Source organism: Citrus sinensis, chromosome 2 (assembly GCF_022201045.2).
Source record: "Citrus sinensis cultivar Valencia sweet orange chromosome 2, DVS_A1.0, whole genome shotgun sequence".
Taxonomy (NCBI): Eukaryota; Viridiplantae; Streptophyta; class Magnoliopsida; order Sapindales; family Rutaceae; genus Citrus; species Citrus sinensis.
Genome location: NC_068557.1, coordinates 20,933,585 through 21,004,417, shown reverse-complemented (window position 1 = coordinate 21,004,417; position 70,833 = coordinate 20,933,585). Strand labels below are relative to the sequence as shown.

The window sequence follows — 70,833 nt, the reverse complement described above, 5'->3', positions numbered from 1 at the left end:
CCTGTGCCACTCAAATTGTTGTCGGGAAGGTCAAGCGCTTGAAGATTCCTTAGCTCAAAGATAGAGCTAGGAACAGAGCCTTCCAATTGATTCTCCGCTAAGCGCAGAATGTGCAATTGGGTTAGCTTTCTAATTTCAACTGGAATACGCATACGCCCTGTCAGTTTATTATGTTATAAGTACAGAGTTGATAATTTGCCAAGGTTCAACAAGCAAAACGGGATTGGACCAGATAACTGGTTAAGAGCCAAATTTAATTGAGTAAGTTGTGTTAGATTCGAGAGCAGACCTAAGATCTCACCAGTTAAATAATTCAGCTGCAAAAGGTTACCAAGTGAATCCGGAACTTTGCCTGAGAAGTTGCATGAAATGATTTCTAGCGTTTTCAAAAACAGAAAGTTTTCCCAGGAAAACAGGCAACTCACCCGAAAAATCATTACCAGAAAGGTATAGATCATTGAGTTTAGTAAGATTACCAAGTGAAGGAAGGAAGTTTTCCTGAAAATGAGCAACCTCTAATACCCAAGGAATATAGGGATTCAAGATTTTCTATTGAATCCGGAATCTTACCTGAAAATCTCGTATGTGAAATTCTCAAATCTACAAGGACACTGCTATTCTGAAATTCTGGCAAATATCCGGTGAGATAGAGATCATACGTCAGAGCGAGAAATACAAGTTTGGGTAACTGGAAAATCTCTGCAGGAAATTCACCTTGCAATATGCAATCAGTGAGAGATAAGAAAACAAGGATGATAAATATGCCAATGCATAAGGAACTGTAGAAGCAGTATCGACTTGTCCAAGGTGAAGTACTTTTAGGTTGGCTAACTTCTCAGCTAGATTTGCTAGACTCGGGCTTTGGAGCTTCAGATGAAAATTATTAAATGATAGATCAAGACTCTCCAACTAGCTCTCTCGGCTGGAATTTGACCAGAAAACGAAGAATTAGAGAGAGAGAGAGAGAGCTGTTAGTCTTGACAGGTTCTTGATTTCTGAAGGGATTTCAGAAAAGTTGAAGTGGTTATTGGAGAGAACAAACCATTCTAGATGGACAAGTTGAAAGAGGCTGCTGCTAGAATTGATAGAACCATAGGGGCAACTGCTTGTGAGATCAAGCCTGATCACATGACCAGTGTCTTCCTTGCATTTGATGCCGTCCCATAAGCAGCAGTCGCTATTTTCTTCTTCCTGGTTCCATGATGCCACATTGGAATAAGCTGAAGGATAATCATAAAAAGAACACTGAACAACGGTAAGGCTTTGCTTGAATTGCAACAAGACAGAACGCAAGGGTAAGCTGAAACATTGAGAGCAGAACAAGTTGTGCATTAAAAATAAGAATAAGTGAATAACCGCATAATTTCTTATTAAACATAATTCCTTTTAAAACTCTCTATGATAGGCAGGCTGGAGGATTCTGTTTTGTTAGTATAGTTCTGTGAATTTGGCAAAATCGATTTGTACAAAAACATGAAAACAAGCGCTTTGTACAAAACATCATGTAAATTAAGAAAAAAGTTATTTAAATATTTTATTATGGAGGAAAAAATTGAAAGATTACATTAAAAAAAAAGAAAAAGAAAACCAATCCCAGCCCTTTCTTCCTTGCCGGCTATTAACCATGCTTGTCTATGTTGAGCACAGAATCTTGTTGTGGTACTTTTATTTTTCCATAGTTTCATTGTGAATTTTTTTTAAAGTGTTAAACCGTCTAAAGTATTTTTAATTATGTTTGATAATTGTATTTCGTTCTTTTATAAAATAACTATAAAAAATTGACTATTAAAATAATTATACAATTTTTTTTAAAAAAAAAACTTTGGTTGACAATCAAACAACTCAAATATTTTTGGTAATTACTTTTTTCGGGTAATGTAAAAGCTCTAATTAAATAATTTCTATTTGAAAAGTTTTACAAAATGCAGCTAAAATCCCAAGCAAATTCTACGTGTAAACACACATGTTTAATATATTTTTATGTTTCAACAACTTGATTAAAGGTATTTCTATTTCAAATTACTTTTATGCCACTTCTAGCATTGTGATTGAGTTTTGATGATAGTTAACATTTACCAATTATATTGTTGGCACATATTTGATGACTAATGATATTTTTTTACAGTAGTTATATGGCACCCCATGTAATAGCTTGATGCTTCAAAAAGTTGATTATTGTTAGAGAACGCTTTGAGAGATTAATTTGTAATTTTAAGCGGTTCTTCAACTAAATTAGGGGTTTTTGCCCAAAAACAAAATTAGAGAATATATGGAAATTATGAAAAGTAAAATACAAAAAGTTGGCAGACCTTTGTACTGGTGCCCAAATCACTAATACCTGATCATCAATTATATGATTTTTTTTTTTCCAAATCATATCCTTTCAGGTTTGGAAAAAGAGAATGCTGCATTAATCTTTTACAACTATTATCTTAAATTTTGTTAATTAAAGACATGATCGTTTGATCAAATCAGGACAGTAATAAGGTACTGAATAACAAATAAGAAAGAAGCAGCAGCCGATATGAATGCCGTGCTCAAGGAAAAATTGCCAAGAACCATCAAATTATTAGCCTACTTGCACTGACAATATAGTACATATACAATAATAAAACGTTTATTAAACTTCGAAGAAAAGAAGGAGAAAGAAATTTAAAGCACAATACAAGAAAAAGAAAAAAGGTTAATTACATCCGTTGCCTATGTCCCCTGACTCTCCTCGTCCTCGCATCAGCCTTTGGTTGCAGTCGAAAAGTCTTGGCGAGCCATTCATACTTTCTTGTACTGAAGATGTGCCCAAGTATCACTCCTATTATTGTCCCACTTGCATATCCAATCACAACTGTCTTCCAACCAAATGTAAATACAGATTCTGAGTGCGGATCTTCTTCTGGTGGTGAAGCCTCAGAGTTGTTACATTTTTTTGACAGAGGTCCTCCACACAACCCTGGATTTCCATCAAATGAACTCTTCAAAAATGTGTCGAACTGTTTCCCTCGTGGTATTGGCCCTGTGAGCAGGTTATCTGACACATTAAAGACTGCAAGGAATGTGAGCTCTGAGAGTTGTTGAGGAATATTTCCTGAGAGCATGTTACTGGAGAGGTCCATTGACTCTATCGCCGTTAGGTTACTCAAAGATGATGGAATGCGGCCCTGGAGATTGTTGTTGGAAAGATTGAGATTTCGAAGCCCCTTTAAATTAGCAATTGATGTTGGAATCTCTCCTACAAAACTGTTGTTGGAGAGAATAATTGCTGTGATCAGATTTGAGAGCTTCTCATATTCCAATTCTGTGCCTTTGTTACTCATTGTCAGTGAGTAATCAAAAAAACCAAAATAGGTAGATGCAGGATAAATGCTTGGAGTTAGTGTATCATGCATATATGTTGGGTAACTTGCATTGACATATTTCATGGAATTCCAACAATCGAAGTGTTTCGACGGAAGAATGCCTCCAAATCTGTTGTGAGAGAGATCAATGATGCGGAGCTTCGAAAAATCGAAAGCTGTTCGAGGTGCCTTTATTTCTCCATGAAAGTTATTGGATTTCAAGACAAGAACCTCTAACTCTGGAAGAGTTCCCAGCCAGGAAGGGAAGACATCAGTGATTTGGTTATTCCCAAGATGGACAAATTTGAGCTTCACACAATTTGCCAGTGATTTCGGGATTCTCCCACGCAATGAATTGTTGCTTAAATCAATCATAGCCAGATTTGTTCCTTTCATGAAGGTCTGAGGAATGCTTCCCTGAAAGTTGTTACTTTGCAATTTTAATACTGACAACGCAACACTGAAATTGCCCAAACATTCAGGAAGCTTGCCGCTTAAGTTGTTGTGAGACAAATCAAGAGCATGAAGACCATTCAAACTGCATATTGATGGTGGAATTTCCCCGGTCAGCTGATTGTTTGAATTAAGATATGAAAAGATTGACGCTGATGGAATTGGGAGTGGTCCTTGCAACTTATTAAACCTAAGGTCTAAGGCTCCAAGATTATTCCATGGAAGAACACGGAGATTGTGCTCGAAGTCCATCAATAGATTGTAAGAAAGGTTCAAATATGCCAAAGTATTTGTACCTGCACTGAACAACCATTCAGGTATTTTTCCATCTATCTTGTTAGAGGAAAGATCCAGTGACGTCAATTTGTCTTGGTTGTGCAAAAAAGATGGGAACTCGCTAAGGTTGCATGATCTCAATCCTATTATCTCAAATTTCTGCATATTGGTACTAGAAGTGGTTCTAGTGAGCAGTGACATTTTATTTGACGAGAGATTTAATATTCGTAAACGTTTGAAGCTAAGAAGGAACATGTTTAGATCCACTGTGCCACTGAGATTATTGAAGGAAAGGTCAAGCCCTTCTAGATTCCTAAGCTCAAAGATAGAGCTTGGAACAGAGCCTTCCAATTGATTCGATGATAATTGCAGATGCTGCAGTTGAGTTAGGTTACTAATTTCAACTGGAATACGACCACTCAGATGATTAAATCCCAAGAAAAGAAAGGACAATTTTTTAAGCTTCATCAACGAATATGGGATTGGACCAGTTAATTGGTTGTTTTTCAAATATAAAGCAGTAAGTTGTGTTAGGTTGGAGATCCCAAATGGGATTGGACCAGTTAATTGGTTGTAACACAAATCTAAAGCATTAAGTTGTGTTAGGTTGGAGATCGCAAACAGGATCTCATTATTTAAGTCGCAGTAGGGAAATTTCAAAGAAGTGAGTTGGTTAAGATTAGCTAGCCAAGACAATGAACTAGACATTGGACCAGAAAAATTGCTATCTGAAATTGTCAATGAATCAAGTTGGGTAATGTTGATGCGAGATTCCGGTTCTCCTCGTTTTACGATCAGGATCTCTGCTCGATCAACTTCGTCACTACCAGGAGGTCTCCTCGCCAGGCTTCTTCTCCGGAGGTCCCTGCGTACACAGATAAGTCAGAGTACGCCGGTTGTTTTCCCGGCGCAAACCCTCCGACGCTCAAGTCAGATATGAAGGTTCGGGAAAAGCTTGCCACAGGTCTTATGGCGTTTCTTGTGGTTTTCTCCCCTTTTCTCAAGAATGCCAACCCTTTTACCTTCGTTGGCTACCTTTTTATAGGCTTCCTCTGAATCTCAGTCTTCCGCTCTTTTCGAGACGGTATGGGACTTCAACTGCTGCGTTATGGGCAAAACATGGGATCTAGCGTGTTACGCCACGGTACAGGGGAAAGCGTGGCTGCCACGGCTCTGTGAGACCTTGCGTGTTACGCCACGGTTCGGGGGAAAGTGTGGCTGTCATGGCTCTGTGAGATCTTGCGTGTTACGTCGCGGTTCTGGGGAAAGCGTGGCTGTTGTGCCTAGATTCTCGTGCTGGAGAGCACGTCTTGCCAACTGCCGTCGACCGGGTCTCCTCGTCTCTCGATCTCTAGCCGGAATGGCCTCATGCCTTTTATAGGAATTGGCCTCGCGGACGACAACATCGTGGACGAGCAGGATGTTTCTGATCCTGTTCTTCCACGCGCTAGGCTTTAACGGAACACATCGGTTCGCAGAACTCCGCCATCAGATGTCTGCTCGTCATTCCTGGTCCCTTCGACGCATTTGTCCCAAACAGTATCTCTCCCAAACACCGGTCCCCCAGTTTCTGGTGTTGGGTAATGTAGTGGACCAGCAGTAGAAACTCGATAGTACTCGCTCGCGTGGGTTTGGAAAAGGCTGCCAGGAGTCATGTCGCATTTAATTGCGGACGAGGTGACGTGGCAGAAATCCCCCCCCTCCATTTGAATTTCAAACCGACGGTTACGGGATTCTCGGAATATGCGTCATTAAATGCTGGCAGCCCAAGAGTTTGCTTCTCAGTAAGGAAACCCAAAATCTTCAAACACGAACTCGTCATTTTCTCCATTCTTGTCTCTCCGGCGAATGAACCTCGGCGCCAAAGCTGTCATCCCTGTCTCTCTCTGACCGAGTCCCTGCTTCAGGTATTTCTTCTATTTTTTTCGGTATTGGTTAGTTGTAGGTAATTTCCTTTCTCTCTGCTTTGCTTGAGGTTGTAGTTGGCGGTGGTGTCTTGGTTAGAACTTAGGATATGTCGAAGGGTAAGGAGAAGGTCGTTGAGGTTGGTGACGACGAACTAGGTTTTTTGCCTAGTCTGCCCGCTGATTTTGCTTTTGATCCCGGGATCCCCTTAGAGCCCATTAGGTCTAGTGTTGGTACTAGCGCTAGGAGAATGTCTCCCCAAACAACCTCCTCGAGCGACAGTAGCGATGAAGAAGGATCTTCTGGATCGGAGAACACCTTGAGTGAGGGTCAAGGGGATGATTCTGGTGAGGCGTCCCCATCAGGAGCATCACGACCAGAAGAACGGGGTACAGTAGGAGGTAGAGCCTTGTCGCGTGATTATGCCATTGATTACATGTCGTGTACGACCACGTTTGACGAGCTCAATGACCTCCGACTTAGGTATAGTATTCCTGGTGAGATACCTCTTAAGATCCCAGGAAAGAAGGATACACCTAGCCGGCCTCCCAGGGGATACGTTACCCTGTATCTGGAGAGCTTTAAGTATGGGCTGAGGTGTCCCTTGCAGCCTTACTTTGCCCGGATACTTAACGGGCTAAATCTGGCTCCTGGTCAGCTGAACCCCAACGGGTGGAGAGTGCTCTCTGGTCTGTTCATATTGTGGGACAGATGTTGCCAAAGCGAGCCCACGGTTGATGAGGTGAAGCACCTGTACCAGCTGAAGAGCAGCCCTAAAGATGCCGGCTGGTACTACTTCCAATCTGGTACCAAGAGCAGGAAACCCATAACTGATCTTCCAACTGGTGGTGGTGGGACTTGGAAGAGGAAATTCTTTTTTGCTGGGGGTCCCTGGGGTCAAGTTGCACAAATAGACGGGAAGGATTGTCGCGTCCCACCCCGTTTCACGGTCCCAGGTTGGCTGCTCGCTTTAGATGTCTTGTATCCATAATTGTTCCTGCTGTATTGGTTTGTCTCTAACCAAGTGTCTGTTTGTGCTGTAGTTTCCTGGGGTGTTCACTTCCCGCTCCGACCTGGTCTGCTTAAACGGGTCGAGGCTGTATTGGCCAATTCCTGCTCGAGCCGAGAACTGCTATCTACATACAACTTCCTCGAGCCTCGGTTGATACTTCCTGGCCATAAGATGGAGGACGCAGTGATTGGAGCTCTGACCAGGAAACGCTCTCGGCCTCCAACAACCGATAGGGACCAGGACAAAGATGCTCCCGCTGCGAAGCGAAAGAACATCGTGCAGCAGGTTCCTCCCTTGCAGGCTCTCCCTCCTGCCTCTGCTAAAGTCGGGGAATCCAGTAGAGCGGCCACTGATCCTGCTTCCTCTTCTCCACCTGTTGTGCCTCGGTCTCGCTTACCCGACAGCCGACCAGAACACTTGGTTCCCTATCTCAATGAGTTGTCTAAACTCGTGAGCAAGAAGGACCTGGAGGGCTTTGACAGTTCTACCCTGGGCGAGCTGGTGGGAGCCATGCAGTACAGTGCTTTCCATCTCAGCTGCATGGCCACCTACTATAAGGCCAAGGTTGGCCGTTACGACAGGAAGATGAAGGAGGACATTCAATCGGCGACGACCAGAGCTGACGTTGCCGAGAAAAAGGCGGGGGAGCTAAACGTTGAGAACCTCAAGCTGATAGAGCAAGAGTCCCTTGCTCAAGCAAAAGCCATTACCCTCGAGGAGGAGCTGACCAAGGTTAAGGAGGATCTCCAAGGGCAGAGGGCTATGTATGAGGCTCAGCTCGAATCTCTCCGCGATTCCCACCGAGCTCATGTAGAGAACTTGGAGAGGGAGGCCGACAACCAGTACGACCAGGGACTTCGGCATTCGTATCGTTGTATCATGGCCGTCCTCGGGAAGCAACACCCTGATCTGAAGATGGATGACCTTGCAGCTGGTGTTGCTCAACATATGGACGAGGAGGCGGCCAAGGAAGATGCCGAGGGGTTAGAGCCGATCGTGATTGAGGAGGGTAACTCTCCTCCTCGTGCAGTCCCTGCTGATGTTGGCGAGGCGAGCACCCCCCCGGACGCAACTGGTGATACCCCTCCCGCACCCGAGGAGGTCCAGCCAACCGATGCTGCTCGGCTCACTGATCCACCATCTTTTTGATATATTTCTTCTTGTATTGTAATGAACAACGTTTATGAAATTTATCCCCTCTGTTAGCCATTAATAAAAATGTTGTTGATTACTATCTCGTGTCGTACTCATGAATTAATTTTCGTCTGAAACGCTGATCGCTTCTGTCTCGCCGTAAGACAGGCTTTGAGACTTGGTGAGGCCTTTGCGTGCCGTAGAAAACTTTCCGAATGCTTCGGAGTCTGCTCGCCTTCTCGCGAACGAGCAGATCCTGGCATGCTGGGCTTTTGTCTGGCCCTAAGACAGGCTTTGAGACTTTGTCGAGCCTTCGCATGCCTTGGGAATCTTCTTCAAACGATTTGGATTCTGCTGCCTTCTCGTGGCCGAGCAGATCCTGGCATGCTTGGCTTCTGTCTCGCCATAAGACAGGCTCTGAGACTTGGCGAGCCTTTGCATGCCTTAGGATTTTCTTCAAACGATTTGGATTTTGCTGCCTTCTCGTGGCCGAGCAGATCCTGGCATGCTTGGCTTCTGTCTCGCCATAAGACAGGCTCTGAGACTTGGCGAGCCCTTGCATGCCTTAGGATTTTCTTCAAACGATTTGGATTCTGCTGCCTTCTCGTGGCCGAGCAGATCCTGGCATGCTTGGCTTCTGTCTCGCCATAAGACAGGCTCTGAGGCTTGGCGAGCCTTTGCATGCCTTAGGATTTTTTTTTTTTTTCAAACGATTTGGATTCTGCTGCCTTCTCGTGGCCGAGCAGATCCTGGCATGCTTGGCTTCTGTCTCGCCATAAGACAGGCTCTGAGACTTGGCGAGCCTTTGCATGCCTCAGGATTTTCTTCAAACGATTTGGATTCTGCTGCCTTCTCGTGGCCGAGCAGATCCTGGCATGCTTGGCTTCTGTCTCGCCATAAGACAGGCTCTGAGACTTGGCGAGCCTTTGCATGCCTCAGGATTTTTTTTTTTAAACGATTTGGATTCTGCTGCCTTCTCGTGGCCGAGCAGATCCTGGCATGCTTGGCTTCTGTCTCGCCATAAGACAGGCTCTGAGACTTGGCGAGCCTTTGCACGCCTCAGGATTTTCTTCAAACGATTTGGATTCTGCTGCCTTCTCGTGGCCGAGCAGATCCTGGCATGCTTGGCTTCTGTCTCGCCATAAGACAGGCTCTGAGACTTGGCGAGCCTTTGCATGCCTCAGGATTTTTTTTTTTTTCAAACGATTTGGATTCTGCTGCCTTCTCGTGGCCGAGCAGATCCTGGCATGCTTGGCTTCTGTCTCGCCATAAGACAGGCTCTGAGACTTGGCGAGCCTTTGCATGCCTCAGGATTTTCTTTTTTTTCAAACGATTTGGATTCTGCTGCCTTCTCGTGGCCGAGCAGATCCTGGCATGCTTGGCTTCTGTCTCGCCATAAGACAGGCTCTGAGACTTGGCGAGCCTTTGCATGCCTCAGGATTTTCTTCAAACGATTTGGATTCTGCTGCTTTCTCGTGGCCGAGCAGATCCTGGCATGCCTGGCTTCTGTCTCGCCATAAGACAGGCTCTGAGACTTGGCGAGCCTTTGCATGCCTCAGGATTTTTTTTTTCAAACGATTTGGATTCTGCTGCCTTCTCGTGGCCGAGCAGATCCTGGCATGCTTGGCTTCTGTCTCGCCATAAGACAGGCTCTGAGACTTGGCGAGCCTTTGCATGCCTCAGGATTTTTTTTTTTTTCAAACGATTTGGATTCTGCTGCATTCTCGTGGCCGAGCAGATCCTGGCATGCTTGGCTTCTGTCTCGCCATAAGACAGGCTCTGAGACTTGGCGAGCCTTTGCATGCCTCAGGATTTTCTTTTTTTTCAAACGATTTGGATTCTGCTGCCTTCTCGTGGCCGAGCAGATCCTGGCATGCTTGGCTTCTGTCTCGCCATAAGACAGGCTCTGAGACTTGGCGAGCCTTTGCATGCCTCAGGATTTTCTTCAAACGATTTGGATTCTGCTGCCTTCTCGTGGCCGAGCAGATCCTGGCATGCTTGGCTTCTGTCTCGCCATAAGACAGGCTCTGAGACTTGGCGAGCCTTTGCATGCCTCAGGATTTTTTTTTTTCAAACGATTTGGATTCTGCTGCCTTCTCGTGGCCGAGCAGATCCTGGCATGCTTGGCTTCTGTCTCGCCATAAGACAGGCTCTGAGACTTGGCGAGCCTTTGCATGCCTCAGGATTTTCTTCAAACGATTTGGATTCTGCTGCCTTCTCGTGGCCGAGCAGATCCTGGCATGCTTGGCTTCTGTCTCGCCATAAGACAGGCTCTGAGACTTGGCGAGCCTTTGCATGCCTCAGGATTTTCTTCAAACGATTTGGATTCTGCTGCCTTCTCGTGGCCGAGCAGATCCTGGCATGCTTGGCTTCTGTCTCGCCATAAGACAGGCTCTGAGACTTGGCGAGCCTTTGCATGCCTTAGGATTTTCTTCAAACGATTTGGATTCTGCTGCCTTCTCGTGGCCGAGCAGATCCTGGCATGCTTGGCTTCTGTCTCGCCATAAGACAGGCTCTGAGACTTGGCGAGCCTTTGCATGCCTTAGGATTTTCTTCAAACGATTTGGATTCTGCTGCCTTCTCGTGGCCGAGCAGATCCTGGCATGCTTGGCTTCTGTCTCGCCATAAGACAGGCTCTGAGACTTGGCGAGCCTTTGCATGCCTTAGGATTTTCTTCAAACGATTTGGATTCTGCTGCCTTCTCGTGGCCGAGCAGATCCTGGCATGCTTGGCTTCTGTCTCGCCATAAGACAGGCTCTGAGACTTGGCGAGCCTTTGCATGCCTTAGGATTTTCTTCAAACGATTTGGATTCTACTGCCTTCTCGTGGCCGAGCAGATCCTGGCATGCTTGGCTTCTGTCTCGCCATAAGACAGGCTCTGAGACTTGGCGAGCCTTTGCATGCCTCAGGATTTTTTTTTTTTTCAAACGATTTGGATTCTGCTGCATTCTCGTGGCCGAGCAGATCCTGGCATGCTTGGCTTCTGTCTCGCCATAAGACAGGCTCTGAGACTTGGCGAGCCTTTGCATGCCTCAGGATTTTCTTTTTTTTCAAACGATTTGGATTCTGCTGCCTTCTCGTGGCCGAGCAGATCCTGGCATGCTTGGCTTCTGTCTCGCCATAAGACAGGCTCTGAGACTTGGCGAGCCTTTGCATGCCTCAGGATTTTCTTCAAACGATTTGGATTCTGCTGCCTTCTCGTGGCCGAGCAGATCCTGGCATGCTTGGCTTCTGTCTCGCCATAAGACAGGCTCTGAGACTTGGCGAGCCTTTGCATGCCTCAGGATTTTTTTTTTTTCAAACGATTTGGATTCTGCTGCCTTCTCGTGGCCGAGCAGATCCTGGCATGCTTGGCTTCTGTCTCGCCATAAGACAGGCTCTGAGACTTGGCGAGCCTTTGCATGCCTCAGGATTTTCTTCAAACGATTTGGATTCTGCTGCCTTCTCGTGGCCGAGCAGATCCTGGCATGCTTGGCTTCTGTCTCGCCATAAGACAGGCTCTGAGACTTGGCGAGCCTTTGCATGCCTCAGGATTTTCTTCAAACGATTTGGATTCTGCTGCCTTCTCGTGGCCGAGCAGATCCTGGCATGCTTGGCTTCTGTCTCGCCATAAGACAGGCTCTGAGACTTGGCGAGCCTTTGCATGCCTTAGGATTTTCTTCAAACGATTTGGATTCTGCTGCCTTCTCGTGGCCGAGCAGATCCTGGCATGCTTGGCTTCTGTCTCGCCATAAGACAGGCTCTGAGACTTGGCGAGCCTTTGCATGCCTTAGGATTTTCTTCAAACGATTTGGATTCTGCTGCCTTCTCGTGGCCGAGCAGATCCTGGCATGCTTGGCTTCTGTCTCGCCATAAGACAGGCTCTGAGGCTTGGCGAGCCTTTGCATGCCTTAGGATTTTCTTCAAACGATTTGGATTCTGCTGCCTGGGGATTTGTATCACCTCCACTGCTTCGAACTTCCCCATTATCTGCCTGACTATCCTTAGGTATTGTTCCATCTTCTCCTCTCTCGGTTGGAATCTTTCACTGACATGATTCGCAACCAGCTGGGAATCGGTTCTGATCTTAACTCTGTCCGCTTTCACGGCCCTAGCCAATTCCAGCCCTGCTATCAAGGCTTCATATTCTGCCTGGTTATTTGTGGCTGCAAATTCCAACTTTACAGCATAAGAGATCTCCTCCCCCTCTGGGCCTTCCAGGACAATCCCTGCTCCTGAACCCCGCTCTCCTGATGACCCATCCACAGATATCTGCCATACTTGAGTTTCGTCGTTGCCTACATCTGCATCTTGCTGACCCAAGCATACTTCGGGCTCCGCGAACTCAGCTACGAAATCGGCCATTGCCTGGGCCTTTATCGCCGCGCGGGGTTTATAGTCTAAGTCGAATTCGCTCAGCTCTACAGCCCATTTGACGAGCCGACCAGAGGCATCTGGCTTGTGCAGAATTTGACGCAATGGCTGGTTGGTGATTACCGAGACCGGGAATGCTTGAAAGTACGGCCTCAACTTCCGAGCAGCAACCACAAGGGCCAGTGCCCATTTCTCCATCGTTGGGTATCTGGTCTCAGCGTCGAGCAGGGCCTTGCTGGTGTAGTATATCGGATACTGAATTCCTTCTTCCTCTCTCACCAGAACGGAACTGGCGGCCCGATCAGATACCGCCAAATACAGATTCAACTTGTCCCCATCCCTCGGTGTGGACAGTAGCGGAGCTTGCTGCAAGTAATGCTTCAAGTTCCGGAAGGCTTCCTCGCATTCTGGGGTCCATTCCGTTTTCTTTCCCCTCCTTATCACTTGAAAGAATGGCTGACACTTATCTGTAGCCTTGGATATGAATCTGCTCAACGCCGCCAACCTCCCCGTGAGGCTCTGCATCTCCTTCAGGTTTCGAGGAGACGTCATTTGCACAATCGCCTGGATCTTCTCGGGATTTGCTTCAATCCCCCTATGGCTCACCATGAATCCCAGGAATTTCCCTGACTCGACCCCGAAAGCACACTTCTCCGGGTTGAGCTTCATCTTATACTTCCTCAAAAGCTCGAACGTCTCCTCGAGATGTCTGACATGTTCCTTCGGGACTTTGGACTTGGTGATCATGTCGTCCACGTACACCTCCATGGTTTTCCCGATCAAGGGCTTAAAGACTTTATTCACCAGCCTTTGATAGGTGGCCCCAGCATTCTTGAGACCGAATGGCATCACCCTGTAACAGAACAGACCTTGGTTAGTGATGAAAGCCGTGCTCTCCTCATCCGGCTCGTACATGGGGATCTGGTTGTATCCCGAGAATGCGTCCATGAAGTTAAGCAGACCATGTCCAGCCGTTGAATCTACTAGCTGATCGATCTTTGGTAAAGGGAAGCTGTCTTTTGGGCACGCCTTATTGAGGTCTGTGAAATCCACACACATCCTCCACTTGCCGTTCGCCTTCTTTACCAACACCACATTTGATATCCACTCTGGGTAATTGACTTCCCGAATGAACCCTGCTCTCAGAAGCTTCTCCACCTCATCATTTACAGCCTCATACCTCTCCTGGTTGAAGCACCTCCTCTTCTGCCTTACTGCCCGAGCACCTTTCTTTATTGCCAGCCTATGACATGCTACCTCTGGGTCAATCCCTGGCATGTCCTCATGTGTCCAGGCAAACACGTCGGCATGAGCCTGTAAGCATTTCACCAACTCCTGCTTTTGCTCTCCCTCAAGTCTCGACCCGATTCTGATCGTCTTTCCCGGGTTCTCCGGTCCCATGCTTACTGTTTCCAGATCCTCTACGGGTTCTTGTCTGCCAGTCTTGTTTTCCACTCGGGTATCGAGGGATGTTATCTGCATCGCCTCCCTTGCTGCCGAGGAGTAGCAGCTTCTTGCGATCCTCTGGTCTCCTCGTACCACTCCGACTACCCCATTCACCCGGTACTTCAGAGACAGATAATGGTTGGACAGCACCGCTTTGCTCATCCTTAAAAATGGCCGACCTAGGATCATCTGGTAAGGACCTTCCTCGTCCACTACGACGAAGTCCAGTATCATTGTTCTTTCTGTCGGGGGGCTCCCGATTGTGATAGGCAGTTCGACCACGCCCAGAGGGACCAGCTTCCCTCCTCCGAACCCCTTCAAGGAGGTGTTGGTGTATTCCAACTTCCGGTCGGCTATTCCCATCTCTTCCAAAGTTGATTTAAATAGCACATCAACCGAGCTCCCCGTATCAACCAGTATCCGGTCAAACTTCTTGCTAGCGATCGTAGCCTTGATGACTAAAGCGTCCTCGTGGGGGTATAGAATCCCTTCCTCATCCTCATCCGTCCACATGATTGGCACTTGCCTGACCCTTGCTCGTTTGGCTGCTGGGGTGTTGAAGAGTATCTCTTTACTGGTCATGGCGTATCTGGCATAATTTTTTCTCGATCTGTTCGAATCTCCGGCCAACGTTGGGCCCCCAGCTATCACCCTCGTTGCGGGCGGCTCACGTCTCAAGATTCCATCACTCTGCTCCCCTTCATCCGTGGTGGCCACCATCGGGAAAGTCCCATCCATAAACTCGTCCAGGTACCGATTTCTCACCAAATCTTCGACCTGGGTCTTGAGATCTCTACACTCTGCTGTGGTATGGCCATGGGTGCCATGGAACTTACAATAACGTCCTCTATCCCTCCTGTTGGGTAGCTTTGTTATTGGTGTAGGGAGGTGCAGCAGCCCTCGACCCTTTATGGCCTCGTACACCTCATCCAGGGGCATCTTCAAGGGAGTGTACCGCCCATAGTCCTGGTTCTGGTCGACCAGATGCACTGCTCTTTCTCTGTTTGCCCCACTGTGAGTTGGGGGCGGTGGGAGTGCTTCTGGTCTGCTCGTCCTGCTACCGTGGGAATGTTGATGAAGATCGCCGGATGCCGAATCATGTCTTCTCCAAGGCTCCCTAGCTGGGGAGCGAGGAGGTGGCGCCCTGCTGCGCTGGTACTGTGGCGGCCTCTGATGAGGCTGGTAAGTAATTACCCTACCTCCTGCTCCACTACCGGAGATCTGGTGGTCCCTCCTCCTGTTCGGTCCATTAGTTGGTAATGCTTTCTTCTCTTTCCTCCCTAACCCTTCCAACTGGTCTGTCTTGATCCGTGCAGCCTTCTCCTCCTCAATCTCGATGTCTCTTTTAGCCTGTTCGTATGCGGCTGCGTACGTTTGAATAGCTGGGCTTCTCAAATTGTACCACAGCCTTCCTATCTTCACCCCTTCTTTCAGTCCCCTTAACGCCTGAGGGTGGTTGAAGGCTCCCAAGTCAAGGACAGCCCGATGAAACCTCTTGATGAATTCCCGAAGGGTTTCTTGCTCCCCCTGTTTCATGCTCTTCAGCTCCATCACGTCATCTTCCGGTGACATTGCCCCACTAAACTGCTCTGCGAATTCCTGGCACATCTGCTCGAAGGTTTTTATGCTGCCCCGAGGAAGTTTCCTGTACCATTCTCGTGCACGTCCCTCAAGGGATAGTGGGAACACCCTGCACCTTTGGGATGGAGATAATCCCTGGACCCCCGTTATGTCGTTGAAGCGCTCTATGTGCACCAGCGGGTCAGTTCTTCCCGAGTATCTGAGGTCGGGGAGGCGGAAATCTCTTGGAATAACTGCCCTCATGATCTCTGCTGCGAGCGGTGATTCCCCGTCCAGCATTATCCTCCAACCAGGGGCTCTGTTCCTCCCTTGCATGTCATCAATTATTTGCGCTAGCCTTCGCACTTCCTCCTCCAGCTGTCCTGCGCGACCAGGGTCGCGCGCTGCAGCTTGATCCCGCTCTCGCTCTACATCATGTAAGTGTTGCCTCAGTTCTGTTTCCTCTGCGTTCACCACCCCGTCGCCCCCGTCACAAGTCTGTCTTACCGGGGACTGCTCTCTTTCTCTATGAAATTCTCCCCGCAGAGGTACGTTACCTCTCTCACCGCCAAATCTCCCAGCGGTTTGGCTTCTCTCCGCACTATCGGTACCTGGTGCCGCTCCACCGCCCCTCACCCTTCCCTCTTGGGTTACCCTTCGCTCGTTCCGCAGCTCATGCAGGATGGTTGTCAAGGTTTCCATCTGCTTTTCCATTCGCTCCATCCGGTCGAACATGACTTTTTCCCGTGCTTCGCTGATCACCTCCCTCAGCGTCACGGAATCGTTAAGCCTTATGTCACCCCCTTGTGCGCTACTTCCTCCTATCTCCATTGCCTTTCGCTTACTCCACCCCTCTTCTTGCTATCGACAGAAGCTTTTTGCTCTGGATCCCCACAGACGGCGCCAAAATGTTGATGCGAGATTCCGGTTCTCCTCGTTCTACGATCAGGATCTCTGCTCGATCAACTTCGTCACTACCAGGAGGTCTCCTCGCCAGGCTTCTTCTCCGGAGGTCCCTGCGTACACAGATAAGTCAGAGTACGCCGGTTGTTTTCCCGGCGCAAACCCTCCGACGCTCAAGTCAGATATGAAGGTTCGGGAAAAGCTTGCCACAGGTCTTATGGCGTTTCTTGTGGTTTTCTCCCCTTTTCTCAAGAATGCCAACCCTTTTACCTTCGTTGGCTACCTTTTTATAGGCTTCCTCTGAATCTCAGTCTTCCGCTCTTTTCGAGACGGTATGAGACTTCAACTGCTGCGTTATGGGCAAAACATGGGATCTAGCGTGTTACGCCACGGTTCAGGGGAAAGCGTGGCTGCCACGGCTCTGTGAGACCTTGCGTGTTACGCCACGGTTCGGGGGAAAGTGTGGCTGTCATGGCTCTGTGAGATCTTGCGTGTTACGTCGCGGTTCTGGGGAAAGCGTGGCTGTTGTGCCTAGATTCTCGTGCTGGAGAGCACGTCTTGCCAACTGCCGTCGACCGGGTCTCCTCGCCTCTCGATCTCTAGCCGGAATGGCCTCATGCCTTTTATAGGAATTGGCCTCGCGGACGACAACATCGTGGACGAGCAGGATGTTTCTGATCCTGTTCTTCCACGCGCTAGGCTTTAACGGAACACATCGGTTCGCAGAACTCCGCCATCAGATGTCTGCTCGTCATTCCTGGTCCCTTCGACGCATTTGTCCCAAACAGTATCCCTCCCAAACACTTTTCTCTCTCCTCTCTCTCATTCTCCACCACTTTCTTTCCTCTTCATTTTCATTAAATATTAAAGATTAATACACTTTCTTTCATTGTCTTTTTTTTTTTTTTTTGTGTATGGATGAGAGCAATAATTTTACATCATCAAACAGTTCTTTTCTACCCAAATCGTAATTATAAACAAAAGTGACAAGAGCAGAAACATGATTTAGAATCTTGGTCATATCCTCATTCTCTTGATCATAAGCGGCTCACAAGGATAAGATTTCTTAATTTCCACAAACGACTTTGACTTGGAGCGCTTTTCCTGATACCACATACTCATACATCCTACTGGATAAAACTTCTCAATTTCCACAAATCAATTGACTAGGAGAAATTAAAAAACCCAAGAATTATTTTACAAAACCTGCAGGTTGCCTATATAAAGGCAACGCTGTTTTACTACCATGCACGCATGCAATAAAAGCAAAATCACTTAAAGCCATTTTAGAATTCCTGTTGAGACGTAATGGGGTTATCTTTAACTTTCTTCACATTTAGACATTTAGTTTTATTTTCCTTCTTAATATTTCATCTTGCAATTGGTCACTTCATTTCTTCTATTCAGCCACTCTGCCATGATCATGAGCGTTCTGCCTTGTTGAATTTCAAGGAAAGTCTTGTCATTAATCAGGCTGCTTCCTCTTATCCTTCTGCTTATCCCAAGGTTGCATCATGGAAGCTGGATGAAAAAAATAAGGACTGTTGCTCATGGGACGGTGTCAAATGCAATGAAGACACCGGTCATGTTGTGGAGCTCGATCTTGCTAGCAGTTGCCTCTATGGTTCTATCAACTCTACCAGCAGTCTCTTTCAGCTTGTCCATCTGCAACGGCTTAGTCTCTTCGATAACAACTTCAATTTCTCTGAAATCCCTTCTGAAATCTTAAACTTTTCAAGGCTGACCCATCTAAATCTCTCTCGGTCTTATTTTTCTGGTCAAATACCCGTAGAGTTGCTGGAGCTTACCAATTTGGAGGTCCTTGATCTATCATTTTGTGATTTTGATAATTTTTATCTGAAGCTCCAAAAGCCAGGTCTTGCAAATCTAGCTGAGAATTTAACCAACCTGAAAGCACTTGATCTTATCAATGTCTTCATTTCTTCAACAGTTCCTCATACTTTGGCAAATTTATCTTCTTTGCGTTTCTTGTCTCTCAGTGGATGCCATTTGCAGGGTGAATTTCCCCCAGGGATATTCCAGTTACCCAACCTTCAATTCCTTGGTGTGATGATCAACCCAAATCTCACTGGATATTTGCCACAATTCCAGAAAAGCAGTCCCCTTAAAGATTTGAGACTTTCAACCACGAGATTTTCAGGTAAGATTCCAGATTCAATAGAAAATCTTGAATCTTTATCTTACCTGGATATTAGTGACTGCTCCTTTATAGGAAAAATTCCATCTTCACTTGGTAACCTTACCAAGCTCGAATATCTATCCCTTTCTGGTGTTAATGGATTTTCGAATGAGTTGCCTACCTCCATTGGAAATCTTGCTTCTTTGAAAACTCTAGAAATTAGCTCATTCAATTTCTCTGGTACACTTCAGGCTTCACTTGGTAATCTTACCTGTTTGGGAGGGATACTGTTTGGGACAAATGCGTCGAAGGGACCAGGAATGACGAGCAGACATCTGATGGCGGAGTTCTGCGAACCGATGTGTTCCGTTAAAGCCTAGCGCGTGGAAGAACAGGATCAGAAACATCCTGCTCGTCCACGATGTTGTCGTCCGCGAGGCCAATTCCTATAAAAGGCATGAGGCCATTCCGGCTAGAGATCGAGAGACGAGGAGACCCGGTCGACGGCAGTTGGCAAGACGTGCTCTCCAGCACGAGAATCTAGGCACAACAGCCACGCTTTCCCCAGAACCGCGACGTAACACGCAAGATCTCACAGAGCCATGACAGCCACACTTTCCCCCGAACCGTGGCGTAACACGCAAGGTCTCACAGAGCCGTGGCAGCCACGCTTTCCCCTGTACCGTGGCGTAACACGCTAGATCCCATGTTTTGCCCATAACGCAGCAGTTGAAGTCCCATACCGTCTCGAAAAGAGCGGAAGACTGAGATTCAGAGGAAGCCTATAAAAAGGTAGCCAACGAAGGTAAAAGGGTTGGCATTCTTGAGAAAAGGGGAGAAAACCACAAGAAACGCCATAAGACCTGTGGCAAGCTTTTCCCGAACCTTCATATCTGACTTGAGCGTCGGAGGGTTTGCGCCGGGAAAACAACCGGCGTACTCTGACTTATCTGTGTACGCAGGGACCTCCGGAGAAGAAGCCTGGCGAGGAGACCTCCTGGTAGTGACGAAGTTGATCGAGCAGAGATCCTGATCGTAGAACGAGGAGAACCGGAATCTCGCATCAACATTTTGGCGCCGTCTGTGGGGATCCAGAACAAAAAGCTTCTGTCGATAGCAAGAAGAGGGGTGGAGTAAGCGAAAGGCAATGGAGATAGGAGGAAGTAGCGCACAAGGGGGTGACATAAGGCTTAACGATTCCGTGACGCTGAGGGAGGTGATCAGCGAGGCACGGGAAAAAGTCATGTTCGACCGGATGGAGCGAATGGAAAAGCAGATGGAAACCTTGACAACCATCCTGCATGAGCTGCGGAACGAGCGAAGGGTAACCCAAGAGGGAAGGGTGAGAGGCGGTGGAGCGGCACCAGGTACCGATAGTGCGGAGAGAAGTCAAACCGCTGGGAGATTTGGCGGTGAGAGAGGTAACGTACCTCTGCGGGGGGAATTTCATAGAGAAAGAGAGCAGTCCCCGGTAAGACAGACTTGTGACGGGGGCGACGGGGTGGTGAACGCAGAGGAAACAGAACTGAGGCAACACTTACATGATGTAGAGCGAGAGCGGGATCAAGCTGCAGCGCGCGACCCTGGTCGCGCAGGACAGCTGGAGGAGGAAGTGCGAAGGCTAGCGCAAATAATTGATGACATGCAAGGGAGGAACAGAGCCCCTGGTTGGAGGATAATGCTGGACGGGGAATCACCGCTCGCAGCAGAGATCATGAGGGCAGTTATTCCAAGAGATTTCCGCCTCCCCGACCTCAGATACTCGGGAAGAACTGACCCGCTGGTGCACATAGAGCGCTTCAACGACATAACGGGGGTCCAGGGATTATCTCCATCCCAAAGGTGCAGGGTGTTCCCACTATCCCTTGAGGGACGTGCACGAGAATGGTACAGGAAACTTCCTCGGGGCAGCATAAAAACCTTCGAGCAGATGTGCCAGGAATTCGCAGAGCAGTTTAGTGGGGCAATGTCACCGGAAGATGACGTGATGGAGCTGAAGAGCATGAAACAGGGGGAGCAAGAAACCCTTCGGGAATTCATCAAGAGGTTTCATCGGGCTGTCCTTGACTTGGGAGCCTTCAACCACCCTCAGGCGTTAAGGGGACTGAAAGAAGGGGTGAAGATAGGAAGGCTGTGGTACAATTTGAGAAGCCCAGCTATTCAAACGTACGCAGCCGCATACGAACAGGCTAAAAGAGACATCGAGATTGAGGAGGAGAAGGCTGCACGGATCAAGACAGACCAGTTGGAAGGGTTAGGGAGGAAAGAGAAGAAAGCATTACCAACTAATGGACCGAACAGGAGGAGGGACCACCAGATCTCCGGTAGTGGAGCAGGAGGTAGGGTAATTGCTTACCAGCCTCATCAGAGGCCGCCACAGTACCAGCGCAGCAGGGCGCCACCTCCTCGCTCCCCAGCTAGGGAGCCTTGGAGAAGACATGATTCGGCATCCGGCGATCTTCATCAACATTCCCACGGTAGCAGGACGAGCAGACCAGAAGCACTCCCACCGCCCCCAACTCACAGTGGGGCAAACAGAGAAAGAGCAGTGCATCTGGTCGACCAGAACCAGGACTATGGGCGGTACACTCCCTTGAAGATGCCCCTGGATGAGGTGTACGAGGCCATAAAGGGTCGAGGGCTGCTGCACCTCCCTACACCAATAACAAAGCTACCCAACAGGAGGGATAGAGGATGTTATTGTAAGTTCCATGGCACCCATGGCCATACCACAGCAGAGTGTAGAGATCTCAAGACCCAGGTCGAAGATTTGGTGAGAAATCGGTACCTGGACGAGTTTATGGATGGGACTTTCCCGATGGTGGCCACCACGGATGAAGGGGAGCAGAGTGATGGAATCTTGAGACGCGAGCCGCCCGCAACGAGGGTGATAGCTGGGGGCCCAACGTTGGCCGGAGATTCGAACAGATCGAGAAAAAATTATGCCAGATACGCCATGACCAGTAAAGAGATACTCTTCAACACCCCAGCAGCCAAACGAGCAAGGGTCAGGCAAGTGCCAATCATGTGGACGGATGAGGATGAGGAAGGGATTCTATACCCCCACGAGGACGCTTTAGTCATCAAGGCTACGATCGCTAGCAAGAAGTTTGACCGGATACTGGTTGATACGGGGAGCTCGGTTGATGTGCTATTTAAATCAACTTTGGAAGAGATGGGAATAGCCGACCGGAAGTTGGAATACACCAACACCTCCTTGAAGGGGTTCGGAGGAGGGAAGCTGGTCCCTCTGGGCGTGGTCGAACTGCCTATCACAATCGGGAGCCCCCCGACAGAAAGAACAATGATACTGGACTTCGTCGTAGTGGACGAGGAAGGTCCTTACCAGATGATCCTAGGTCGGCCATTTTTAAGGATGAGCAAAGCGGTGCTGTCCAACCATTATCTGTCTCTGAAGTACCGGGTGAATGGGGTAGTCGGAGTGGTACGAGGAGACCAGAGGATCGCAAGAAGCTGCTACTCCTCGGCAGCAAGGGAGGCGATGCAGATAACATCCCTCGATACCCGAGTGGAAAACAAGACTGGCAGACAAGAACCCGTAGAGGATCTGGAAACAGTAAGCATGGGACCGGAGAACCCGGGAAAGACGATCAGAATCGGGTCGAGACTTGAGGGAGAGCAAAAGCAGGAGTTGGTGAAATGCTTACAGGCTCATGCCGACGTGTTTGCCTGGACACATGAGGACATGCCAGGGATTGACCCAGAGGTAGCATGTCATAGGCTGGCAATAAAGAAAGGTGCTCGGGCAGTAAGGCAGAAGAGGAGGTGCTTCAACCAGGAGAGGTATGAGGCTGTAAATGATGAGGTGGAGAAGCTTCTGAGAGCAGGGTTCATTCGGGAAGTTAATTACCCAGAGTGGATATCAAATGTGGTGTTGGTAAAGAAGGCGAACGGCAAGTGGAGGATGTGTGTGGATTTCACAGACCTCAATAAGGCGTGCCCAAAAGACAGCTTCCCTTTACCAAAGATCGATCAGCTAGTAGATTCAACGGCTGGACATGGTCTGCTTAGCTTCATGGACGCATTCTCGGGATACAACCAGATCCCCATGTACGAGCCGGATGAGGAGAGCACGGCTTTCATCACTAACCAAGGTCTGTTCTGTTACAGGGTGATGCCATTCGGTCTCAAGAATGCTGGGGCCACCTATCAAAGGCTGGTGAATAAAGTCTTTAAGCCCTTGATCGGGAAAACCATGGAGGTGTACGTGGACGACATGATCACCAAGTCCAAAGTCCCGAAGGAACATGTCAGACATCTCGAGGAGACGTTCGAGCTTTTGAGGAAGTATAAGATGAAGCTCAACCCGGAGAAGTGTGCTTTCGGGGTCGAGTCAGGGAAATTCCTGGGATTCATGGTGAGCCATAGGGGGATTGAAGCAAATCCCGAGAAGATCCAGGCGATTGTGCAAATGACGTCTCCTCGAAACCTGAAGGAGATGCAGAGCCTCACGGGGAGGTTGGCGGCGTTGAGCAGATTCATATCCAAGGCTACAGATAAGTGTCAGCCATTCTTTCAAGTGATAAGGAGGGGAAAGAAAACGGAATGGACCCCAGAATGCGAGGAAGCCTTCCGGAACTTGAAGCATTACTTGCAGCAAGCTCCGCTACTGTCCACACCGAGGGATGGGGACAAGTTGAATCTGTATTTGGCGGTATCTGATCGGGCCGCCAGTTCCGTTCTGGTGAGAGAGGAAGAAGGAATTCAGTATCCGATATACTACACCAGCAAGGCCCTGCTCGACGCTGAGACCAGATACCCAACGATGGAGAAATGGGCACTGGCCCTTGTGGTTGCTGCTCGGAAGTTGAGGCCGTACTTTCAAGCATTCCCGGTCTCGGTAATCACCAACCAGCCATTGCGTCAAATTCTGCACAAGCCAGATGCCTCTGGTCGGCTCGTCAAATGGGCTGTAGAGCTGAGCGAATTCGACTTAGACTATAAACCCCGCGCGGCGATAAAGGCCCAGGCAATGGCCGATTTCGTAGCTGAGTTCGCGGAGCCCGAAGTATGCTTGGGTCAGCAAGATGCAGATGTAGGCAACGACGAAACTCAAGTATGGCAGATATCTGTGGATGGGTCATCAGGAGAGCGGGGTTCAGGAGCAGGGATTGTCCTGGAAGGCCCAGAGGGGGAGGAGATCTCTTATGCTGTAAAGTTGGAATTTGCAGCCACAAATAACCAGGCAGAATATGAAGCCTTGATAGCAGGGCTGGAATTGGCTAGGGCCGTGAAAGCGGACAGAGTTAAGATCAGAACCGATTCCCAGCTGGTTGCGAATCATGTCAGTGAAAGATTCCAACCGAGAGAGGAGAAGATGGAACAATACCTAAGGATAGTCAGGCAGATGATGGGGAAGTTCGAAGCAGTGGAGGTGATACAAATCCCCAGGCAGCAGAATCCAAATCGTTTGAAGAAAATCCTAAGGCATGCAAAGGCTCGCCAAGCCTCAGAGCCTGTCTTATGGCGAGACAGAAGCCAAGCATGCCAGGATCTGCTCGGCCACGAGAAGGCAGCAGAATCCAAATCGTTTGAAGAAAATCCTAAGGCATGCAAAGGCTCGCCAAGTCTCAGAGCCTGTCTTATGGCGAGACAGAAGCCAAGCATGCCAGGATCTGCTCGGCCACGAGAAGGCAGCAGAATCCAAATCGTTTGAAGAAAATCCTAAGGCATGCAAAGGCTCGCCAAGTCTCAGAGCCTGTCTTATGGCGAGACAGAAGCCAAGCATGCCAGGATCTGCTCGGCCACGAGAAGGCAGCAGAATCCAAATCGTTTGAAGAAAATCCTGAGGCATGCAAAGGCTCGCCAAGTCTCAGAGCCTGTCTTATGGCGAGACAGAAGCCAAGCATGCCAGGATCTGCTCGGCCACGAGAAGGCAGCAGAATCCAAATCGTTTGAAGAAAATCCTGAGGCATGCAAAGGCTCGCCAAGTCTCAGAGCCTGTCTTATGGCGAGACAGAAGCCAAGCATGCCAGGATCTGCTCGGCCACGAGAAGGCAGCAGAATCCAAATCGTTTGAAAAAAAAAAAATCCTGAGGCATGCAAAGGCTCGCCAAGTCTCAGAGCCTGTCTTATGGCGAGACAGAAGCCAAGCATGCCAGGATCTGCTCGGCCACGAGAAGGCAGCAGAATCCAAATCGTTTGAAGAAAATCCTGAGGCATGCAAAGGCTCGCCAAGTCTCAGAGCCTGTCTTATGGCGAGACAGAAGCCAAGCATGCCAGGATCTGCTCGGCCACGAGAAGGCAGCAGAATCCAAATCGTTTGAAAAAAAAGAAAATCCTGAGGCATGCAAAGGCTCGCCAAGTCTCAGAGCCTGTCTTATGGCGAGACAGAAGCCAAGCATGCCAGGATCTGCGCGGCCGCGAGAACGCAGCAGAATCCAAATCGTTTGAAAAAAAAAAAAATCCTGAGGCATGCAAAGGCTCGCCAAGTCTCAGAGCCTGTCTTATGGCGAGACAGAAGCCAAGCATGCCAGGATCTGCTCGGCCACGAGAAGGCAGTAGAATCCAAATCGTTTGAAGAAAATCCTAAGGCATGCAAAGGCTCGCCAAGTCTCAGAGCCTGTCTTATGGCGAGACAGAAGCCAAGCATGCCAGGATCTGCTCGGCCACGAGAAGGCAGCAGAATCCAAATCGTTTGAAGAAAATCCTAAGGCATGCAAAGGCTCGCCAAGTCTCAGAGCCTGTCTTATGGCGAGACAGAAGCCAAGCATGCCAGGATCTGCTCGGCCACGAGAAGGCAGCAGAATCCAAATCGTTTGAAGAAAATCCTAAGGCATGCAAAGGCTCGCCAAGTCTCAGAGCCTGTCTTATGGCGAGACAGAAGCCAAGCATGCCAGGATCTGCTCGGCCACGAGAAGGCAGCAGAATCCAAATCGTTTGAAGAAAATCCTAAGGCATGCAAAGGCTCGCCAAGTCTCAGAGCCTGTCTTATGGCGAGACAGAAGCCAAGCATGCCAGGATCTGCTCGGCCACGAGAAGGCAGCAGAATCCAAATCGTTTGAAGAAAATCCTGAGGCATGCAAAGGCTCGCCAAGTCTCAGAGCCTGTCTTATGGCGAGACAGAAGCCAAGCATGCCAGGATCTGCTCGGCCACGAGAAGGCAGCAGAATCCAAATCGTTTGAAGAAAATCCTGAGGCATGCAAAGGCTCGCCAAGTCTCAGAGCCTGTCTTATGGCGAGACAGAAGCCAAGCATGCCAGGATCTGCTCGGCCACGAGAAGGCAGCAGAATCAAAAAAAAAAAAAAAAAATCCTGAGGCATGCAAAGGCTCGCCAAGTCTCAGAGCCTGTCTTATGGCGAGACAGAAGCCAAGCATGCCAGGATCTGCTCGGCCACGAGAAGGCAGCAGAATCCAAATCGTTTGAAGAAAATCCTGAGGCATGCAAAGGCTCGCCAAGTCTCAGAGCCTGTCTTATGGCGAGACAGAAGCCAAGCATGCCAGGATCTGCTCGGCCACGAGAAGGCAGCAGAATCCAAATCGTTTGAAAAAAAAGAAAATCCTGAGGCATGCAAAGGCTCGCCAAGTCTCAGAGCCTGTCTTATGGCGAGACAGAAGCCAAGCATGCCAGGATCTGCTCGGCCACGAGAATGCAGCAGAATCCAAATCGTTTGAAAAAAAAAAAAATCCTGAGGCATGCAAAGGCTCGCCAAGTCTCAGAGCCTGTCTTATGGCGAGACAGAAGCCAAGCATGCCAGGATCTGCTCGGCCACGAGAAGGCAGTAGAATCCAAATCGTTTGAAGAAAATCCTAAGGCATGCAAAGGCTCGCCAAGTCTCAGAGCCTGTCTTATGGCGAGACAGAAGCCAAGCATGCCAGGATCTGCTCGGCCACGAGAAGGCAGCAGAATCCAAATCGTTTGAAGAAAATCCTAAGGCATGCAAAGGCTCGCCAAGTCTCAGAGCCTGTCTTATGGCGAGACAGAAGCCAAGCATGCCAGGATCTGCTCGGCCACGAGAAGGCAGCAGAATCCAAATCGTTTGAAGAAAATCCTAAGGCATGCAAAGGCTCGCCAAGTCTCAGAGCCTGTCTTATGGCGAGACAGAAGCCAAGCATGCCAGGATCTGCTCGGCCACGAGAAGGCAGCAGAATCCAAATCGTTTGAAGAAAATCCTAAGGCATGCAAAGGCTCGCCAAGTCTCAGAGCCTGTCTTATGGCGAGACAGAAGCCAAGCATGCCAGGATCTGCTCGGCCACGAGAAGGCAGCAGAATCCAAATCGTTTGAAGAAAATCCTGAGGCATGCAAAGGCTCGCCAAGTCTCAGAGCCTGTCTTATGGCGAGACAGAAGCCAAGCATGCCAGGATCTGCTCGGCCACGAGAAGGCAGCAGAATCCAAATCGTTTGAAGAAAATCCTGAGGCATGCAAAGGCTCGCCAAGTCTCAGAGCCTGTCTTATGGCGAGACAGAAGCCAAGCATGCCAGGATCTGCTCGGCCACGAGAAGGCAGCAGAATCCAAATCGTTTGAAAAAAAAAAATCCTGAGGCATGCAAAGGCTCGCCAAGTCTCAGAGCCTGTCTTATGGCGAGACAGAAGCCAAGCATGCCAGGATCTGCTCGGCCACGAGAAGGCAGCAGAATCCAAATCGTTTGAAGAAAATCCTGAGGCATGCAAAGGCTCGCCAAGTCTCAGAGCCTGTCTTATGGCGAGACAGAAGCCAAGCATGCCAGGATCTGCTCGGCCACGAGAAGGCAGCAGAATCCAAATCGTTTGAAAAAAAAGAAAATCCTGAGGCATGCAAAGGCTCGCCAAGTCTCAGAGCCTGTCTTATGGCGAGACAGAAGCCAAGCATGCCAGGATCTGCTCGGCCACGAGAATGCAGCAGAATCCAAATCGTTTGAAAAAAAAAAAAAATCCTGAGGCATGCAAAGGCTCGCCAAGTCTCAGAGCCTGTCTTATGGCGAGACAGAAGCCAAGCATGCCAGGATCTGCTCGGCCACGAGAAGGCAGCAGAATCCAAATCGTTTGAAAAAAAAAAATCCTGAGGCATGCAAAGGCTCGCCAAGTCTCAGAGCCTGTCTTATGGCGAGACAGAAGCCAGGCATGCCAGGATCTGCTCGGCCACGAGAAAGCAGCAGAATCCAAATCGTTTGAAGAAAATCCTGAGGCATGCAAAGGCTCGCCAAGTCTCAGAGCCTGTCTTATGGCGAGACAGAAGCCAAGCATGCCAGGATCTGCTCGGCCACGAGAAGGCAGCAGAATCCAAATCGTTTGAAAAAAAAGAAAATCCTGAGGCATGCAAAGGCTCGCCAAGTCTCAGAGCCTGTCTTATGGCGAGACAGAAGCCAAGCATGCCAGGATCTGCTCGGCCACGAGAAGGCAGCAGAATCCAAATCGTTTGAAAAAAAAAAAAATCCTGAGGCATGCAAAGGCTCGCCAAGTCTCAGAGCCTGTCTTATGGCGAGACAGAAGCCAAGCATGCCAGGATCTGCTCGGCCACGAGAAGGCAGCAGAATCCAAATCGTTTGAAGAAAATCCTGAGGCATGCAAAGGCTCGCCAAGTCTCAGAGCCTGTCTTATGGCGAGACAGAAGCCAAGCATGCCAGGATCTGCTCGGCCACGAGAAGGCAGCAGAATCCAAATCGTTTAAAAAAAAAATCCTGAGGCATGCAAAGGCTCGCCAAGTCTCAGAGCCTGTCTTATGGCGAGACAGAAGCCAAGCATGCCAGGATCTGCTCGGCCACGAGAAGGCAGCAGAATCCAAATCGTTTGAAGAAAATCCTGAGGCATGCAAAGGCTCGCCAAGTCTCAGAGCCTGTCTTATGGCGAGACAGAAGCCAAGCATGCCAGGATCTGCTCGGCCACGAGAAGGCAGCAGAATCCAAATCGTTTGAAAAAAAAAAAAATCCTAAGGCATGCAAAGGCTCGCCAAGCCTCAGAGCCTGTCTTATGGCGAGACAGAAGCCAAGCATGCCAGGATCTGCTCGGCCACGAGAAGGCAGCAGAATCCAAATCGTTTGAAGAAAATCCTAAGGCATGCAAGGGCTCGCCAAGTCTCAGAGCCTGTCTTATGGCGAGACAGAAGCCAAGCATGCCAGGATCTGCTCGGCCACGAGAAGGCAGCAAAATCCAAATCGTTTGAAGAAAATCCTAAGGCATGCAAAGGCTCGCCAAGTCTCAGAGCCTGTCTTATGGCGAGACAGAAGCCAAGCATGCCAGGATCTGCTCGGCCACGAGAAGGCAGCAGAATCCAAATCGTTTGAAGAAAATCCTGAGGCATGCAAAGGCTCGCCAAGTCTCAGAGCCTGTCTTATGGCGAGACAGAAGCCAAGCATGCCAGGATCTGCTCGGCCACGAGAAGGCAGCAGAATCCAAATCGTTTGAAGAAAATCCTGAGGCATGCAAAGGCTCGCCAAGTCTCAGAGCCTGTCTTATGGCGAGACAGAAGCCAAGCATGCCAGGATCTGCTCGGCCACGAGAAGGCAGCAGAATCCAAATCGTTTGAAGAAAATCCTAAGGCATGCAAAGGCTCGCCAAGTCTCAGAGCCTGTCTTATGGCGAGACAGAAGCCAAGCATGCCAGGATCTGCTCGGCCACGAGAAGGCAGCAGAATCCAAATCGTTTGAAGAAAATCCTGAGGCATGCAAAGGCTCGCCAAGTCTCAGAGCCTGTCTCATGGCGAGACAGAAGCCAAGCATGCCAGGATCTGCTCGGCCACGAGAAGGCAGCAGAATCCAAATAGATCGAAGAAAATCCTGAGGCATGCAAAGGCTCGCCAAGTCTCAGAGCCTGTCTTATGGCGAGACAGAAGCCAAGCATGCCAGGATCTGCTCGGCCACGAGAAGGCAGCAGAATCCAAATAGTTTGAAGAAAATCCTGAGGCATGCAAAGGCTCGCCAAGTCTCAGAGCCTGTCTTATGGCGAGACAGAAGCCAAGCATGCCAGGATCTGCTCGGCCACGAGAAGGCAGCAGAATCCAAATCGTTTGAAGAAAATCCTGAGGCATGCAAAGGCTCGCCAAGTCTCAGAGCCTGTCTTATGGCGAGACAGAAGCCAAGCATGCCAGGATCTGCTCGGCCACGAGAAGGCAGCAGAATCCAAATCGTTTGAAGAAAATCCTGAGGCATGCAAAGGCTCGCCAAGTCTCAGAGCCTGTCTTATGGCGAGACAGAAGCCAAGCATGCCAGGATCTGCTCGGCCACGAGAAGGCAGCAGAATCCAAATCGTTTGAAGAAAATCCTAAGGCATGCAAAGGCTCGCCAAGTCTCAGAGCTTGTCTTATGGCGAGACAGAAGCCAAGCATGCCAGGATCTGCTCGGCCACGAGAAGGCAGCAGAATCCAAATCGTTTGAAGAAGATTCCCAAGGCATGCGAAGGCTCGACAAAGTCTCAAAGCCTGTCTTAGGGCCAGACAAAAGCCCAGCATGCCAGGATCTGCTCGTTCGCGAGAAGGCGAGCAGACTCCGAAGCATTCGGAAAGTTTTCTACGGCACGCAAAGGCCTCACCAAGTCTCAAAGCCTGTCTTACGGCGAGACAGAATCGATCAGCGTTTCAGACGAAAATTAATTCATGAGTACGACACGAGATAGTAATCAACAACATTTTTATTAATGGCTAACAGAGGGGATAAATTTCATAAACGTTGTTCATTACAATACAAGAAGAAATATATCAAAAAGATGGTGGATCAGTGAGCCGAGCAGCATCGGTTGGCTGGACCTCCTCGGGTGCGGGAGGGGTATCACCAGTTGCGTCCGGGGGGGTGCTCGCCTCGCCAACATCAGCAGGGACTGCACGAGGAGGAGAGTTACCCTCCTCAATCACGATCGGCTCTAACCCCTCGGCATCTTCCTTGGCCGCCTCCTCGTCCATATGTTGAGCAACACCAGCTGCAAGGTCATCCATCTTCAGATCAGGGTGTTGCTTCCCGAGGACGGCCATGATACAACGATACGAATGCCGAAGTCCCTGGTCGTACTGGTTGTCGGCCTCCCTCTCCAAGTTCTCTACATGAGCTCGGTGGGAATCGCGGAGAGATTCGAGCTGAGCCTCATACATAGCCCTCTGCCCTTGGAGATCCTCCTTAACCTTGGTCAGCTCCTCCTCGAGGGTAATGGCTTTTGCTTGAGCAAGGGACTCTTGCTCTATCAGCTTGAGGTTCTCAACGTTTAGCTCCCCCGCCTTTTTCTCGGCAACGTCAGCTCTGGTCGTCGCCGATTGAATGTCCTCCTTCATCTTCCTGTCGTAACGGCCAACCTTGGCCTTATAGTAGGTGGCCATGCAGCTGAGATGGAAAGCACTGTACTGCATGGCTCCCACCAGCTCGCCCAGGGTACAACCGTCAAAGCCCTCCAGGTCCTTCTTGCTCACGAGTTTAGACAACTCATTGAGATAGGGAACCAAGTGTTCTGGTCGACTGTCGGGTAAGCGAGACCGAGGCACAACAGGTGGAGAAGAGGAAGCAGGATCAGTGGCCGCTCTACTGGATTCCCCGACTTTAGCAGAGGCAGGAGGGAGAGCCTGCAAGGGAGGAACCTGCTGCACGATGTTCTTTCGCTTCGCAGCGGGAGCATCTTTGTCCTGGTCCCTATCGGTTGTTGGAGGCCGAGAGCGTTTCCTGGTCAGAGCTCCAATCACTGCGTCCTCCATCTTATGGCCAGGAAGTATCAACCGAGACTCGAGGAAGTTGTATGTAGATAGCAGTTCTCGGCTCGAGCAGGAATTGGCCAATACAGCCTCGACCCGTTTAAGCAGACCAGGTCGGAGCGGGAAGTGAACACCCCAGGAAACTACAACACAAACAGACACTTGGTTAGAGACAAACCAATACAGCAGGAACAATTATGGATACAAGACATCTAAAGCGAGCAGGCAACCTGGGACCGTGAAACGGGGTGGGACGCGACAATCCTTCCCGTCTATTTGTGCAACTTGACCCCAGGGACCCCCAGCAAAAAAGAATTTCCTCTTCCAAGTCCCACCACCACCAGTTGGAAGATCAGTTATGGGTTTCCTGCTCTTGGTACCAGATTGGAAGTAGTACCAGCCGGCATCTTTAGGGCTGCTCTTCAGCTGGTACAGGTGCTTCACCTCATCAACCGTGGGCTCGCTTTGGCAACATCTGTCCCACAATATGAACAGACCAGAGAGCACTCTCCACCCGTTGGGGTTCAGCTGACCAGGAGCCAGATTTAGCCCGTTAAGTATCCGGGCAAAGTAAGGCTGCAAGGGACACCTCAGCCCATACTTAAAGCTCTCCAGATACAGGGTAACGTATCCCCTGGGAGGCCGGCTAGGTGTATCCTTCTTTCCTGGGATCTTAAGAGGTATCTCACCAGGAATACTATACCTAAGTCGGAGGTCATTGAGCTCGTCAAACGTGGTCGTACACGACATGTAATCAATGGCATAATCACGCGACAAGGCTCTACCTCCTACTGTACCCCGTTCTTCTGGTCGTGATGCTCCTGATGGGGACGCCTCACCAGAATCATCCCCTTGGCCCTCACTCAAGGTGTTCTCCGATCCAGAAGATCCTTCTTCATCGCTACTGTCGCTCGAGGAGGTTGTTTGGGGAGACATCCTCCTAGCGCTAGTACCAACACTAGACCTAATGGGCTCTAAGGGGATCCCGGGATCAAAAGCAAAATCAGCGGGCAGACTAGGCAAAAAACCTAGTTCGTCGTCACCAACCTCAACGACCTTCTCCTTACCCTTCGACATATCCTAAGTTCTAACCAAGACACCACCGCCAACTACAACCTCAAGCAAAGCAGAGAGAAAGGAAATTACCTACAACTAACCAATACCGAAAAAAATAGAAGAAATACCTGAAGCAGGGACTCGGTCAGAGAGAGACAGGGATGACAGCTTTGGCGCCGAGGTTCATTCGCCGGAGAGACAAGAATGGAGAAAATGACGAGTTCGTGTTTGAAGATTTTGGGTTTCCTTACTGAGAAGCAAACTCTTGGGCTGCCAGCATTTAATGACGCATATTCCGAGAATCCCGTAACCGTCGGTTTGAAATTCAAATGGAGGGGGGGGATTTCTGCCACGTCACCTCGTCCGCAATTAAATGCGACATGACTCCTGGCAGCCTTTTCCAAACCCACGCGAGCGAGTACTATCGAGTTTCTACTGCTGGTCCACTACATTACCCAACACCAGAAACTGGGGGACCGGTGTTTGGGAGGGATACTGTTTGGGACAAATGCGTCGAAGGGACCAGGAATGACGAGCAGACATCTGATGGCGGAGTTCTGCGAACCGATGTGTTCCGTTAAAGCCTAGCGCGTGGAAGAACAGGATCAGAAACATCCTGCTCGTCCACGATGTTGTCGTCCGCGAGGCCAATTCCTATAAAAGGCATGAGGCCATTCCGGCTAGAGATCGAGAGGCGAGGAGACCCGGTCGACGGCAGTTGGCAAGACGTGCTCTCCAGCACGAGAATCTAGGCACAACAGCCACGCTTTCCCCAGAACCGCGATGTAACACGCAAGATCTCACAGAGCCATGACAGCCACACTTTCCCCCGAACCGTGGCGTAACACGCAAGGTCTCACAGAGCCGTGGCAGCCACGCTTTCCCCTGAACCGTGGCGTAACACGCTAGATCCCATGTTTTGCCCATAACGCAGCAGTTGAAGTCCCATACCGTCTCGAAAAGAGCGGAAGACTGAGATTCAGAGGAAGCCTATAAAAAGGTAGCCAACGAAGGTAAAAGGGTTGGCATTCTTGAGAAAAGGGGAGAAAACCACAAGAAACGCCATAAGACCTGTGGCAAGCTTTTCCCGAACCTTCATATCTGACTTGAGCGTCGGAGGGTTTGCGCCGGGAAAACAACCGGCGTACTCTGACTTATCTGTGTACGCAGGGACCTCCGGAGAAGAAGCCTGGCGAGGAGACCTCCTGGTAGTGACGAAGTTGATCGAGCAGAGATCCTGATCGTAGAACGAGGAGAACCGGAATCTCGCATCAACAGAAATGGTAAAATTCAAAAATTAAAGTTATTTTAGATATTTTAAATTAAAATAAGAATTAACGGGCTTTAAAAATTAAAGTTATTTGTTGTTTTGGTTATTAAATATTCTACAGAAAATATATGTAGGTGACCTACAAGGCTACAAAGTAAAAATGGGCCTTAACTCAGGCCCAATTCTCATCTTGACGATCTCCGCCTGTTCCGTATGGTATTATTCAACGGAAAGCGGTTTTCTGGGTAACGCTCACCTCCAAATCATTCTGTGTGGAAATTGGGGAAGTTTGTTTTATCTTGTGGCTACGATGCATGCATGCGTATGTGGTGTGGTGGTGTCCGGAGAAGCAAGCACTCAAAGTCAAAGTCGTTTGTGGGCTTAATGACATGCTAGTGCAAGTCAAGTTCCACGGTGGGGCCGTCCCCGAAAATATGATTGGCTTTTTGAGATCAACAGGACTTACGGGAACAAACGGGCAGAAGACCTGTGTGATAAGTAATTTGTTTTTAAAATTGGTTAGGATTTGAAAACAGTTTTTAAAAATTGAAATATATTTTAAAATAGAATTGTATTTTTGGTATTTCTAGTATTTCAATGTACGCTTGATATATAATACTTGAAAACTATTTTTAATTTAAAAAATCTTAAATACGTCTAATGTATATATAGCATCTAAAAGTAAGGATATTTGTTTAGCTTCAAATGAAAATTATTAAATGATAGATCAAGGCTCTCCAACTAGCTCTCTCGGCTGGTATTTGACCAGAAAACGAAGAATTAGAGAGAGAAAGAGAGAGCTGTTAGTCTTGACAGGTTCTTGATTTCTGAAGGGATTTCAGAAAAGTTGAAGTGGTTATTGGAGAGAACAAACCATTCTAGACGGACAAGTTGACAGAGGCTGCTGCTAGAATTGATAGAATCATAGGGGCAACTGCATGTGAGATCAAGCCTGATCACATGACCAGTGTCTTCCTTGCATTTGATGCCGTCCCATAAGCAGCAGTCGCTATTTTCTTCTTCCTGGTTCCATGATGCCACATTGGAATAAGCTGAAGGATAATCATAAAAAGAACACTGAACAACGGTAAGGCTTTGCTTGAATTGCAACAAGACAGAACGCAAGGGTAAGCTGAAACATTGAGAGCAGAACAAGTTGTGCATTAAAAATAAGAATAAGTGAATAACCGCATAATTTCTTATTAAACATAATTCCTTTTAAAACTCTCTATGATAGGCAGGCTGGAGGATTCTGTTTTGTTAGTATAGTTCTGTGAATTTGGCAAAATCGATTTGTACAAAAACATGAAAACAAGCGCTTTGTACAAAACATCATGTAAATTAAGAAAAAAGTTATTTAAATATTTTATTATGGAGGCAAAAAATTGAAAGATTACATTAAAAAAAAAGAAAAAGAAAACCAATCCCAGCCCTTTCTTCCTTGCCGGCTATTAACCATGCTTGTCTATGTTGAGCACAGAATCTTGTTGTGGTACTTTTATTTTTCCATAGTTTCATTGTGAATTTTTTTTAAAGTGTTAAACCGTCTAAAGTATTTTTAATTATGTTTGATAATTGTATTTCGTTCTTTTATAAAATAACTATAAAAAATTGACTATTAAAATAATTATACAATTTTTTTTTAAAAAAAAACTTTGGTTGACAATCAAACAACTCAAATATTTTTGGTAATTACTTTTTTCGGGTAATGTAAAAGCTCTAATTAAATAATTTCTATTTGAAAAGTTTTACAAAATGCAGCTAAAATCCCAAGCAAATTCTACGTGTAAACACACATGTTTAATATATTTTTATGTTTCAACAACTTGATTAAAGGTATTTCTATTTCAAATTACTTTTATGCCACTTCTAGCATTGTGATTGAGTTTTGATGATAGTTAACATTTACCAATTATATTGTTGGCACATATTTGATGACTAATGATATTTTTTTACAGTAGTTATATGGCACCCCATGTAATAGCTTGATGCTTCAAAAAGTTGATTATTGTTAGAGAACGCTTTGAGAGATTAATTTGTAATTTTAAGCGGTTCTTCAACTAAATTAGGGGTTTTTGCCCAAAAACAAAATTAGAGAATATATGGAAATTATGAAAAGTAAAATACAAAAAGTTGGCAGACCTTTGTACTGGTGCCCAAATCACTAATACCTGATCATCAATTATATGATTTTTTTTTTTCCAAATCATATCCTTTCAGGTTTGGAAAAAGAGAATGCTGCATTAATCTTTTACAACTATTATCTTAAATTTTGTTAATTAAAGACATGATCGTTTGATCAAATCAGGACAGTAATAAGGTACTGAATAACAAATAAGAAAGAAGCAGCAGCCGATATGAATGCCGTGCTCAAGGAAAAATTGCCAAGAACCATCAAATTATTAGCCTACTTGCACTGACAATATAGTACATATACAATAATAAAACGTTTATTAAACTTCGAAGAAAAGAAGGAGAAAGAAATTTAAAGCACAATACAAGAAAAAGAAAAAAGGTTAATTACATCCGTTGCCTATGTCCCCTGACTCTCCTCGTCCTCGCATCAGCCTTTGGTTGCAGTCGAAAAGTCTTGGCGAGCCATTCATACTTTCTTGTACTGAAGATGTGCCCAAGTATCACTCCTATTATTGTCCCACTTGCATATCCAATCACAACTGTCTTCCAACCAAATGTAAATACAGATTCTGAGTGCGGATCTTCTTCTGGTGGTGAAGCCTCAGAGTTGTTACATTTTTTTGACAGAGGTCCTCCACACAACCCTGGATTTCCATCAAATGAACTCTTCAAAAATGTGTCGAACTGTTTCCCTCGTGGTATTGGCCCTGTGAGCAGGTTATCTGACACATTAAAGACTGCAAGGAATGTGAGCTCTGAGAGTTGTTGAGGAATATTTCCTGAGAGCATGTTACTGGAGAGGTCCATTGACTCTATCGCCGTTAGGTTACTCAAAGATGATGGAATGCGGCCCTGGAGATTGTTGTTGGAAAGATTGAGATTTCGAAGCCCCTTTAAATTAGCAATTGATGTTGGAATCTCTCCTACAAAACTGTTGTTGGAGAGAATAATTGCTGTGATCAGATTTGAGAGCTTCTCATATTCCAATTCTGTGCCTTTGTTACTCATTGTCAGTGAGTAATCAAAAAAACCAAAATAGGTAGATGCAGGATAAATGCTTGGAGTTAGTGTATCATGCATATATGTTGGGTAACTTGCATTGACATATTTCATGGAATTCCAACAATCGAAGTGTTTCGACGGAAGAATGCCTCCAAATCTGTTGTGAGAGAGATCAATGATGCGGAGCTTCGAAAAATCGAAAGCTGTTCGAGGTGCCTTTATTTCTCCATGAAAGTTATTGGATTTCAAGACAAGAACCTCTAACTCTGGAAGAGTTCCCAGCCAGGAAGGGAAGACATCAGTGATTTGGTTATTCCCAAGATGGACAAATTTGAGCTTCACACAATTTGCCAGTGATTTCGGGATTCTCCCACGCAATGAATTGTTGCTTAAATCAATCATAGCCAGATTTGTTCCTTTCATGAAGGTCTGAGGAATGCTTCCCTGAAAGTTGTTACTTTGCAATTTTAATACTGACAACGCAACACTGAAATTGCCCAAACATTCAGGAAGCTTGCCGCTTAAGTTGTTGTGAGACAAATCAAGAGCATGAAGACCATTCAAACTGCATATTGATGGTGGAATTTCCCCGGTCAGCTGATTGTTTGAAATAAGATATGAAAAGATTGACGCTGATGGAATTGGGAGTGGTCCTTGCAACTTATTAAACCTAAGGTCTAAGGCTCCAAGATTATTCCATGGAAGAACACGGAGATTGTGCTCGAAGTCCATCAATAGATTGTAAGAAAGGTTCAAATATTCCAAACTATTTGTACCTGCACTGACCAACCATTCAGGTATTTTTCCAGCTATCTTGTTAGAGGAAAGATCCAGTGATATCAATTGGTCTTGGTTGTGCAAAAAAGATGGGAACTCGCTAAGGTTGCATGATCTCAATCCTATTATCTTAAATTTCTGCGTATTAGTACTAGAAGTGGTTCTAGTGAGCAGTGACATTTTATTTGACGAGAGACCTAATGTTTTTAAACGTTTGAAGCTAAGAAGGAACATGTTTAGATCCACTGTGCCACTGAGATTGTTGAAGGATAGGTCAAGCGCTTCAAGATTCCTAAGCTCAAAGATAGAGCTTGGAACAGAGCCTTCCAATTGATTCGATGATAATTGCAGTTCCTGCAGTTGAGTTAGGTTACTAATTTCAACTGGAATATGACCACTCAGTTGATTAAATCCAAAGTAAAGAAGGGACACTTTTTTTAGGTTCATCAACCAATATGGGATTGGACCAGTTAATTGGTTGCGACTCAAATCTAAAATAGTAAGTTGTGTTAGGTTGGATATCCGAAATAGGATTGGACCATTTAATTGGTTGTTACTCAAATCTAAAGCAGTAAGTTGTGTTAGGTTGGAGATCCCAAACGGGATCTCACTATTTAAGTTGCAGTAGCGAAAGTTCAAAGAAGTGAGTTGGTTAAGATTAGTGAGCCAAGACAATGAACTAGACATTAGACCAGAAAAATTGCTATCTGAAATTGTCAATGAAACAAGTTGGGTAAGATTACCAAGTGAAGCCTGAAGTGTACCAGAGAAATTGAATGAGCTAATTTCTAGAGTTTTCAAAGAAGCAAGATTTCCAATGGAGGTAGGCAACTCATTCGAAAATCCATTACCACCAGAAAGGTATAGATATTCGAGCTTGGTAAGGTTACCAAGTGAAGATGGAATTTTTCCTATAAAGGAGCAGTCACTAATATCCAGGTAAGATAAAGATTCAAGATTTTCTATTGAATCTGGAATCTTACCAGAAAATCTCGTGTCTGAAAGTCTCAAATCTTCAAGGGGACTGCTTTTCTGGAATTGGGGCAAATATCCAGTGAGATTTGGGTTGATCATCACACCAAGGAATTGAAGGTTGGGTAAATGGAAAATCTCTGGGGGAAATTCACCTTGCAAACGGCATGCACTGAGAGACAAACGACGTAAAGAAGATAAATTTGCCAAAGTGTGAGGAACTGTTGAAGAAATGTTGACATTGATAAGATTAAGTACTTTCAGGTTGGTTAAATTTTCGGCTAGAGTTGCTAGACCTGGCTTTTGAAGCTTAAGAAAAAAATTATCAAAATTATTAAATGATAGATCAAGGACCTCTAAATTGGAAAGCTCTAGCAACTCTGCCGGTATTTGACCAGAAAAATAAGACTCAGAGAGATTTAAATGGGTCAGCCTTGAAAAGTTTAAGATTTCAGAAGGGATTTCAGAGAAATTGAAGTTGTTATCGAAGAGACTAAGCCGTTGCAGATGGACAAGCTGAAAGAGACTGCTGGTAGAGTTGATAGAACCATAGAGGCAACTGCTAGCAAGATCGAGCTCCACAACATGGCCAGTGTCTTCATCGCATTTGACACCGTCCCATGAGCAGCAGTCTCTATCTTTTTCATCCAGCTTCCATGATGCAACCTTGGGATAAGCAGAAGGATAAGAAGAAGCAGCCTGATTAATGACAAGACTTTCCTTGAAATTCAACAAGGCAGAACGCTCATGGTCATGGCAGAGTGGCTGAATAGAAGAAATGAAGTGACCAATTGCAAGATGAAATATTAAGAAGGAAAAACAAACTAAATGTCTAAAAGTGAAGAAAGTTAAAGATAACCCCATTACGTCTCAACAGGAATTCTAAAATGGCTTTAAGTGATTTTGCTTTTATTGCATGCGTGCATGGTAGTAAAACAGCGTTGCCTTTATATAGGCAACCTGCAGTTTTTGTAAAATAATTCTTGGGATTTTTAATTTCTCCTAGTCAATTGATTTGTGGAAATTGAGAAGTTTTATCCAGTAGGATGTATGAGCATGTGGTATCAGGAAAAGCGCTCCAAGTCAAAGTCGTTTGTGGAAATTAAGAAATCTTATCCTTGTGAGCTTATGATCAAGAGAATGAGGATATGATCAAGATTCTAAATCATGTTTCTGCTCTTGTCACTTTTGTTGATAATTACGATTTGGGTAGAAAAGAACTGTTTTATGATGTAAAATTATTGCTCTCATCCATACACAAAAAAAAAAAAAAAAGGCAATGAAAGAAAGTGTATTAATCTTTAATATTTAATGAAAATGAAGAGGAAAGAAAGTGGTGGAGAATGAGAGAGAGGAGAGAGAAAAGAAATGGTAAAATTCAAAAATTAAAGTTATTTTAGATATTTTAAATTAAAATAAGAATTAACAGGCTTTAAAAATTAAATTTATTTGTTGTTTTGGTTATTAAATATTCTACAGTAAATATATGTAGGTGACCTACAAGCCTACAAAGTAAAAATGGACCTTAACCCATGCTCAATTCTCATCTCGACGATCTGCGCCTGTTCCGTATGGTATTATTCAACGGAAAGCATTTTTCAGGGTAGTGCTTCCCTTCAAATGATTTTGTGTGGAAACTGAGAAGTTTGGTTATTAAACTATGTAGTCTAATAACTTTTACGGTCATTATACTATTAAGCCACACGGTTAAATAATTTTTCGAACTTAAACAAATTAAAAATTTTCCATTGAAATATTTCTAATATTATTAATGCTTTTATTGCCATAGATTTTTAAGTTGTAATGTATTTTGACGGTGGAAGTGGAGTCGTAGCTTTTTATGAATTTTTTTAAATGGAATAATTCTTTTTTTATGGAAATATAAAATATCAAACAATAGTGTTATACATCTTAAATTTTTTATCTTAAAAAATTATCATAAATAATGTGTCATTAATTGAGTAGTTAATAATTATTTACCAAATTTAAATAAATTAATTGTATAATCTCACTAACTAATTAATAAATGACACATTATTTAAAATAATTTTTTGAAATAAAACAAGTACAGAATTCTCAGCAATTCTATTATCTTTTCTTAGAAAATCTATGAATTCAAAAACTATCCAATTAAAAATGAGTTGAAATGCTGTCATATGTTCACATGCAGTGTTGTGTCATTGCTGGCAAACGTATAAAACCAATAATGTGACCCTAAAAAAATAAGACACCTAAAGAAATTGTTTGTCTGGTAGTGAAAACTAATAGGCAATAGCAGTGTCCTTGGGATAGGAAAAGCAAGCACTCAAAGTCAAAGTCGTTTGTGGACTTAATGACTTGCTAGTGCAAGTCAAGTTCCACCGTGGGGCCGTCCCGAAAATATAATTGACTTTTTGAGATCAACAGGACTTATGGGAACAAACGGGCAGAAGACCTGTGTAACAAGTAATTCGTTTTTAAAATTAGTCAGGATTTGAAAACGGTTTTTAAAAATTGAAATATATTTTAAAATTGAATCGTATTTTTGGTATTTCTAGTATTTCAATGTACGTTTGATATATAATACCTGAAAACTATTTTTAATTTAAAAAATCATAAATACGTCTAATATATATAACATCTAAAAGTAAGGATATTTGTTTAGCTTAAATTACTGTCCAGTATAATTTTTTGCTACGTAATATCCTAACACAATTGTAAATTTATTTGGTTAATGTTGATTTCTCTGAACTACGTTTTGAAGATAATACTTGATAACAAATAAAGATAATATAAAGTCCGCTAATTGTGTCTTTATATCGAGTATCAAATGATTCACACAAAATTATAAAGAAAACTATCAATACATATATTTCCGAAAATTTTTTGAATGCTCACTTGGTTTGCAACAAAATTGAATACGTATAAATTTTTTTCAAGGTTCACGTGGTTTAAAATGCATTGAATGTAAAAATAAGTATGTATTAGAATCACATGCTTTAAAAATGTTTTGAGTGTGTATATATATACGTGTTAGAATTTAATTTGGATACTAGTAAGCTAAAAGAACTAAAAAAAAAAACTTTTTATTTAGTTATTTATTTAATCTTAATTTTGAATTAACAATTAGAATTTTATTAAAAAAACTGTTTTAGGATAAATTTAAGTCAAACGCCTTTTTTTAATGATTCCTTGCACTAACAAATACTCTCAGCGAAAAAAATTTCTCTTCAAATTGCACATAATTATTGGAACAATTGATAACTAAATAACTAAAATTCAACATCTAATATCTTTGAACCAGTGGCAGATCCTCCAAAGGTTCACTCTCTCAGTCACAACAATTATGCACCTATTCCACCACCTTTCAGATGTGAAATTACAATTACAAAGAGAAGATCTTAATTAGACAAAATTTAAATTAAAACTCATAAAAATAATAGGATAGCGTAGTAAGAGATTTATTGAAGCACATGATCGAGTCTGGATTCTACACCAAGTAACTTAACTCTTTTGGAAAAAAAAAAAAGAAAAAGAAAAAACTCTAATTACATTCATTGCCTGCATCTGCTCTTCCTCCCATTAGTTTTCTGTTGCGGTCGAAAAGTCTTTTTGAGCCATTCATACTTTCTTCTGCTGAAGATGTGGCCAAGAACCAATCCGACTTTTGGCCCACTTGCATATCCAATCACAACTGTCTTCCACCTAAATGCGAATACAACAGATTCTGAATGTGAGTCTTTATCTGGTGGAGCCTCAGGCCTTTCACATTTTTTTGGCAAAGGTTCTCCGCACAATCCTGGATTTCCATCGAACGAAAAAGTCCCAAATGTGTTGAATTGTTTCCCTCGTGGGAGCCGCAGACCACGTGTTTTTCAATCACAACTCTCTTCCACCCAAACGAGCCGCAGACCACGTGTTTTTCGAATTGGAAAAAAACATAATTCGATATATGTTTTTCATATCCATTCACTTGCCATTCGTGAAGCACGTGTTCCCTTCTCTCATTGTTAGTCTTGGCTTTTAATGTGCTCATAATTTATTTATTATTTTAATATTTTTATAACTTAATTTTATATTAAATTATATTTTATTATATTAATTTTTATCTTATTTTTTTATATATTTTGTCATTGTAGGAATATTGGAAATATTTAAGTGAAAAGAAATGAAAAGAGGAAACAAATTGGAGTATAATAGAAATAATGTGGAAAAAAAAGAAAAAAAAAGAAAAAGCCAAATCAAGGAGGATTGAATTTAATCATCATGCATGCAACACGTGCAAGAAGCTTTGAATATTTAGTTGACAAATATGGCAAGCACGTGGGGGAGCATTAAAGAATTAATTGGCAATTTGAATGATTCACCTGATGGGCTTTGGCTTTGCAAATTGGCCAATTAATTGTTCAAGTTAAGCATGCATGAACTAAAGTGGCGGCCGGGCTTTTGTTTTTCTTTCCTTTCCATGTGAGGATTTAGGGCGCTACAATATAAAAAGAAAAGTGAATAGGGCAGCCGGAGGGAATTGGAGCCAAGAAGAAGAAAAAAAAAAAAGAGAAAAGAAGGGCAGTCGCACAAATTGAAAAATTGCAGAGAAAATCAAGAGCAAGAAGAATAAAAGAAAAAGAAAAAGAGAAGCCACTGCTACAATTCTGGGAGCAAAAATTGAATATTACTATATTTAATTTCCTTCAATATCTCAACGTCACTTTTATATAATAACAACAACAATAATGATAATATTGTTAATAATGATAAATTAATTATTTTTATTAATTATTATTTTATCATTATTTTTATTGTTAATAATGATAATATTAATAAAAATAAAAATAATAACTAAAATAATAAAGTTAATAAAATTTAATAATAATAATAATGTAATTTTCATTATCTAGATACATGTATAAATATTATTATAAAAATAATATTAATTAAAATAATAATAACAATAATTAATAGTAACTAAAATAATAAAGTTAATAAAATTTAATAATAATAATAATAAATGTTAATAATGATAATATTAATAGTAATTAATAATAACTAAAATAATAAAGTTAATAAAATATAATAATATTATTAATAATAATAAATGTTAATAATGATAATATTAATAAAAATAATAATAACAATAATTACTAGTAACTAAAATAATAAAGTTAATAAAATTTAATAATAATGGTTAAGTAGTAAATTATATTTGGTAAATTGCTGTATGAATACAAATAATTTAATTAGACATAAAGTTATAAAATTTATTTATCCGTGCATTTATTTTATAATAACATGTGTATATAGTAATATTTTATGTGCATATAGAATAATTCGTAGCTAAAACAAATTAACCGTATTTATTTTGTTATCTCAATATAATTCAAAATGATAATAATTTATTTAAATGTAATGATTTTATTTCTTAATTGAATAAAAGATAAGTTTGAATTTTTATAACATATATTAGGATATATATGAAATTGTTTAAGTATAAAACTGATTTTTAAAATCAGATTTTGAAAAGCTACTCTTTGTCACATGATAAGGTGATTTTGTTGAAAATGATTTTTAAACAAATTTATCAAACGCTAAAATTAACTTTTAATTTTTTAAAATCACCTTTAAATCTCTCAAAAATAATTTCAAATGGGCTCTAAGTGTGAAATCATAATAATAGTACGATAATATAAAGAGATTTATTGAAATCGGAAGAAAAAGAAAAAATTCTACATGATTTTTAAAGTCTTTACAGAGTAATTCACAAAATAAATAAATAAATAAATAAAAGCTAATTAATTACATTCTGTGCCTATGTCTTCTCCTCCTTCCATTACTTTCCGGTTGCAGTCGAAAAGTCTTTATAAGCCATTCATACTTTCTTGTGCAGAAGATGTACCCAAGTACTACTCCTATTATTGTCCCACTTGCATACCCTGCCAGAACTATCTTCCAGCCAAATGCGAGTACAAATTCTGAGGGTGGATCATCTTCTGCTGGTGAGGCCTCAGAGTTTCCACATTTTCCAGACAAAGGTTCTCCACACAATCCTGGATTTCCAGCAAACCAATCATTTGCGAATGTGCTGAACTGCGTCCCTTGTGGTATTGCTCCCCTAAGATGGTTGTGTGACACATCAAAGAATGCAAGGGATGTGAGCTCTGCTAGTTGCTGAGGAATTTGTCCTGTGAGCTTGTTACTAGAGAGGTCTAATGACTCTATGACCGTTAGGTTACTCAAAGTTAATGGAATGTACCCTCGGAGATTGTTGTTGGAAAGGTTAAGAGTCTGAAGCCCCTTTAGACTGGCGATTGATGTTGGAATCTCTCCAACAAAATTGTTGTCCAAGAGAATAATTGCTGCGATCAAATTTGACAGCTTGGGATATTCTATCTCTATGCCTTTGTTACTCATTGTTAGTGAGTAATCAGCATAACCATAGTAGGTAAACCCAAGTACATCATACGGCATGAGTTCAACCTGCAAATATGTTAGCTTACTTGCTTTGATATCTTTCATGGCATTCCAACAGTGGAAGTGCTTTGACGGAAGATTACCTGTAAACCTGTTGTGAGAGAGATCGATGATGCGCAGCTTGGGAAACTCAAAACCTGTTTGAGGTTCCTCTATTTCTCCATGAAAGTTGTTGAATTTCAAAATGAAAACCTCTAGCTCTGGAAGAGTTCCCAACCAAGAAGGGAAGACATCGGTGATTTGGTTATCCCCAAGATTAAGAAATTTTAGCTTCACACAATTGGCTAGAGATTTAGGTACTCTTCCTTGCAATGAATTGTCGCTAAAATCAATCATCATCAGATTTGTTCCGTTCATGAAGGTTTGAGGGATGATTCCATAAAAGTTGTTAGCTTGCAGTTTTAGTGCTGACAACTCAACACTGAAATTACCCAAACATTCTGGAAGCATGCCACTTAAGTTGTTGTAAGACAAATCAAGAGCGTGAAGACCATTCAAACTGCATATTTGGATTGGAATTTCCCCTGTCAACTGATTGTTTGAAACTAGATAGGAATAGATTGACACTGATGATGGAACTGGGAGCGGTCCTTGGAGCTTATTAAACCCGAGGTCTAAAGTATTCATTTTAGACTTTGGAGCTTCAAATGAAAATTATTAAATGATAGATCAAGACTCTCCAACTTGGAGAGCTCCAGCAACTCTGCTGGTATTTGACCAGAAAACGAAGAATTAGAGAGAGATAGAGCTGTTAGTCTAGACAGATTCTTGATTTCTGAAGGGATTTCAGAAAAATTGAAGTGGTTATTCGAGAGAACAAGCCATTCCAGATGGACAAGTTGAAAGAGGCTGCTGCTAGAGTTGATAGAACCGTGGAGGCAACTGCTTGTGAGATCAAGCCTGATCACATGACTAGTGTCTTCGTTGCATTTGATGCCGTCCCATAAGCAGCTCGCTATTTTCTTCTTCCTGGCTCCATGATGCAACCTTGGGATAAGCTGAAGGATAATCTTCAAAAGAACACTGAACGACGGTAAGGCTTTGCCTGAATTGCAGCAAGGCAGAACGCTCGTCATCCTGGGAGAGTGGCTGCAAGCCAGCAAGCGTGTGCTGAAACACTGAGAGCAGAAGAAGTATGTGCATTAAAGTGAAGGAAAATGAGAATAACCCCATAATTTCTTATTAAAAACAATTCCTTTTAAAACTTTCTATGATAGGAAGGCTGGAGGATTTTGTTTGGAGGGTCAGGCATAGAATTGAGATGTTTTTATAGGCGGCGCCAAATGTGATGTTGCTGGGATTAATTCACAATCAATTCTTCTTTTAGGATTAAAAAATTTTAGGTTCTTTCTGAGTGTCGTATTCTTCCTATTCGGCCATTGACCATGCTTTTGTCTATACTGTCAAAAGGAGCTAGCATCAACCCAAATGGCTTTTGAGAATTGACCCCCCCTAACTTGGTTGGAACAAAATTATTATACGTACAAAGGTTGCTTAAAATAAATAAATATGGGATTGTGCTGGGCATCTATCAACCACATGGCGTTCTTTTAAGTAAATTTTAGGTTCTTTCTATGAGCTGTATCTAGAGAATTGGAAGGAAAAAAAAAAAACGTTGGTTTGTGGATGCGGAAGTTTAGAGAGCCATTGCCATGGGTTCAAAATAAAGCTAGGCACGAAAATGGTCCTTTTTTGTTAGTATAATTCTGTGAATTTGGCAAAATCGATTTATACAAACACATGAAAACAAGCGCTTGGTCCAAAACATCATATAAATTAAGAAAAAAAGTTAGGAAAATTATCTCGACACCACCTTTATTTTGTTGTATATATATTTAACCATCACAAAATTTTGACATGTTCTTTTCATTAACTTTATTTCTAAACTTGTATCAATCGACCACTTTAACACTAAAAATAATCATTTTACTCCTAAATGAATTAAAAGATTATTTTATTCTAGAAAATTTTGAAAAATAAAAAAATTATATCTACAGGAAAAACCTCTAAATTCAATAAAAAAATAAATCTCAAAATCTTAGATGATAATTTTTAAATGAAATTATAATTATAAAAATATTAACACCTTGTAATTATAATTTATTTATTTTTGTGATTAAATTAAGTATAGGGAAGTTTACAAAAACTAACATGAAGAGAAAAGCTCCCTATAATTATTGTAAACTTCCCTATAATTAATATTAAGAAACTTCTCTATAGAAATTGAATGAAACAATAATTACAAAAAATTAACATGATAATTTTTAAATGAGATTATAATTATAAAAAAATTAACATATTGGATTTGAGATTTATTTATTTTATTAAATTCAGAGGTTTTCTTGTAATTATAATTTTTTATTTTTTAAAATATTGTATAATAAAATAGTTGTTTAATTCATTTAAGGGTAAAATAATCATTTTATAGTGTCAAAGTGGTTTCTTGATACAAACTTAAAAATAAAAGTGATGTAAAGAACATGTCAAAATTTTGAGGTGATTGGATGTACATATGACAAAACAAAAGTGGTGTAGAGATAATTTCCCAAAAAGTTATATAAATATATTATTGTGGAGGATAAAATTGAAAGATTACATTAAAAAAAAAGAAAAAGAAAAAGAAAAAAGAAAAAGGAAACCAATCCAACCTTTCTTCCTTGCCGGCTATTAACCATGCTTTTTGTCTACACTGAATTATGATTATCCATGACCCCTAACCACATGGATTCTTTAATTTTAATTGTCAATGGTGTGCACAAGATTTAAGTAATAAGTAAGAGCTGTAGACAATTTATGAAGTTGATCACACACTCTTATTGTGGTACTTCCCGTCCATAATGATAACCAGAAATTATCCTAAATCACGACAGTTTTAGTTTAAATTAAGGTTGCTTAGTTTCTTAGAAAATGTTAATAATTACAATAACAAGCAAGCCAAGAGAAAATGGCTTTTCAAATTAACAAAGACAACTGGATGCACCACTATTGCATGCATTGATAAAATGTGCTTTTGGTAATGGAGAGTCAAAACATTGATCTTAATTACATCAACTTAATGATTGGGGTTAAAACTTCACCCATTTGCCAAAGCTTTGAAAGCTGGCGCTGCTCAAAAGAGCAGTAAATATTTTTGTGAAAATTAAGAAAGTTTTATCATCTCTGCAGTTGGAGTGTCAAGTGTGACAAATTTTGTGGTATTTTTATAATTATAATTTTTTTAAAAGTTTTTATAAGATAAAATAGTTTTTTAATTTATTTAGGGATAAAATTATCGTTTTGCTTAGATTATTTAATGATGTTAGTACAAAAGTGGTTAATTAATACAAATTTAAAAAAAAAGATGGTGCATATAATATATTATAATTTTGTGATAGTTAAATGAAGACAAAGTAAAATAAAAGTGGTGCAATGATAATTTTAATTTCTCAATTAACAGACATCTGGATGCACTACTATTGCATGCATTGATAAAATGTGCCTTCGGTAATGGAGAGTCAAACATTTATATTGATTACATCAACTTAATGATTGGGGTTAAAACCTAAAACTTTACCCATTTGCCTTTGAAAGCTGGCGCTGCTCTGAAAAAGCAGAAATATTTCTGTGAAAATTAAGAAAGTTTTATCATCCCTGCGGTTGGGAGTGTCTGACAGATAAAGGTACAGTAAGTAGTCTTCAATTTCATTTCATTTCATTTGACTTATCCAATAGTCAAAAGTATATATTTAATTCTATAATTTTTTTAATTTAGTATTGTTTAGTTTTATTTTGAGTAGAGATTTTGGAGATAATCTATTTTGCCTTCATTAATAAAAGTTTAAATTTTATGATTTTAGAAGTAGAGGTTGTAATTTTTTTTAAAGAGCTAAACCATCTAAAAGTATCCTTAATTTATTTAATAATCTTATTTCATCATTTCATAACATAATTTAAAAAAATTAACCTATTAAAGTAATTGTACAATTTTTTATAAAATCTCTTATTGAACTCAAATATTTTTGGTAAGTACTCTTTTCTTTTGGTAATGTAAAAACTCTAATTAAATAATTTCTATTTGAGAAATTTTATCAAATAGAGACTAAAATAAGCATCACTCAAGTTTACTATATTTTTACGTTTGAACTTGTTAAAGGTATTTCTATTTCAAATTACTTTTGCGCCACTTCTAACTTTGTGATTGAATTTTGATGATAGTTAATGTTTACCAGCACATATTTGATGACTAATGATTTTATTTTACAGCAGGCACCCGAAGTAAGTTTTTGATGCTTCAAAAACTTAATTCTATTTGCATTGATAGAGAAAACTTAATTCTATTTGCATTAATTCGTAATTTTAAGCGATTCTTTAACTGATTTCGGTGTTATTACCCCATAAAACTAGAGAATATATATAATGGAAATTAAGAAAAGTAAAACACAAAAAATTCCCCGACCTGTGTGCCAAAATCAGTAAGACCTGATCATCAGTTATATGATTTTTTTCGAAATCATATTCTTTCAAGTTTGGAAAAACAGAATGCTGCACTGATCTTTTACAACTATTAGTGCAAATTGTATTAATTAAAGACATGATCATTCAATCAAATCAAGATAATAACAAGGTACTGAATTAAAAATAAAAAAGATGAAGCAGACGATCAATTCATATTTGCCCGTGCACCATGCTGAAGGTAAAGTGGCCAAGAACCACCAAATTATTAGCCCACTTGCACTAACAACATAATATATGTACAATAATAAAAGGTTTATTAAACTTTGGAGAAAAGAAGAAAAAAGAAATTTAAAGCACAATAAAGCAGCCCCTTCGCAAAAGAAAAAGAAAAAAAGGTTAATCACATCCGTTGCCTGTGTCTCCCGACTCTCCTCCTCCCATTAGATTTCGGTTGCAGTCGAAAAGTCTTGGCAAGCCATTCATACTTTCTTGTGCTGAAGATGTGCCCAAGTACCACTCCTATTACAGTCCCACTTGCATATCCAATCAGAACTGTCTTCCAGCCAAATGCAAATAAAGATTCTGAGTGTGGGTCTTCTTCTGGTGGTGAAGTCGCAGAGTTGTCACATTTTTTTGACAAAGGTTGTCCACACAATCCTGGATTTCCATCAAATGAACCCTTCCCAAATGTGTTGAATTGTTTCCCTCGTGGTATTGGCCCTGTGAGCAGGTTATCGGATACATCAAAGACTTCAAGTGTCGTCAACTCTCCAAGTTGTTGAGGAATTTGTCCAGAAAGCTTGTTATTGGAGAGGTCCAATGACTCGAGCACAATTAGGTTACCCAAAGTTGGTGGAATGTGACCTTGGAGATTGTTGGTGGAAAGGTTGAGAGTCCGAAGCCCCTTCAAATTAGCAATTGATGTTGGAATCTCTCCTACAAAACTGTTGTTGGAGAGAATAATTGCTGTGATCAGATTTGAGAGCTTCTCATATTCCAACTCTGTGCCTTTGTTACTCAATGTTAGCGAGTAATAAGAAAACCCATAATAAGTAAGCGCAGGATACCTGACGGGTCCCAGCAGAGGATCTTGCAAATATGTTAGGTTATTTGCATTGACATCTTTCATGGCAATCCAACACTCGAAGTGCTTTGAAGGGAGATTACCTTCAAATCTGTTATGGGAGAGATCAATGATACGCAACTTAACAAACTCAAAACATGCTTTGGGCTCCTCTATTACTCCATGAAAGTTGTTGGATTCCAAGATGAGCACCTCTAACTCTGGAAGAGTTCCTAACCAAGAAGGAAAGAAGTCCGTGATTTGATTATCCCCAAGATTAAGAAATTTGAGCTTTACGCAATTGGCTAATGATTTGGGTATTCTCCCTTGCAGTAAGTTGCTGCTGAAATCAATCATCCTCAGATTTGTTCCTTTGCTGAAGGTTTCAGGAATGAATCCGTTGAACTTGTTACCTTGCAGTTTTAATACCCAAAGCTGAACACTGAAATTTCCCAAACATCCTGGAAGCATGCCACTTAAGTTATTGTAAGACAGATCAAGTGCATAAAGACCATTCAAACTGCAAATTGATGGTGGAATTTCCCCTGTCAGCTGATTGTTTGAAACTAGATAGGATGAGGTGAACGCTGGTACTGGAATTGGGAGTGGTCCTCGCAGCTTGTTAAAACTGAGGTCTAAAGTAGTCACAGCCCATGAAAGAACAGAGAGATCCTGCCCGAAGCCTGTCAATAGATTGTGAGAAAGGTTGAAGTAATCAAAACCGTGTACGAGTACGTTGTTTAAAAACCATCCAGGCACTTGACCAGCTATCCTGTTGGACGAAAGATCCACCGAATCCAGGAACTTTTGGTTGTACAGAAAATGTGGAAACTCAGTAAGGTTGCATGAACGTAATCCTATAACATTTATGTTCTTGGAATAGGTATTCACAGTGGCTTCGGTGAGCAGTGACAATTTGTTTGACGAGAGAACTAACACTTCTAAACTTTTCATGTTAAGTAGGAACTTGTTTATATCCAATGTGCCACTCAATTTGTTGCCGGCGAGTTCAAGCTCCACAAGATTCTTGAGCTCAAAGAACGAGCTAGGAATAAAACCTTCCAATTGATTCGCTGCAAAATACAGTTTCTGCAATTGGGTTAGGTTCGAAATTTCAATGGGGATATGGCCACTCAATTTGCTACCTCTGAAGCTGAGAAGGGATAGTTTGTTCAGGTTCATCAGCCAATATGGAATCGGACCAGTTAATTGGTGATTAAAAGCTAGAGATAACTGAGTAAGTTGTGTTAGGTTCATGAGCGCAGGAGGGACCTCACCAACTATTTTGCTGAAGGCAAGGTCTAAAATAGTGAGTTTCTTTAGATCAGCGATCCAAGACAATGAACGAGAACTTAGGGATGAAAAATTATTCTCACTAATTACTAAAGCAGTAAGCTGGGTTAGATTACGAAGTGACGAAGCTGGAAATTGCCCTGAGAAATTGCATGAATTGATGGCTAGAATTTCCAAAGAAGCAAGATTTCCAATGGAAGTAGGCAACTCCCCCGAAAATCTATTACCAGAAAGGAACAAATGAGCGAGCTTGGTAAGATTACCAAGTGAAGGGGGGGTTTTTCCAGAAAAGTAGCAGCCTTGCAAATACAATTGAGATAATGATTTAAGATTTTCTATTGAATTTGGAATCTTACCAGAAAATCCTGAGAATGCAACACCCAAATACTCAAGGGAATTGCTTTTCTGAAATTCTGGCAGATGTCCAGTGAGATTTGAATTGTATGCGACCTCAAGTAATCGAAGATTGGGCAATTGAAAAATCTCTGTAGGGAATTCACCGTGCAAAAAGGATTCACTTAGAGATAAGGAAATTAAAGAAGACAAATTTGCCAATGTAGGAGGAACTGCAGAAGAAATATTGACATCGGTAAGGTCAAGTTGTTGGAGGTTGGTTAACTTTTCAGCTAGATTTGCTAGACCAGGCCTTTGGAGTTTCAGGTGATAGTAATTTGATGATAGATCAAGAACCTCCAACCTCGAGAGTTCTAGCAATTCTGCAGGTATTTGACCAGAAAAAAAAGAACCAGAGAGAGATAGACGTGTCAGCCTCGAAAGGTTGACGATTTCAGAGGGGATTACGGAGAAATTAAAATGGTTATCTGCGAGAGCAAGCCATTCAAGATGAACAAGCTGAAAGAGACTGCTGCTAGAGTTGATGGAGCCATAGAGCCAACTGCTACTGAGGTTAAGGCCGATCACATGACCAGTGTCCTCATCGCATTTTATGCCATCCCAAGAGCAGCAGTCACTATTTTGCTCATCCTGATTCCAGGATGCAACCTTGGGATAAGACAAAGGATTTCTTGAAGCATTCCTATTAATGGTAAGGCTTTCGATGAATTTCAACAGGGCAGAACGATCTTGATCATGGCAGAGTGTGTGTGGCTGCATGGAAGAAGTGAAGTGAGCAATTGCAAGGTGAAATATTAACAAGGAAGAAACTAAGTGCATAAAGGTGAAGAAACGTAAAGATAACCCCATAATTTGTCTCCCCAGGAATTGATCTAAAATGTGTCTTTATGGTATTTTGCTTTTATGGCGCGCATAATGGTAGTGAAGCTGCGATGCTTTATATAGGCAACTTTCAATTATTGCAAATGAATTATTGCTATGTTCTGATTTATCCAAGTGTGGAATCATTTTGTGTGGAAATGGAGAAGTTTGTTTTATCTTGAAGCTAGGATGTATGAGTATGTGGTGGTATCCGGAAAAGCAAGCACTCGAAGACGAAGTCGTTAATGGACTTATTAATGACTTGTTAGTGCAAGTCAATTAGTCAAGTTCCCTAGTGTGGCCGTCACCGAATAATTGGCTTTGTTAGATCGGCAAGACGTACGTGAAGACAAGGGCAGAAGACGTGTAATAAAGAATCGATTGTTACACTTCAACATGTAGATCGATCAATTTTAATTTCTGTGGCTTAACGATTATTTGTATCCCATCTACAATGAACCAGGCCACAAGAAACATAAAACGGAAGCAAAAAAATTTCCATTTTACTTGAAGGTCTACAGAATTAGTTCAAAACCTTAAAAGTCTCTTCATTCTCATACAGGTCTTAGACAACAAAGCTAGAACAGTTGGCATGAGAAATTAGTCACGATTTAAAAGGAGTTTATAAAAATTGAAATATAATTTAAAATTGAATTGTGTTTTTAATATTCCTGGTATTTCAGTGTACATGTTATATATATAATGCTTAAAAACTATTTTTAATTTAAAAATCTTAAATACTTTCAATTTATGTAATATCTAAAAATAGGGATATTTATTTAGCTTTATCCATTATCGAGTATAATATTTTCAAACGTAATACCCTTAGGCAATTGTAAATTTATTGTTGATGTTGATTTTTTTGAGCTACGCTTTAAAGATAATAATTCGTAAACAAATAAAGATAATATTGTTATGAAATCAGAGCAGTTACCAAACTCAAACAACCAAGAACAATTAAAGAATCAAATAACTCTAGTGAAAAGAACCAAGAACAAAGAAGAAGAAATCAATGAACCAACACACAGCAAAGTAACGAGGTTCGGTACCAAGGTACCTATATCCACGACTAAAACCCAGGAAGGGCTTTGTTGAAAAGTCAAAGCTTTTTGGTGAGTTTTTTTCAAATTGGTTGAAAAAGAAAAGTGAGCCACATGCATTTTTTTTGGTTTTTCAAAGTCGGCACCAAATTGCAAGCCGTAGAATATATGACTTTTGACAATCCTGCACTAAATGAAGAAAGATGAAAAAGGTTAGCAAAATTTGTCAAATTGACAGATAGGAGAATTGACAAATTGCAAAGCGGATGGTGCAATAGTGCAACGTTTTTTTGCTATAAATAGAGATGCATTCTTCATTTGTAAAGTATCCCAAAACATTTGTTAAGCTTATAAGTTTCTAAATTTTTGAGAGTTCTGAGAGTGTGAGCAATTGGAGAATGTGTGTGAGAGTACTCAGTGTATTTAGGTTTCTGGAAAGTGAGATTCGTTACTCAAATATTTGTACTCTATTAATTGTTAAATAAACAATTATTCTTTCTTGCCTCTGTGGATGTAGGTTTAATTACCGAACCACGTTAAATTCTTGTGTCCTTTAATTTTCTATAATTATTTGGTGCGCTTGATTCCGCATTCCGCGCACAACAAGTGGTATCAGAGCCGACGGTTCGTACTTGGGGGGATACGGTATTGTTCACATATACGGTACTATTCCTGTATATGATACTGTTCACATACGATACTATTCACGAATACAGTGGAGACAGCCATTTGTACTTGGGAGACAGTCTATTGTAAGTAGTGTGTACTTTTGCATGTCTAGAAAAGTTCTGTGAACAAGACGATAAGAGTCTAATGATTTTGGTCTTTAATTGGGACCGAGTTCCCGTCCAGTCTCCTGGGAAATTTCCTGGTGCATTTATTCACCCGAAATTAACATCATAGAGGCTGTTTTTCAAGTGGAAATAGTTCGTTAAGAAAATGGTAGAAGGTGAAACTTTCAGAATTAGGGAGAGATCTACCAAGACTATTTCAGGAGACACTTCAAGTGGGAGGCGAGATTTGTCAAATCGCTATTCAGCACTTGTTATAGGAGGCCAGAATATCGATGTTGAAAAGTTTGATGGGAAAATCAACTTCGGTATGTGGAGGCGCGAAGTTATGGATGCCCTTATTCAAATTGATCTCAATGTTGTTCTGAAAAATAAAAGACACTTGTATGATGAAGAAATTTGGGATCATATAAACGAGAAAGCTTGTGGTCAGATCAGATCTTGTTTGACCAAGGAGGTGAAATACTTGGTGAAAGATAAGGAGTGTGCGATGACTTTGTGGCGTACATTGGAGGAGAAATACTTACTGAAAAGTCCTGAAAATCGCCTTCATGCAATGAGCCAAGTATATGGCTTTCGAATGAAGCCTGGGGTGTCAATGCATGATTATGCATGTCTCAAGATTTGAAAAGTTACTTGCTGATTTGAAGAATCTTGATGAAGATATTAAGGATGAAGTCAAGGCTATGATTATGTTACACTCACTACCAGAGGAATATAACCATTTTGCGACTACCTTGATATATGGGAAGATTGTGATTGTTGGTGTATAAATACTAATGCTATTAGTGTCAATGTGCAAGTGTACACAACAAGTAATAAAGTGATGAGTATTCAAGATCGTCTCCATAGGGATTGATGTTATCAGATTTGCTACAACAATCTTAACAGTGCAGATTTTGTTCTAAATTAAAATAAACAATTAATGAAACTAATGTACTAATTAAAATAAAAACGCAATAAATAAAATGCAACAAAATAAACTATCACGTCAAGCTCAAGGATAAAACTAATGAGAATATATAGTAGTTGAGTGAATAAACTCTCCTAATGGTCTTGACTATTTTCTAATGGTTGGCTCGGTTACTGCGGTATCTGCTACAGCACTGGGCAGAATCCTTATGTATCCTCAGCCGTCGCATGTTGGATATCTTATATCTATATGTAACCTAACAGTGATCAGTTGTTATGCCAACATAAGATATAACATTACACGCTTAGGTTCTATTTACCCTACAAGGTGAATCCCTATGTCTAGTTCATTACTAATTTTAGATTAAGCATGGCCCTTTTGGAATAAGTTAAACTCAATCCAGGAAACTCAATCTAAAACCAAGTATTGCTCTGATATGTTCCACTAAGATAGGCCCTTTTGCGGCTCTCTCCTAACTTGTATCATTAAATGAGTGATCAACCGAAATAATGAATAAAAATAAATACTATCAAAACAAACTGCTACAGCAAACATACAGCAACACATATATTCAGTCAATAAACCATCAAGATTGTTTATCACTCAACCACAAATAAATTTAGTTCATGGTTTGCAAAAGAAAAATAAAGAACAAAGTTTCAACCATGAAACACATCCTCATAAATAAATAGAAAATGAGAAAACAAGAGAAGAATAAGAAAGATTGAGCTCCCAATTGATTTCTGCAAATTCTCCTCTTGTGCAGCCCTTAATCTCTGTCTTGAATCTTGTTTTTCTTTTGTTTCTTTGTGTTTTTCTCCTTGGGTGACGGCTCTCCTTATTCCTTATGATATGTGCTCCTTTTATAACTGAAAATTAGGGTAAACGGAAGCCTAGAGCGCCCATAAGTCAGATTAGGAAACTGCAGATCGCAATTATGCAATTATCACGCACAAAATTTTCTCTGTCGTTGTTCCAGGATTGCTACAGTAATGACTACCGCAATGGTTGCTACAGCAATATCTACAGCAACTGCACTGTTCCAGATTTGTTTCAACTCTTTTGTAGCCATTTTCTTTCCTTATTTTTGCAAGCCTATTGCATATCATTCCTTCCATGAATTATAAGCTTCTGAAAATCTATAAGTATGCACACAAATTACTTTAAATTAAGCAAAACTTATTAAGACTAAACTAAAATGAATATTTATGCAAAATGTAACAAAAATGCAATGAAAACACATCATTTACTCTCTAAGTAATATTGATTTAAGTCTAAAAGTGCCATGATAACTCTCATTTCATAGAGTTATCACACCCCCAAACTTAAACCATTACTTGTCGTCAAGTAATGACAACAACATTCACACTGCAATCACACAATCATGCAACAAATAACTTAGCTCTATCATCAAATTTGCAAGGATTCTTCCACCCTCAGATCACACTCTTAATCATACAAAATAGCCATAGCAGTTCAGTTCTAAACTTAGGCCTCATTCTGTCCAAAGTGTGTGTGTGCTACTTTGATCAAATTCTAGAGGTGCCACAACATTACACAGACATATATAATTCAAAGGTAGAACACAAATATATTCACATATGGGGGAGCAGAACTCACAATTATATTCAAACTGTGCTACAATTTTTTTTTTTTAGTTAAACCCTTCAATGCAACATTGAGCTTTCATGTGAATGCCTATCACTTGTAATGACGACACCCAATTACTCACTCAAAGTACATGTCAGAGTTGTTGCAGGAACACATCCAGGATGTTATATCTAGGTCATACCTTTGGACACTTTTGACTCAAGGTTGAACATGGGGCTCATGAACAGACCATGTTACTCAGTATCCTAAGCAGCAGACCTCTTTATTTTTCATTCCTTAATCACTTTTTTGTTTTGCTTTTTTTTCAATATATAATTGCTGTAGCACTGCTCATAACTCTTGTTGCCTTTGGACTCAAGTCTGCATATGGGGTACATACTCAACCTTGGTTACTCAGCAACTTAAGCCATTGGAGCAAAATTTATTTCATAACAAGCACAGTTCAACAAAATTTTTCCCCAAACTTGAGATATTTTCTACTCTTTTTTTGGTTTTCCTGGCTCTGCTACAGCATTCTCATAAAACTCAACCAAAGTCTAAGTGTCGGAACAGAATTTCAACCTTCATCTATAACTATCTCTACTTGGCATTCTCATAAATACTGAATAACACTCAATTTATTTTCATTAGGTTTTCAAATCCATACACAAATATTAGATAACAGAGCTTCACACAACACAAGCATAAACACATGCACTCAGAAACACAACCCCCCCAAACTTGGGTGGTGCTGTGTCCTCACAAGCACACAAAACAAAACCACATAAACCAGACATGTATACACTAAATAAAAGGACATGCAAAATGAATTAGAAAATTAAAACTAAATGAAAGAAAAGTTTTGCAGAAAGAAGTAAAATAAACTAGCGGGTAAGGGTACTCCCATGTTGCTGGAAGCACTGCTACAACATAGGCTGTAAAGGGTCACTTTTTCTTTGATATACTTCTCAAACGCTCCTTATCATAAAATCTGATCAATTCATTTGCTGCTGCAAAAGCAAGAAATGCCTCTGTTGTTTGAGAATCTTTTGTTATATGTCATGCTGTAAGTGATGTTACAACAATTCCCTCCTGCTCTTTTTTTTTTTTACTAGTTGTAATTTAACACAAAGACATAAAAAATTAGATGCACACTTAAAATAACAAAAAGAAAAATATAAATAATTCAAAAGCTAAATTCAATGCCTTAAAAACTTGAAACAACTTTCCTTATTGGGTTACCTCTAAATTAGCGCTTGATTTTAGGTCTTTCAGCCTGACCTTTTTTGTTTCCTTAACCTGGATCCTTCAAGAACCGATCCCTCATTAGGCTGTTCATATCATCTCTCATATAGTGCTTCACTTTCGACCCATTAACCTTGAATTCTTGTTGGTATGGAGTGAATTCCCTTTGTTGGATTTGCTCGTCAATTCTGAAGGGTTGCTTCTCCCCTGACCATGCTATGTTAGCTGCTCCATGATCTTCACCATCAAGTTCTTCAATTGTTGCAACATTGATTTCTTCCTTACTGCAGCAACTGTGTAATCTCTCTGCTACAACAAAGTCCACAACACTGATAAAATTACAATCTTCAATCTCATCAGGACTCTTCATGGCATCCAGCACATTGAATGTAACTTGCTGGTCATTCACCCTCATGGTTAATTCTCTTTTTTGAACATCAATTAAAGTTTTTCCTGTGGTTAAGAAAGGTCTCCCTAGAATGATTGGCACTTCTTTGTCTGCCTCAAAGTCTAGCACAATGAAATCCACAGGAAAAATAAATTTATCCATCTTCACCAACACATCTTCAATCTTCCCTTCTGGATAGGCATGAGATCGGTCAGCAAGTTGTAGAGTCATTGTTGTTGGTCTACATTCACTAACTCCCAATTGCTTAAACACTGATAAAGGCATGAGATTGATGCTAGCCCTCAGATCACAAAGTGCTTTGCCATTGTATTCAGTGCCTATGAAGCATGGAATTATGAAGCTTCCTGGATCCTTCATCTTCTGTGGTATCTTACTCTGAAGCATTTGGTTGCACTCTTGTGTTAGAGCAACTGTCTCAAATTCTCCAAGTCTTCTTTTCTTTGTCAAGATATCCTTAAAAAATTTTGCATAATTTGGCATTTGCTCTAGAGCTTCCATAAAAGAGATATTGATATGTAGTTGTTTCAACACTCCTAAGATTTTGCTGAACTGCTTGTCTTGTTTTTGCTTCTGAAACTTTTGAGGAAATGGTGGTGGATGTCTAAACGGTTGTGCTGCAGCAAGTTGTGCAGATTGCTTCACTTTTGCTCTACTCAGCTCTGTTGCTGTTGGTGATGTAGCTTCCTCACCACCAGGTGGTGAATCATCATTTTCGGCAAATGCTGCAGCTTAACTGCTCTCACCAGTGTGCTGTGAAGTGGATGATTGTGACTCTTTTTCAATTTGAGTTTCTTTCTGGATTTAAGTGGGCTCAGCTCTTATTTTTGGTACACCAACGGGACTATGAACATCCTTTCCAAATCTCAAGTTAATCACTTTGCAGTGCTCTTTCCCTTCTCTTCTTGGGTCCTCTGTATTACTGGGTAAACTACCTTGAGGTCTGTTACTCAATGCTGCAGCAAGCTGTTCAATTTGATTTTCTAAGTTTCTCAAAGATACAGTATGACTTTGGATAACTGCTTCATTCTTCACAATATAATCCTTAATCAAACCTTCAAGGGAGCTGAGTTGATCATTGTTGATGCTTATTTTCTCTTGATTTTGTGGATAAAATCCAGGTGGTTGAGCAGGTCTGTTCTGTCCACTGATTGCTACAGCAGGCTGATTCTGATTACTTCATGAAAAGTTCAGGTGCTGTCTCCATCCAAGGTTGTAAGTGTTTGAATATGGATTGTCCTGGTTCTGTCTATTGAAACTGCCCACATAATTGACTGAAGTTGGATTCCCAGGACAATTGTCGAATAAATGCCCTTCTCCACAATAAATGCAAGACACATTAGAAATTTGGTTAACAGTTGCTGGAGCAGTAGTCATAGCCTTTACCATCTTTTTTAATAAAGTTACTTGGGCTGACAATGTTGTCAAGGCATCTACGTTCTGAACTTCTGTTGTTCCTCTTGCTGCAGCTTGTCTGGTTGATGGCCACTGATAGTTATTGTTGGCTATCCTCTCTAAAATTTAATAAGCCTCATTGTAAGACTTAGATAACAATGCCCCATTTGCTGAAGCGTCCACCATCAATCTAGTGCTTGGGTTGTGACTATTATAGAAAGTTTCCAACTGTATGCAGCAAGGAATACCATGATGAGGACATCTCCTGAGTAACTCCTTAAATCTCTCCTATGCATCACACAAGCTCTCATCTTCAAGTTGATGGAAAGATGTGATCTCGTTCCTCAACTTTGCATTCTTGGTTGGCGGGAAGTATTTCATCAAAAATTTATCAGCCAAATCATTCCATGTAGTGATAGAATCTGGTGGTAGAGAATTCAACCATGCTCTTGCTCGATCTCTCAAAGAAAACGGGAAAAGTCTGAGTCTCAAAGCTTCTTGTGATGCTCCAGCAATCTTGAAAGCATCACTCACTTCCAAAAATAACTTAAGGTGTAGATGAGGATCTTCGGATAGCAAACCATTAAATTACCCCACTGTTTGAAGCATCTGAAACATCACGGGTTTGAGTTCAAAATTGTCAGCTTGAACGTCGGGTCTAACTATTCCCGGATGTATGGCTTGAGGAGTCAACACTGCGTAGTCTCGAATGGCTCTATCTCTATCATTCGCCATGTGAATAATGTTGTTGTTCCCTGGTTGCCTTTGAACACATTGTCCATTCAGACCTTCATGTACATTGACTTATTGTATCCCCTCTCTACGGTTCAAGTTTCTCAAATCTTGTAAATCATCCATTACTACAGCAGCTTGTAATTCCCGATGCTCTCTTCTCAATCTCCTTGCAGTTCTTTCAATTTCTGGATCAAACTGGAAGTCAACAGATTTATATTTGCGCATGCAAGGGTTGCTAGATCACTTATGTCAACAAAATAAACAAATTAAAATAAAATAAGAAATTAGCACTGTTAAAACTAATTTCACAAATCACAATTAATAATCAATCCCTGGCAACGGCGCCAAAAACTTCTTGGTGTATAAATACTAATGCTATTGGTGTCAATGTGCAAGTGTACACAACAAGTAATAAAGTGATGAGTATTCAAGATCGTCTCCACATGGATTGATGTTATCAGATTTGCTACAACAATCTTAACAGTGCAGATTTTGTTCTAAATTAAAATAAACAATTAATGAAACTAATGTACTAATTAAAATAAAAACAAAATAAATAAAATGTAACAAAATAAACTATCACGTCAAGCTCAAGGATAAAACTAATGGGAATATATAGTAGTTGAGTGAATAAACTCTCATAATGGTCTTGACTATTTTTTAATGGTTGGCTCGGTTACTGCGGTATCTGCTACAGCACTGGGCAGAATCCTTATGTATCCTCAGCCGTCGCATGTTGGATATCTTATATCTATATGTAACCTAACAGTGATCAGTTGTTATGCCAACATAAGATATAGCATTACACGCTTAGGTTCTATTTACCCTACAAGGTGAATCCCTATGTCTAGTTCATCACTAATTTTAGATTAAGCATGGCCCTTTTGGAATAAGTTAAACTCAATCCAGGAAACTCAATCTAAAACCAAGTATTGCTCTTATATGTTCCACTAAGATAGACCCTTTTGCGGCTCTCTGCTAACTTGTATCATTAAATGGGTGATCAACCGAAATAATGAATAAAAATAAATACTATCAAAACAAACTGCTACAGCAAACATGCAGCAACACATATATTCAGTCAATAAACCATCAAGATTGTTTATCACTCAACCACAAATAAATTTAGTTCATGGTTTGCAAAAGAAAAATAAAGAACAAAGTTTCAACCATGAAACACATCCTCATAAATAAATAGAAAACGAGAAAACAAGAGAAGAATAAGAAAGATTGAGCTCCCAATTGATTTCTGCAAATTCTCCTCTTGTGCAGCCCTTAATCTCTCTCTTGAATCTTGTTTTTCTTTTGTTTCTTTGTGTTTTTCTCCTTGGGTGATTGCTCTCCTTATTCCTTATGATGTGTGCTTATTTTATAACTGAAAATTAGGGTAAACGGAAGCCTTGGTGATTCTGCAAGGGGTTCGACGTCACAATCTATACTATTTGAAGGGAGGTACAATTGATGAAGCAAATGTTGTTGAGGCGCACAGTGACACCACCAAGCTATGGCATGTACGATTGGGACATGCTGGAAAGAAGTCTTTGCAAACTCTGATGAGGCACAGACTCTTAAAAGGTACCAAAACCTGTAAATTAAATTTCTGTGAGCATTGTGTAGTAGGCAAGAAAATAAAAGTCAAGTTTGGTACAACTAATCACGATACTCGTGAGATCATTGAATATGTTCACAGTGATATATGGGGACCAACCAAGGCTGCATCAATTGGTGGAAGCTATTATTTTGTTACATTTGTTAATGATTTCTCTAGACGTGTGTGGGTGTACACCATGCGAGCAAAGGATAAGGTTCTAGAGATTTTCGTGAAACGAAAGAAATTGGTGGAGACTCAAACTGGCAGAAAGATCAAAGTATTACGATATGATAATGAGGGTGAATATACTTATGATCCATTCTTGCAAGTATGCCAGAATGAGGGTATTAAAAGACATTTCACGGTGAGACATACTCCGCAACAGAACGGTGTGGCTGAGCGTATGAATCGTACTTTACTGGAGAAGGTACGATGTATGTTATCTAATGCTGGTTTAGATAAAAAGTTTTGGGCTGAAGCTGTGAGTTACGCAAGTCACTTAATAAACCGATTGCCTTCTGCTACAATTGGAGGTAAAACTCCTATGGAAATGTGGTCTGGAAAGCATGCACAAGACTATGATTCCCTTCGTATATTTGGGTGTCTAGCTTATTATCATGTCAAAGATGGTAAACTGGATCCTCATGCTAGAAAAGCTATCTTTGTGGGATTCAAAGGTGGAGTAAAGGGCTTCAAGCTTTGGGATCTCGAAGATAAAAAGTTTGTGTGTAGCAGAGATGTCACGTTTGATGAAGCTTCAATGATGAAAGCTTCAAGTTCTCAACAGGCAGAGAACAAGACCACAAAGGTATTGCAGCGGGTGGAGTTTGATGCAACTCCATATGTACTAGTTAGTTCTACATCGGAGAATGGTTTAACTATGGAGGTGACACCTGGAGTTGAAGAAGAGGTTGTTTCTTCTGATATCCCACAAAATGAAGAAACAATTGATGATGTAGATAATGATGATTTTATAGCAACAAGGAAGCCAAGTAGAGAGATAAAGAAACCCGGATGACTTACTAAAGACATGGTGGTAGCCTATGCACTTCCAGTTATTGATGGTGACATCCCCAACACTTTCGGTGAAACATTACACAGTAGTGAAAGTGATCAATGGAAGTTAGCCATGGAAGAAGAGATGAAATCTCTCTATCAAAACCAGACTTGGGAACTTGTAAAGTTACCAAAAGGGAAAAAGGCTATTGGCAATAAATGGGTCTACACAAAGAAGTAAGGATCTCTGAATCAATCAACTCCTCGATACAAGACAAAGCTCGTGGCAAAAGGTTTTGCTCAAAAAGAAGGTATTGACTACAATGAAGTTTTCTCTCCAGTTGTAAAACATACTTTCATTCGTATCCTACTTGCCTTAGTTGTAGAATATAAGTTAGAGTTGGCTCAATTGGATGTTAAGACGGCGTTCTTACATGGAGATTTGGAGGAGGAAATCTATATGATTCAGCCTTGTGGTTTCAGAGTTGCTGGAAAGGAGAATCATGTGTGTAGGTTGATTAAATCTTTGTACGAACTGAAGCAATTACCAAGGCAGTGGTACAAAAAATTTGATCAATTTATACAAGGGCAGAAATTCACCAGAAGTGAACACGATCATTGTGTTTACTTTAGAAGACTACTAGATGGAGCTTTCATCTATTTGTTACTCTATGTCGACGATATGCTTATAGCTTCGAAGAATATAGATGAGATCGAAAGATTAAAGAAGCAGCTGGCTTCTGAGTTCGAGATGAAAGACTTGGGTGATGCACAGAGAATACTTGGGATGGAGATTCGTAGAAACAAAAAGAATGGGAGCGTATGGTTGACTCAAAAGTCTTATTTGAAGAAAGTGTTAGAAAGATTTGGTATGGATGACAAAACTAAACCGGTATGTACACCTCTAACTCCTCATTTCAAATTAAGCTTTTCTTCATGTCCTAGATCTCAAGAGGAGCGCGATTACATGGCTTGTGTTCCATATGCTAGTGCTGTGGGTAGTCTTATGTATGCTATGGTATGCAAAAGGTCTGATATATCTCAAGCAGTGAGCATGGTTAGTATATACATACACAATCCGGGTAAAAATCAATGGCTTGCGGTAAAGTGGATTCTCCGATATCTGTATGGGACAGTTGATGTTTGGTTATTGTTCAAGAAGGATTGTGGTCAACAATGTGTTGGGTATTTTGATTCTGATTTCGCTGGAGACCTTGACAAGTGAAGATCAACAATGGGCTACGTATTCACATTGGGTGGAGGTCTGGTTAACTGGAGGTTGATTCTATAATCAACAATTGCTCTGTCCACTACGGAAGCAGAGTATATGGCAGCAACTGAAGCTGTAAAAGAAGCTATCTGGTTGAAAGGCTTGTTAGGTGATTTGGGAGTAATCCAGGAGAACATTGTGGTCTTCTGTGATAATCAAAGTGCGATATTTCTTGCGAAGAATCAAACATATCACGCTCTAACGAAGCACATGGATGTGAAATATCATTATGTGAGAGAGATTATCGAGAGCGGTGTTGTGTTGTTGAGAAAGATCGATACCCAAGATAATCCATTAGATATGTTGACGAATGTAGTTTCTGGAGTTACGTTTCAACATTATTTGAAACTAATTCAAATCCTTCGATTGTGTTAAGTTATGTCCTTCGAGAAATTTGAACTACGGTTGGCTTAATCCCAAATTTTGGGTACGTAGGCAGTCATAGAGATGCAACCACTTTGAGGATGATGATTGGTTGGTAGTCTGCTCAGATTTGAACAAATTTTCGCCAAGGTGGAGAATTGTTGGAAAGTCAAAGCTTTTTGGTGAGTTTTTTCAAATTGGTTGAAAAAGAAAAGTGAGCCACATGCATTGCTTTTGGTTTTTCAAAGTCGGCACCAAAGTACGAGCTGTAGAATATATGACTTTTGACAATCCTGCACCAAATGAAGAAAAATGAAAAAGGTTAGCAAAATTTGTCAAATTGACAAATTGTAAAGCGGATGGTGCAATAGTGCAACGTTTTTTGCTATAAATAGAAATGCATTCTTCATTTGTAAAGTATCCCAAAACATTTGTTAAGCTTATAAGTTTCTAAACTTTTGAGAGTTCTAAGAGTGTGAGCAATTGGAGAGTGTGTGTGAGAGTACTCGGTGTATTTGGGTTTCTGGGAAGTGAGATTCGTTACTCAAATATTTGTACTCTATTAATTGTTAAATAAACAATTACTCTTTCTTGCCTCCGTGGATGTAGGTTTAATTACCAAACCACGTTAAATTCTTGTGTCCTTTAATTTTCTATAATTATTTGGTGCGTTTGATTTCGCATTCCGCGCACAACAGGCTTGACGCTTTATTGAACAAATTGATTACAGATGGAATCTAGAGAGTACAAAGATTAAATCACTCCTATAGAAAATTTTGTAAGATTGAATGATTTGAATTTGATTGTAAGTTGATGATCAGTGTAAACAGGATGAATAATAATAGGCGTATAAAAGGAAATTTAAGATTTGTGAATAAATGAACTTTGGATCTTTGCAAACTGTCTGGATTTAAATAGTATGTTGATATATTTGCAGATTCTGGAGCTGAGTGAGCCGTAAGGGATTTCTGAAAATATAATCGATTTATTAAGACTAGTGAATTTTTGTATTCGACATGTATTCATAGTGTGATACTTTGAAAGTAAATCATAAAATTGGAAACTCTTGAGAAGAAATTTTTGATAGTTTTGAACCACAAACGCCACAAATTTTAGGCTCGGCTTGTATAAATTCTTGGATGATGTGGTAGTAACTAGCTACGCTAAAAGAAAATGGCTTTTCGACTTGATAAAACTGGTGACTTTACGCCATTGCCAAAGTGCACTTTTAGCAAAACTGTGAGCATAGAGAGCTGGTGCCACTCTGTCTTTTCATCCTCCTTAGTTATTTTCTATAGTACTGTTACGAGGATATAAGAACCAAAGTTGAATGACTTAAGTGACTTAAGTAGTAGTATATGTAGGGATGGCAACCAAACCCGGACCCGGATCGGACCCGGATTGAACCCGAAAAATCCGGTCCGGGTTCAACCCGCACCGGCATAGTTTTTATTCGGAATCCGGATCAGTTTTTGACAACCCGTATTTTTCCGGTCCGGATCCAGTTTCAGGTGAACCCGCAAATCCGGAACCCGGACCCGGATATTATTTATTTTAATATTAATTTTGATCCGTAAATCCGTAATTATAAATAGAAAAATTAAAAAAAAACAAAAACAAAAGTGAACCCTAGAATCTAGATCTCTCTCGTCTCGTTCCTCTGATCCTCTCTCAAAATTTCTCCTTCAACCTAAAAACAATTACTGTAAATCTGTAATTTCTCCTTTCAATCTCTCAAGTCTCATCCGTAAACCGTAATCCGTTCCTCTCTCAATCTCTCTCACTCGTGAGCCGTGACTCATTCCTCATCTCAATCCTCCATCGTCACTTAATCTTTCTCTCTCTCTGCAACTCTCCTATAATCTCTTTTTCAGATTAGATCAGATCCTTCGCGGCGTGGCTTGTCATCACCTTCACGGCGAGGCTTTGTTCGTTTCATCACTCGTCTGATCTCTCACTCTGTCGCGGCCAGCAAAAGGGGTTGAAATCCACCTCAGTCTCGCGGCTGTATTCTGTGTTCATCAGCATATACTTCAGCTGTCGCTGTGAATATTTGTGAGTCTCGGCTTTTCTCTTTACAATTTATGCTCTATTACACTTTGATTTTCCCTCTTTGAAATTTTCGTGCTATTATGCTTTGAGCTTGTATTGCTTCTGGCACAATGTGATTTTCCCTCAGACATGGTTTTCTTTGTATATGACATATGAGAGCATTGGTGTGCACTCAAAATTGGTTTTGGCTTGAACAAAACTTAAAAGGTATGAAAATTTTATTTATTAGAATCAAATTATTTGTTGTATTGTTCTTATTATCAATTTATCACTAATTGGTTGTCTTGTTCATTATGTTTATGATTTACACATTTTTTGTAGATGGAATTCCAGAGGAAGCAATACTTTCTGCAGAGCATTTGATTGATGAAAGTTTGATGAGTGAACAACAGTCCAATGAAGTGCATGATTCAGAGTTTAGTCTTTAGTACTAGTGGGCAGTGGCTGGAAATTTGAGCACTGGTGGGCTGTGGGCAGTGGCTGGAAATCTGAGCACTAGTGGGCAGTGGCTGGAAATTTGAGCATTGGTGGGCTGTGGGCAGTGGCTGGAAATTTGAGCACTAGTGGGCAGTGGCTAGAAATTTCAGCTTTAAATTATAGAATTATGTTATGGATTTGTATTTGTGGATGTTTATTACTTTAAAACTTTGAATTTTAGATTTTATATTGTGTATTTGTGTTGTATTTGTTTTAGAAGCTGGATGTGTTATTATGTTCTGTTTTTTGGCCCTGTGTCCAGCAAATTTTGATGAACCAAAGTTAAACAATTTGGTTCTAGTGGTCTGGTGGTTCTGGATGTGTTTATATGTTCTGTTTTTTTGCCCTGTGTCCGGCAAATTTTGATGAACCAAAGTTGAACAATTTGGTTCTAGTAGTCTAGTGATGTCACTGATGTGTTATATGTTCTTTTTTTTGCCTTTTATCCATCAAATTTTATTGAACCAATTCTAGGAAGAATTGTGTAATGTGTTGTTGGGGAAAACATTAAAACATTAAACCCCATCTCATGTGCCTTGTTAAAGTAAGCCATATGGTCTCTTAAAAAAAAAAATAAAGCAATCCGGGTTCAAAACCCGGAATCCGAAAACCCGGATTTTTCCGGGTTGAACCCGGACTGGACCCGGATTTAAAAAACCCGGGTTTAATGCGGGTCCGGTTATGAAAATTTTGTGTCCGGGTCCGGATCCGGAACAGCCAAACTCGGACCCGGACCCGGAAATTGCCATCCCTAAGTATATGATTGACTAATGGCTTTGACAAACAATTATATGCAAAGTCTTTTTAGATTAACGGCTAGTTTGGTAATATTATAATTTTTAGAATAATTTCTATTAGTTGTGTTATAAAAATAACAGTTGTAAAAAAAATTAGTTAAACGTATAGAAAATTTTATTTTTAAAAGTGTTTGATAAATTTCATTTTTAAAATGCTATAAGAATTAAAATGACTTAAATAGACATAAATTAAAAACTTTATTTATACATGTACTTATTTTATAATAATATGTGTATTTAATAATATTTTATGTGCATAAAGAATAATTGATAATTAAAACAAGTTAATCGTATTTATTTTATTACCTCAATATAAACAGAAATAATAATAATTTCTTTAAATGTAGTGATTTTGTTTCCTAATTGAATAAAAGATAATTTTAGATTTTTATAATATATATTATGAAATAAATTGTCAAAATCAAAATTTCGAAAAACTACTCTTTCGTTTTTTAAAATTTGCTATAGGATAAAGTGATCTTGTTAAAAGTTTATCAAAGACTAAAATCAACTTTTAAATTTTTTAAAATCACTTTTAAGTCTTTCAAAAATAATTTCAAACAGCTCCGAAATATGAATCATAGCAATAGCACGATAGTATAAATAGATTTATTGAAATTGGAAGAGAAAGAAAAATTTAAAGTACACAATTCTTCAAGGCTTTGCTGAGTAATTCATAAAATAAATAAATTAATTAAAGCTTATTAATTACATTCTTTGCCTATGTCTCCTCGTCCTTCCATTACTTTCCGGTTGCAGTAGAAAAGTCTTTGTAAGCTATTCATACTTTCTTGTGGAGAAGATGTACCCAAGTGCCACTCCTATTATTGTCCCACTTGCACACCCTGCTAGCACCGTCTCCAACCTAAATGCGAATACAGATTCTGAGTATAGATCATCTTCTGCTGGTGAAGCATCAGAGCTTTCACATTTTCTAGGCAAAGGCTCTCCACACAATCCTGGATTTCCAACAAACGAATCATTCGTGAATGTGCTGAACTGTGTCGCTTGTGGGATTTCTCCCATCAGATAGTTGTGTGAGACATTAAAGAATGAAAGGGATGTGAGCTCTACTACTTGCTGAGGAATTTGTCCTTTGAGCTTGTTACTAGAGAGGTCTAATTACTGTATCACCGTTAGGTTACTCAAAGTTGATGGAATGTACCCTTGGAGATTGTTGTTGGAAAGGTTGAGATTCCGAAGCCCCTTTAAACTGGCGATTGATGTTGGAATCTCTCTAACAAAATTGTTGTCGGAGAGAATAATTGCTGTGATCAAATTTGACAGCTTGGGATATTTTATCTCTGCCTTTGTTTCTCATTATTAGTGAGCAGTAGCGGCTCGACCTCTAGGCAACTTAGGCAGTTGCCTAGGGCCTCGCTTTACATAAAGACCCCATAAGATGATTATTTTGTATATAAAACGGGAAAGTGAATTTAAAAGTCATTATTATTCATTTAATTTATTATTATTTTGTAATTATCTTATCGTAAATAAACTATCAAATTCCTATAAAGTTTATTTAATGTAGTACTTAGTAGTTTAAATTCTTACAAAACCGATAAATTAATAGTTTCAATCTTACAAATTCTATTTCATTGTTGGAATTAATATGTTATAATTAAAAAGTTTTATATTCATTTTAAGCCTCTATAAAAGCCCCACATTTTATTACTTATCCATTAAATTTTTCCTCCAACAATCAAGACACGATATGTTCTTAGTGTTTGAGAGAAAGAAAGAAAGAGAGGGAAAAAAATCTTGCTTCCTGTACTTTCCACACAAGAAGAAAAAGAAAAAATCTAATCGTTTTCTCTATTCTCTATGGCTATTGGTCATCACTCAAATTCTCAAACAATTAATATAAAGATAAAGTTAGTTTATAATTTCATCTCAAATTCCATATTTTATCTTTTTATTATTCTCTTAATTAGTTGGGTTATTTATTTGTTCTTATTTCTTTTTAATATATTCTTTTATTCATCTACTATTTTTTTTTTGGTGTGCTTGTTTTATCTATTGTTGTCAAAATCAATCATTCTCAGATTTGTTCCGTTCACGAAGGTTTCAGGAATGATTCCATGAAAGTTGTTAGCTTGCAGTTTTAACACTGGTTTGGGAACCATGCTACTGAAGTTCGTTGAGGTGTGAGCTTCGAAACTAGTTACTAGAAGATCAGATGTTATGTCCGTTTAAAGCTATGGTGCAATACGACATGTCGACTTGAAAACTTATAAGCCTGTATGACACTATTATTTTGTCAGTAACATTTGAATAAGTTGAGCATGTGCTTGTCATGTGCAATCACTTATCCTATACGGCATTATTTACTGTCGTTTTGGGCTTATGTTTAACGTGAAGCAAACACGTGTCTAGAAGGTTGTT

At 41.5% G+C, this 70,833-nt stretch overlaps 6 protein-coding genes and 1 non-coding gene across 7 annotated transcripts in view; 2 read left to right on the top strand and 5 right to left on the bottom strand.

Annotated features, from left to right (window-relative positions):
- Positions 1 to 4,262, bottom strand: part of LOC127900324 (receptor-like protein 6) — a 4,398-nt gene extending 136 nt beyond the window's left edge. Inside the window, exons 1-5 of the mRNA XM_052434960.1 lie at positions 2,692 to 4,262; positions 1,092 to 1,300; positions 571 to 714; positions 426 to 515; positions 1 to 157 (exon numbers count right to left, since the gene is read on the bottom strand). The exon at positions 1 to 157 is cut by the window's left edge and continues 136 nt beyond it. Of these exons, the coding sequence (XP_052290920.1) occupies positions 1 to 157; positions 426 to 515; positions 571 to 714; positions 1,092 to 1,300; positions 2,692 to 4,262 (2,171 nt within the window). The remainder of the gene's footprint in view (positions 158 to 425; positions 516 to 570; positions 715 to 1,091; positions 1,301 to 2,691) is intronic.
- Positions 4,263 to 5,612: 1,350 nt separating this feature from the next.
- On the top strand, positions 5,613 to 8,661 carry LOC127900237 (uncharacterized). The gene is made up of 2 exons (XM_052434748.1): positions 5,613 to 5,968; positions 7,010 to 8,661. The coding sequence occupies exon 2, from the start codon at positions 7,150 to 7,152 to the stop codon at positions 8,125 to 8,127; it is 978 nt and encodes a 325-aa protein (XP_052290708.1). The 5' UTR covers positions 5,613 to 5,968; positions 7,010 to 7,149; the 3' UTR covers positions 8,128 to 8,661.
- A 21,215-nt stretch (positions 8,662 to 29,876) lies between these two features.
- Positions 29,877 to 32,199, bottom strand: LOC102609445 (uncharacterized). Its single transcript, XM_052434959.1, has 2 exons — positions 31,353 to 32,199; positions 29,877 to 31,265 (listed from the first exon to the last, which is right to left on the bottom strand). The coding sequence occupies exons 1-2, from the start codon at positions 32,197 to 32,199 to the stop codon at positions 30,148 to 30,150; spliced, it is 1,965 nt and encodes a 654-aa protein (XP_052290919.1). The 3' UTR covers positions 29,877 to 30,147.
- A 3,628-nt stretch (positions 32,200 to 35,827) lies between these two features.
- LOC127900323 (receptor-like protein 6) lies at positions 35,828 to 39,199 on the bottom strand. The gene has a single exon (XM_052434958.1). It carries the CDS (start codon positions 39,197 to 39,199, stop codon positions 35,969 to 35,971), a length of 3,231 nt encoding a protein of 1,076 aa, XP_052290918.1. The 3' UTR covers positions 35,828 to 35,968.
- A 4,908-nt stretch (positions 39,200 to 44,107) lies between these two features.
- On the bottom strand, positions 44,108 to 45,409 carry LOC107175230 (receptor-like protein 7). Its single transcript, XM_015526617.2, has one exon. The coding sequence runs from the start codon at positions 45,407 to 45,409 to the stop codon at positions 44,108 to 44,110; it is 1,302 nt and encodes a 433-aa protein (XP_015382103.2).
- Positions 45,410 to 49,616: 4,207 nt separating this feature from the next.
- On the bottom strand, positions 49,617 to 52,775 carry LOC127900322 (receptor-like protein 6). Its single transcript, XM_052434956.1, has one exon. It carries the CDS (start codon positions 52,773 to 52,775, stop codon positions 49,617 to 49,619), a length of 3,159 nt encoding a protein of 1,052 aa, XP_052290916.1.
- A 7,636-nt stretch (positions 52,776 to 60,411) lies between these two features.
- On the top strand, positions 60,412 to 60,518 carry LOC112496826 (small nucleolar RNA R71). Its single transcript, XR_003063394.1, has one exon. It is a non-coding gene; the product is annotated as a small nucleolar RNA R71 (small nucleolar RNA).
- The last annotated feature ends 10,315 nt before the right edge of the window (positions 60,519 to 70,833 follow it).

Excerpts from the sequence above, each read along its gene's own strand:
- LOC127900237 (XM_052434748.1), top strand. The coding sequence starts at position 7,150 with ATGGAGGACGCAGTGATTGGAGCTCTGACCAGGAAACGCTCTCGGCCT.
- LOC102609445 (XM_052434959.1), bottom strand. The coding sequence starts at position 32,199 with ATGTCGAAGGGTAAGGAGAAGGTCGTTGAGGTTGGTGACGACGAACTA. Across the intron at positions 31,266-31,352 it reads ACCCCGTTTCACGGTCCCAG|TTTCCTGGGGTGTTCACTTC; the intron begins GTTGCCTGCTCG and ends TTTGTGTTGTAG.
- LOC127900323 (XM_052434958.1), bottom strand. The coding sequence starts at position 39,199 with ATGGGGTTATCTTTAACTTTCTTCACTTTTAGACATTTAGTTTGTTTT.
- LOC107175230 (XM_015526617.2), bottom strand. The coding sequence starts at position 45,409 with ATGAATACTTTAGACCTCGGGTTTAATAAGCTCCAAGGACCGCTCCCA.
- LOC127900322 (XM_052434956.1), bottom strand. The coding sequence starts at position 52,775 with ATGGGGTTATCTTTACGTTTCTTCACCTTTATGCACTTAGTTTCTTCC.